The 72089-nt window shown below is 34.1% G+C and overlaps 1 protein-coding gene and 1 long non-coding RNA gene across 2 annotated transcripts; one reads left to right on the forward strand and one right to left on the reverse strand.

Annotated features, from left to right (window-relative positions):
- Positions 1-4233: 4233 nt before the first annotated feature.
- LOC129221451 (uncharacterized) lies at positions 4234-13775 on the reverse strand. The gene is made up of 3 exons (XR_008580517.1): positions 13688-13775; positions 7097-7354; positions 4234-4400 (listed from the first exon to the last, which is right to left on the reverse strand). It is a non-coding gene; the product is annotated as an uncharacterized LOC129221451 (long non-coding RNA).
- A 20228-nt stretch (positions 13776-34003) lies between these two features.
- On the forward strand, positions 34004-36107 carry LOC129221083 (protein krueppel-like; the record flags this gene model as incomplete). Its single annotated transcript, XM_054855522.1, has 3 exons — positions 34004-34018; positions 35649-35771; positions 36024-36107. Coding segments are annotated over exons 1-3 (222 nt in total), but the record flags the coding sequence as incomplete, so codon positions are not given.
- Between the last annotated feature and the right edge of the window lie 35982 nt (positions 36108-72089).

The following is a 72089-nucleotide window of genomic DNA, read 5'->3' on the forward strand; positions in this document are numbered from 1 at the left end:
ACAAGAAAAATACCAGGAAAGAAAAAATGAATAATGCATTTTAAACCAGCAATTCTCCGTAGGCACCGGTCCGCGAGAAAATTTGACCGGTCTTCGAAGAATTATACCCGTTTCCAATAAAATAAAATTTCCTTATTTTAATTTTATTCCTAATTTTATACGATATTTTATGCATTAATATATCCATTACTTTGCATACGTTTTGTGGTTTCTCTATAAGATTTATTCGCTTATGAAAATTTACACAAATTAGCTGCGCTTATTTTTACATTCAAAGTGTGTAAGTTATTTAAAAAAAATCTTACAATTAACTTTTGTAAGTTTATTTTAAGTAGAAGGGTTTTCTTTCTGGCATTTGTTTAAAAAAAAAAGGACAAAACAGATTAGTCTATTTTAGTGAAAAAAAAAAAAAAAAAATTCTACCGGTCCGTGAAATTTTTTGACGAAGTTCTACCTGTCCGAGATTCAAAAAAAGATCAAGAAACGCTGCTTTAAACTAAAGAATATGAGAAAAAGTGGGTACCCCTGGCCTAATCACACCTTTTTTTTTCATTAAATGCAATCGTGTCAAGTGAGCTTTCGAGAACGCACAGTATCAACTACAAACTACAGGGAATTTCGCCAATCGGTTGTTCTTCGTTTCCCGCGTAGTCACTCATACTCTAACAGGATTTAATTAATTGCCATACAATACGATTTGCATCAGCATGCGCCAGTATTCTATGCAAATTTCTATGCAATTGATTAAAAAAGGAAAATATAAGATTTTCGAATGTTCTTTTTAACCTTCGTTCGGGAATAATTTTCAGAAATTTTGCTCGTCCGTTCCGTAAGATAACCCCCCAACTATGAACCTTAAACTTTTTCAAAATAAACTGAAGAAAATAGGAACAAATTGAAAAAACAGGTGAATATTTTAAAAAAATTAAAAAAAAGAAAGATGAAAAAAGCTAGAAGATCTGCAACTGGCAAGGTTTCAATTTGCAACTACTTTTGAGAATTAAAAGTGCATAATTTGGCAAAATAATATGGATAAAGGAAGGATGCGTGCAACTAAGACACAATTGAAAGTTACAATGATTCAAAGGAATATTTAATTCAGAAGTATTTGGTCATTGAAGCAAATCAAACCAACAGAATATAGGCGATTAATTTGCCGTGGCGTGAAATGAGTCAGTCTTCAATTCGCACTCGTGGAACAGCAGAAAATCATCGAATCAATTCTTTATCACGTGCTCATTATTTTTCTTGGATTTTCGCTAGCCACCAATCACAAGCGTCCCTCTCTCGTCCCCCCCCCCCCCCTCTGACGCTCTCAAGCAAAAACACCTCACGCAGCAGGCAAAAAGATAAGATGGGGGAAGGTGGAAGAGGGGTAGGCTTTCGCGTAGATGCGTACACATTTGCGGTTAAAAAATATTGTGAAAAGGCTGCCTTTTTATACATTTTTGTGAAGGGGCTGCTTTTACGACGCGTAATTTTGTGAATGGGGCCGCTTTTGCGATGGGGAATTTTGTGAATGGGGCCGCTTTTGCGACGCAGAATTTTGTGAAAGGGGCCGCTTTTGCCATGCGGAATTTTGTGAAGGGGCCGCAAAGCGGCCCCAATTTCGCGCTGGATCGACCCCTGTTAGTACTAACCAACACAAATTGAAAAGTTCAACAAAATCAAGCCGGTAGTTTGGGAATATTCGTCTGACACTGACTTGGAGTTTATGTTGGAGTATAATACAGTAAAAGCAAATTTTTACATAAATAAAGTTGTCAGTGAAAATTTCGCGAAATTACATGAACGGAATCAAAAATTAGTTCAAATATTTCGCGAAAAGCTTACATTTTCGTGGTAATAACGGGATCGCGAAAATAAGTGATTTCACAGTATACAGCAGCCTAAAGCCTGGTTCTGAAATTTTAAGCTAACCAAAAAAGTTCGTTTGAAAATTAGGTCACATACCTCTTGAATTAAATCAATCAAGATCGTTTCTCCGCTGTAGAATGTGGTACACTTCAAACACATGCGAGTAAACTTCAATCTCAACTCTATCTGCGTGACATCACTGCGAGTCTGCTGGTATAGCAGACGACAAATAAATTGGTTTTGGGCCCCTAAAAAACTTCTATATAATTTCAAAAGAGGTGAACGTCAGGGGCAATAAAATTCGTTAAGCAATAAAATCCCTTTAATCGTATTTTGCTGAGTTTCAGTTTTTTATTTTCTTCACATTTCGGACTTTTTTCAACTCATCACACAATCGGCGGTTTCATTAATTTTTCAATGATTCATTTTCATTGTTTTAAATTCATTTGCAAATGAAAACAAATGGAAAGCAGCGACTTAAAGCTTATTTTTTCGATCATAGGTCGAGCTAGATTTGGAGTAAAAAAGATTGCTTTTTCGAATGGCGTCAAAAAGAAAGCTGTGGGACAGTTCCTTCACTTTTTATTGAGTTATTTAATGAGGAAAGTAGTACCTAAATTTCAGCTAAGCCTAAAAAAATTCGAGTTAAAAACGCAAATAACTCTTGTCGTAATAAAGTCATAGCATTGAAAAGTAGAACGCGGAAAATTCTACCCTTTCTAAAGATATGTAATATTAATATGTGCAAGTAATTTTTCACCCCTATACTTAAGAATTTATGTGTAAATTGGAATAAAAAAAAAAGAACTATTCTTCGAATTTTATTCAAACTGGTCTGCAAACCTTTTCAGGACTTATTAAAGGAACAAACTGAAAATTTCAGCGCAATCGACCGGGTAGTTCTCGAGTTTTGCGAGTTCAAACACACAGACGCTTTTTGGGGACTTCATTTTATACTATGTAGAGATTTGGCTGTTAATACATTGTAGTATTTTTGGAATTTTGAGCTCGTTAGATGTTTTATAGTACGTGTGTAAACTCGTAAAAAAGCGCGGCGGGGTTTTTCCTGAATTTAGGTTGACTTTAAATCTGAACAAAATAATTCAAAAGCTTGTACTTCGTGATTACAATGTAAAAATACTTGTTTTTAATGGGTTACAGTTTCAGAGCTTAAACATCTGCTTTCTAAAAGATATTGTTATCCAAAGTGGCTATCAAAGTCGTTCAAGTGAAAAATAGCTTATTTTCAAAACGTTGTAACTCATTGTCACCTTTCATCTTCTTTTCTTCAATACCATTAGAAAGAACAGATTTTTTTTTCTTTCAAAATAACTTTTTTCTTCGATGGTTCTCTTTCGAATAAGGCTATAAAAATGAGTTTGAAATTTTGTGTGTCGTAACGAACTGCCATGTTTAAAGCTCAGATTACGGGAAAATTTATCTCACTAGAAGCCTGAAATTTTAGGCGCTCAAAGTACTTTTGGTTGTCAATATGTTCTAGTATTTTTTTTTTTAATTTGAGTTCATTAGCTTTTGTGTAGCACACAGGGCCGCAGAGAGCTAAGGCGGGCCCCATGTCAGTATGTCGCCGGGCCCCTACTGCCTCCTAAAATTAGAAAAAAAAAAGAACTAAAAAAAGGAAAATAAGAGGGGGGAGGGAAAAACAAAATTGCTTACTAGAAAATAGTTAACTCTATTTTAAGTGCCATCGCGTTAATTTTTCTCAATCTTCACGTTTTCTCTTATTTGGAGGGTTTTTTCTACCTGCTTTTTCTTTCTTTGTCTCTCTTTTCGCGTCAGTGTTGCCGGGCCTACCGAAGGCCCGGGCCACTAGTTTCTGGATAGACTGACATGGCCTCTCGTCCGGCCTGGTAGCACGCATGCAAATCGCAAGAAAAACGCAGTGGAGAAACTTTTCCCTGCATTTTAGAATGTCATAAATTCTGAACAAAAATGATTCGAAAGCTCTTTGTAATTCTATTGTACCATTAGAAAGAAGATATTTTTTTAACGCAGAAATATTTTAATTTCTGGTAACATTTTGCGGCCTCTTAACATCAAAATATTTTAGCGACCCTGTGCGGCCGCAGTTTGCCACCCCCTAAGCAAGATAGGATACTTTGTGAGGTTCATTCACAAAATGTTTTTTTTTTTTTTTCTAAATATCATGAAATGTTTTAAAACAAAAGGCCGTTTTACAATGGCCAAAAAATAGTAATTTTTAATATCATAAATATGCGAAATGCCATTAAAAATCCATTCTTACAATTTTTTTTTTTACTGTGTGCGATCAAGAAGAGTATACAGCATAAGCTTTAAAAGTGTTTTTTGACAAGTCAGAACAACTAATTTTCTTGCTTCCATTTTTTACTCATTTATTTTTTATTCTTTTTTTAGTGTGTTGTCTGTTTTATCAAATCTGACTCATAAAAAAAAATCATTTTACAGAACACAAAACTAAAAGTAGAGATGGAGTAAGCCTTGGCCACTTCGCCGCAGTCTCGGCCAAGCCAAATAGTGAGGTGTGATTCAGTTGCTTCAACCTATAATAATTTATTCTGTCATTTTACAATAAAAATTAAATAAGATATTATCATTTATTTTCCACAATTACACAATATAATTAGTAACAGTCATATAATACAGTATAGTATATTACATTTAACTTGAAAGTTGTGAATAATATGAATAACATTAATGTCTTCAAAAATTAAGCTATTAATATATTGCATCCTCAAAAGTTCGGAGGAGCAGCATTTTTAATATTTTCTTACTTTTAGATGAACTTTAGGTAACAAAAGAAAAAAGAAAAGAACTGAAAAGAAGAGCAAAAAGAAGGGGGAGAGTTAGCTGATGAGCTAGCTGTTGCCATTGATTATTTTTAACTCAGCCCCCGACAGAATTGGGCCAAACATTTGCTAAGGCTGGGTTCTGTGCAGTCTCCTCTGCACACACTATTTGATTACTTTTGCGTTTGTTGTATTTAATAAGAGCTTCAATCAAAAACATGGAAATATCTTAAAACTTCTAAGAATTTACTTCTGAGAATTTTGCGAGGCCCTATCTGCGCCTGGCGCCACCACTGGTTAAAAGGAGATATGAAAAGGGTGCACAGACTGCATTTTCACTTCCGCAAGACATTTAGGAATGGTTCGGGGAATAATTATTTGCTACGTCTGTTTGAATAGTAAAACGAGTTACTGTGGGTTTAACGAGAGCTTGCCGCAGGATACTTCCATCTTCTCTTCTCCTAGTCTTCCTTCTGGCTCTAAATGCAATTTTTCACTATTGGGTAACATCTCGTCTCCACTGCCTCCAACAATTTCTAAGGAAAAACTACGCAGGATCGGCCGGGGAAGCAACATGGCTCGTCAACTAACCTGCAATTTTCATGTTGATGATCAAACCTCTCTCAAACTCGCTTAACTGTGATAAACGTTTTCTAACTTGTCTACCAGTCACCCTTCACTCATTAAGGTTCTCCAACAACCGGAATGTAATTGTAACATTTATAAATCTTAAATTATACACTGGTTTATGTAGCATTTTTTCCCGGATTGCACCGATACTATAACGTAAACGGTCGTGCACTTGCACATTGACACCACACTCGGATAATTTGCATATCAGATGTCAATTTTCTTTTGTGCAAAATTCCATATTGTATCTTTCTTTGGAAATTATTTTTAAAGCTCCTAAGTGTATAAGAAAATGTAATTTTACAAATATCACAAGAATATAGTTTTTCTTTAGTGTGCGCCCTCAAATGTATATTTCAAATTGATGCTTTGAGAAAACTTTTTACAATGCTCATAAGATTATGGTATTTCATTAGTGCATCAGCAAATGCATTTTCAAAGCTGAACTCCCAGAAAATTTAGTTTTACAATATTCACAACAATATGATTTCTTTGTAGTGTGTATCTTCATGTGGCTTTTTAAAACTAAAATATCCTAAAATGCCTTTTTACAAAGGTCAAGGGAAAACGGTCTTTCCATAGCGTGTATCCTTAAATGTCTGTTCGAATTTGAACTTTGAGAAAATGTCTTTTTACAATACTCGCAAGAATATGGTTTTTCGTTAGTGTGTATTCTCAAATGTGTGTTTAAACTTGAACTTTGAGAGAATGTTTTGTTACACTGATTACAAGAATATGGGTTTTCATAAGTGTGTATCCTCAGATGTGTTTTCAAATTTGAATTAAAAGGAAATGTCTTTTTACAATACTCATAAGAATACGGTTTTCCATTAGTGTGCATCCTCAGATATATTTTCATATGTGACAGCAGAGAAAATGTCTTTCGACATTACTCACAAGAATAGTTTTTCAATAGTGTGTATCCTCAGATGTGTTTTCAAATTTGATTTAAAAGGAAATGTCTTTTTACAATGCTCACAAGAATATGGTTTTCTATTAGTGTGTATTCTCAAATGTCATTTCAAATTTGAATTAAAAGAAAATATATTTTTATAATACTCGCAAGAATATGGTATTTCATTAGTGTGCATCCTCAAATGTGTTTTCAAACCTGAACTATAGGAAAATTTCCTTTTACAATACTCGCAAGGGTATGGTTTTTCATTAGTGTGAATCCGCAAATGTGTTTTCAAATTGTGACTATGACGAAATGTCTTTTTACAATACTCACAAGAATATGGTTTTTCATTAGTGTGTATCCGCAAATGCTTTTTCAAAGTAGAACTATCAGAAAATGTCTTTTTACAAAACTCACAGGAATATGGTTTTTCATTAGTGTGTATCCTCATATGTGTTTTCAAACTTGAACTCTGAGAAAATGTCTTATTACACTGATCACAAGAATATGGTTTTTCATTAGTGTGTATCCTCAAATGCATTTTCAAAGCGAAACTTTGAGAGAATGTCTTTTTACAATAAACACAACAATATGGTTTTTCATCAGTGTGTATCGTTAAATGCCTTTTCAAATGTGAATGAAAAGTAAATTGTCCTTTTACAATACTCACAAGAATATGGTTTTTCATTAGTGTGTGTCCTCAAATGTGCTTTCCAATTTCCACGATGAGAAAATGTCTTTTTACAATATTTACAACAGTGTGGTTTCTCTTTAGTGTGTATCTTCAAATGGACTTTCAAACTCGAACTAACAGAAAATGCCATCTTACAATATTCACAGGAGTATGGTTTTTCCATAGTGTGTACCCTCAAATGGGTTTTCAAACTAGACTTTTGAGAAAATGCTTTTTTACAATACTCACAAGAATGTGGTTTTTCATTAGTGTGTATCCTCAGATGTATTTTCAGCTTTGAAGCACAACTAAAAATTTTTTTGCAATATTCACACAAATAGGATTTTTTTTCAATGTGCATATTCATTTTTTTTTTAACTTCAGAAAAAGAATACTGGTTTCAAATTGTAGTCTATGTTGTTTCCCGCATCCACTCCAATCAAAGGCAGGTGCACCACAACCACAAGAACTTGGCCTTATTGCAGTCTGTACTTAGCATCAAGAATCCTGAAAGAAAAATCTAAGTGATATCATTGCTGAAGGCAAAAGTTTAAAGATTATCGAAAAGTATTAGTAGTGTGATAACCAGGGTCAGCAAAAATGTTTTATCTAATGAGTTGTGGATACGGTTTTTTTTCTTTTTTAATGAAAGGTTCAAAACCTTAATTTCTGTTAAAGAACGTTCAAAATTAATATCGTCAACAAAATTAGCCTAACAAGTGATTCATAGTTCATTGGTATTTTGAATTCAAACATTAAAGGAAACTTTGTGATCTCATTACATTTTTTAAATGATACATAAAAATTTTCTATGAATACAAAATCTCAATTCAATGGGGATAGCAAGAGAAAACATTGCTCTGTGTCACTGATATCAGGGGAGAAAATTAACATAATAAATCGCATATGCAGTATAACTTTGATCTAATGAAACCTGATTTAACCATTTCCTCAATTCAATGATTGAATAATTTTGAAGCTTGAACTTACAGCAAATGTATTTTTACAATATTCATAATATTATGATTTTCCTTTAAGTGTATCCGTAATTGTTTTATCAACCATGAACTAACATTAAATGTCATTTTACAATATTCACAAGAATATAGTTTTTCATTAGTTTGTATCATCAAATGTGTTAAATATTAACTTCAAGAAAATTTCATTTTACAATATTCACAACAGTATGGTTTCTCGTTGTTCGTGTGCATCATTAAATGTGTCTTTAATCTTGAGCTTACAGCAAATATCTTTTTACAATGCTCATAAGAATACAGTTTTTCATTGGTGTGTATCCTCAAATGTGCTTTCAAAGCTGAGCTCCAAGAAAATTTCATTTTGCAATATTCACAGCAGTATGGTTTCGCATTAGTGTGTACCTTCAAGTGGCTTTTTAAAGCTGAACCATCAGAGAATGCTTTTTTACAAACGTCACAAGAAAAGGGGTTTCCCTTGTATGTATCCTCAAATGTCTCTTCAAATTAGAAGTCTGAGAAAAGGCTTTTAGACAGTACTCACAAGAATATGGTTTTTCATTAGTGTGAATCCTCAAATGTTCTTTGAAACTTGAACTCTCAGAAAATGTCTTTTTACAATATTCACAAGAATACGGTTTTTCATTAGTGTGTTTCCCGAAATATCTAGTCAAATTTGCACGATTAGAAAATTTCTTCTCAAAAAGTTCACAGGGATGCAGTTTTTTTGTAGTGCGTCTCCTCAAATGGTGTTTCAAACTTGAAAGCTGAGAAAAGGTTTTCTGACAGGAGTCACAAGAATATGGTTTTTCATTAGTATGTATCCTCAAATGTGTTCTCAAGTTTGGCTTTTGAGAAAATGCTTTTAGGCAGTACTCACAAGAGTATGGTTTTTCATTAGTATGTATCCTCAAATGTGTTCTCAAGTTTGGCTTTTGAGAAAATGCTTTTAGGCAGTACTCACAAGAGTATGGTTTTTCATTAGTATGTATCCTTAAAATGTGTTTTCAAGTGGGAACTACGAGAAAATGTCTTTTTACAATGATCCCAAGAATGTGGTCTTTCCATAGTGTCTATCCTCAAATGCTTTTTCAAATTTTAGCTATCAGAAAATGTCTTTTTGCAATGATCACAAGAATATGGTTCCTTTTCAGTATGAACTTTCAGAAGTATTTTCAATTCTGAAGCTTTATTTAAGTTCTTTTTTGCAATATTCTTCCAAATTTGATTTCTTTTCAATATCTATATTCATTTTCCACCTTGAACAAACAACAAAGGACATGTTACAATAAACAAAAGACTACAACAAAGGGCATGTTACAATAAACTTACGACATCTTCAACAAGAAAATTTTTTACACTTTTATAAATTGCGATCAATGTTTTTCTCTCAACTCCAATCAAACTTTAGGTCCACAGCAATTACAATAATTTGGTCTTCATGCAGTGTGAACATAAAACACGAAGTCCTGCAGGAAACATAATAAGTGGCATCTTAAATGAAGACAAAACGTCTAAAGATAATACAAAAAAAAAAAAAAAAAAGGAAATCAGAAGGTGTTATAACTAATGTAGGTAAATTTTTGAGTTTGGTTTTGCCTGGTTTTTATCACTTTTTTTACTGTCAAGCCGTGGGTGACATGTATCTTGCCCCAGGCATTTTGGTAATTGCTTTTTACATCACTGTCAAAAATTTTAAATTTCTGTCCAAGATCTGACAACAATGAATATTGACAACAAAATTACTTTAATAAGTGATTCTTAATAACAAAAATTTTCACTTCACACACTGGTAGAAAATACTTCATTTATGAATGTAATAAACACTTTTTATTGAATCCTGAGATTTATGCCTTTTCTGAAATTATCCATTCAAATACTCAGCCATTTTATACTGTTAGTTAAGAGTTTAAATATTCAACAGCTGAATTCAGAGATTGGTTTAATCTGCATTTAAACCAGATGACTTTAAAACAAATTAAAAAATAAAACAAATGTTTCCACATTACCAGCACATTTTGAAAATCGGGTTAAAGATTCAATTTATTATTAACTATTATTAATACAATGTAAATGTAATGTTATGCATAAAACCAAAAGCGGTTATTGTTATAATCTTTTTTTGAGGTGTTTTCCAGAATTTAGACAAGTTCCATTGATAAAAAAACTAGATACACCAAACATTAAAACAGGGTTTCCACGTTTGCACCAATTCCTCTACTAAACAGATTAGCTAAGTTCTTTAACCGAGAAAAACTCTAGTTCATTTCTTTTTTTTTCTTTTATTTATTTAATTTAAATTTTAAACATTTTCAAACAGCTCAAAAAGCATATTCCAGCCACAACTTCATATTAATGCAGGAGTGATTGTGAGTTCATCAAAAAATACCTGAAAGTTTCAAAGCGAGAATGGAGGGGGGGGGGAAGTACTCTTTGACCCCTCTTACTTAAGTGCACCTTTGCCATAGTTTTAAATAGTTCTGAGTCAAAATATTGCGTGCACATTTAATTAAATTTTTAATGGATTACAAAGTTACTTTTGAGCTGGTGTTATACAAATTATCTTGACATTTGTCCATCTTAAGGGATAGGTGTCCATCTTAAAGCTCTTTCAGGTATATTTGATGAGTATTATATTATATAATTTAAAATAAATTGCGGAGGTAGGGAGATAAAAGCAAAACGAAAAAAGAACATAATTCCGGTATTTTCAGACATGAAAATACCGTAAATACGTCCGAAAATACCGGAAATTCGGTAAAATACCGGACCACAATCACCCCTGTATTAATGGTTAAATTGCTTGATTACTACACTGGTGGACAATTGCTAAAAACGGACGGCTATAGCAGCTTTAGCAACTACAAAATGGTAGGCAAGGAACTGTGGAAATTAGCATAAGTTCGGGACACAGTAAGACATGTTGTGAGTATGATGCAAATTTTAGACTCACCACATAGCTGGTCATGTGATAGCGCTGATAAGCAATTTAAAGGATTGGGCGCAAGATGACCATCGTAGTGCAAAAGCAAAGTTTGACAGAAAGAGTCAATTGACAAACTTGTATTTTACGGTATGTCTTCCCAACATCCCTTATATGATTTCAGGTGTGGTCGTGTGGATGGCAATATCGAAGAAGGGTAGAAAAATTTAGATGCTGCCAGGGAGTTTGACCTCAGCCACAGGGTTGTTTCTAGAATTTGGAAATTATTTCCAACAAATGGAATGTGTAGTAAATGTCACGAGGGAAGTCGTGCACACAGTGCAACATCAGCAGAAGATTGGTACTTAGTGCTAGCAAGGAAAAGGAACCAGCGCAACACAGCTACTGTGGTTGCAAAGCAGTTTCCTGCTGCTACTAGCAAGCAAATATCCCAAAAAACTGCAGCCAGACGTTTGAATGTAGTAAGACTACACACCTGTCAGCTTATTTTGTATATCCCATTATCTACAAATCAGTGCTTCGCTCGTTTGTAACGTTGGTCAGTCTTTCCTCTAACTGTGGACGACAACTAATCTGGCATGAGAGTGGTACAGCATACAAGCCGGCAAACCTGAAAGAAAAGGACTGGTATCCTACAAGTTGTGTCATAGTATGGGTAGGATAATTAATTAATGACCGTACGTCGCATGTGTGCTTCCAAATAAGACTATGGCTGGGCAGCCATACATTGATGTTGCTCTGGTGCTCTGAACTATAAATTCGTTTTCATGGATGGCAACATAACATGTCACTAACAATCGACGTCTAGGAGTGCCTAGCTCACTCAAAATATTCAACCCATCGGATGGCCAGCATGTTCTATAGATCTGAATCATATTGAGAATGTTAGAGATGCTTTGGAAACATTACCAAAAAATATTATCAAATTATCATGAGTTTCATTGCTGATGATGACAGCGATACTCGATCATTAGCTATTACATATATGAGGATAGCAGTGTATTAAAAAAAATAAAAAAAATAGAAAAATATAAAATAAAATAGACATTTTAAGCTAACATCTACATATTACAGTTGGCTCTATGTTTAACGACTTTCAAGGGACCGCAATAAATCGTCCTTAAATAAAATGCTTTTAAAATTATAGTGGATCATCTGGGACTGTGAAAAGCCGTCGTTAAATAGAGCGTAGTTAAACAGAAAGCCAACTGTTTATCCAGCCCCATTCTAAATCTTTTTTATGCGGCAACAAAATACCAGTTTTGAAGCTTTTTGTATGCCAAGTTCATTTCTAAGTTTGAAAAAGATTAATCCAAAACTAGAGAAAATCCTTTCAATTGATGCTGAGATATATGAGCAATTATTGGTTTTCCCATATATTTGCTGAGACATCCTAAACTGAGACGTAACCTTCAGGATAAGGGGCAGATTCAGTTTTACAAGCTATTAGAAACTTAAATGAATTTCATTGTTTCAAACTAATATATCAGCTCCCCCCCCCCCATTTATGAACTAAGAATATACCAGGGAAGAAATGAAGAAGAAAAAAAGTTAATAACAAAAGAAAAAGAAAGTGTCTTCATATGCATTTAGATTGATTATATATTATTTAATACATTAGATAAAAAAATCATGAGTATTGATGAACTTAGTTTTACTTTTACTCAAAAGAAAAAAAAAAGGTACATAAAACCCGACATAGAAAGATTTTTACATTGATAAAATACTCGTAACTAATTATATTTGTTATTAAAAAAATTTTAACAGAGCTACTTCAAAAACTGGATTCCACAGTTTTAATATGCATAACTATTTTGCAGCATAACAAATTAATTTAAAGGAAGATTTTTAATGAAATTAACTATTTTAATTTTCAATTAACTTGATTGACATGGAGTGTAAATTCTGTACCTTACAGCCAGAGGAACATAAGTCACATTATGATAACTTTATAGTAGAGGGGTTTTTTTTCCGGATAATACAAATGATGGGACAAACACTCTTTTAACCCAGGTAAAAAAATTGGAAAGGATATTTTTTAAGAATTACGCTCACATGGCTCGATGCGGAATAGGCTCATACATGAAATGCACTAATAAACAGCAAATGGCAATTTTTGGACTTGCATCCTTCTGGCTCTGAAGTACAGAATTATAGTTAAATAATTTTTCAGCATCTTACGTGTTTATGAAAAATGTCTTAGACAGCTTTTGAAGTTATCATCAGGTTTTTGAGTTTTCCACAAGTTTTTTACATGTTGTGTTAAATGCAGGTTTTTGACGACAAAAACCGAACCCTGGTCTGGGGTATGATACGAGAAGGGTTAACTTTCGACCTCCCCCCCCCCCCCCCGAAAAACTCCTATGCGCGCCACTGTACTCGCAAATTATACGTTGTGCAGATTGTAAGATAAAAAAAAAAAATTAATTTGAATTTTGACGTTTTGAATTCAAATTATGTTTTTTGCAATCACGAGTGTGTATAGGTAGTCGCGTGTGTTTGTGTGGGTATGTGTGTGCGTAGGCGTGTTTGTTTGTGCCTGTGTACAGGCATGAGTGTGTGGGTGTGTGTATGTAGGCGTGTGTGTGTATGTGTGTGTATATGTAGGCGTGTGTGTGTATGTGTGTGTATATGTAGGCATGTGTGTGTATGTGTGTATATGTAGGCATGTGTGTGTAGGTTTGTTTAGTGTATGTGTGTGTGTGCGTATGTGTAGGATATGGAAGCAACCTTGAGACGATTTTCGCTAGAAGAGCAGCCATCGCGAGGGACCAATCATCGGTGGTGCTGCAGAGGGAGGCGGAGGGAAAACAAAATCAACGTAATGTCAAGGACAGTCAAGTGAGAACAATAAGCAATGTGATTGCTCAAAAAAAAGGTAAGAGGTAGATTTTTTTAAATGAAAAAAGTTTCATTTCTTACTTTTATTTATCCGTAGTTAAATGATGAGAGCTTCGGAATCTGTTCACAAAGGCATCATAGTGAAGAAAGTACTCGACAATCCAGGTCTGAGGAAAGAAATGAGGTGATTAATTATCTCTTATTAACTTTCAATTCATCACAGCATACAGTAATGTGAAACATCATATTTAAATATAGCAGTAAGTTACTGCCCCTAAGCCAGGACTAAGGTAGAACTGTTTAAGAAAAATGATTTTGCTTCAAAGATGCTGGAAAAAAATATAAGAAAACACTTTAAAACAATTAAAAATTGATTTTGAGGATCCAAAAATACATTTAAAACATATAAATCATATATTTAGTTCTCAAATAATAGCATTGTCCAGATCATAACTTTTGGACATTCATCAAACTTCCAACTTCCTAAAATTGTTCACAAAGTAAGTAATATGTCTTTACTTTTGTAATTTGTCGAAAATATTATCAAAAAATTATTCAGTTTGAGATTCATACCCTTAATATATTTTTTAAACATATGGAAATAATTAAAAAAAAATTTTTAATGGTTCATTTGCTCAGTTAACATTTTGAATTTCCAAAAATGTGCCTTTTAGCCGAGAAAATATTTTTTAAAGGGTATTTGAAGAGCATTTTTTCCATAATTTATGTCAATTCTTGTCTCCATACAGTATTATAATTTTACTCGAAAATTTTTGAGTTAATTAAAGTGAAAGTTATTTGGTGTTAAAGCTTCAAAGTTGAGGTCTGTGTTTGCTCCCACCTTGTGAGAACTGCCCATTTGCAATGTACTAGACAACCTGGCTATCACAGCTAGAGACTGCAGTTTCGTTCTTATTAGAACTCAAGCATAATGAATAACTGAACCGGAGGCAGATGAACAATTGTAATTGATTTTAGTGTGACGGCTTCCTTATCCTTTCGATCCTACATCCATATCTGTCCTGGTAGATGTTAAAAACAATAGCATTAGCGTTTTATTAATTTGAAAGACAGAAATGGTTGAAGAAGGCAACATATTTTAATAGTTTCATTTTAAAGCAATTAAAGCTGTTCATTTAATTGTTAACTAAATCAGGGATGATAGTGGGCTCAAGTAAATTTTGGGAGAACTATCAGGAAACTCGACCCCCCTCCCCCCCCTCTAAAAACACTTCAAAAATGCATGAACAAAAATAATTGACCCCATTGTCAACCCAAAATTTTCAGGAATGGCAACCCAACATTTTCGGATAACAAACACCTCTAAAAGAAATATGATGCAATTTTATTTCTTAGCCACTTTCAATTTGAATAGAAACATCATTATTTATTGCAGTTTCTGGCCCTAAAGGTTCAATGCACAAACTTTTAAATTAAATTACTTTGTTTTATTACACAGGGGTAGAAATTTAAAATAAGTCACTTTGAAAAATGACCAAATAAGCTTTGTGCTACAATATAATTAAAAAGGGAAAAACCAATGTAGATGTAGCAGAGTGATTTTGTGCTTTATCTACATTGGTTTTTCACTTTAAAAAAAATCACTTGTTCAATAGTAGGGTCATTCCATGGAAATTTTGTCCCGCACGTGAGGCATCGTATATTTCATAAAAAATAATAATTTAAAAGGATTAAGAACAAAATTTTGTTGCTAAAGAAATCACAAACACATGTGTGGCTTCTTAAGCAAAAACTTTCTTCAAAAATTATTTCTTTTTTATGAAATATAGGAACCGTCACGTGCGGGACAAAATGACCATTTTCAATGGAATGGGCATACATATTTTTTTCTATGGTTTAAATAATTATTTCTAAACTAATGAGACATGTTTCCTTTATGTTGGAACCATAGCTTTCAAAATCTATAATTTGTTTCAGCGTTGCTAAATTAATAGAGCAAAAATATTAGCTAATTCATAAGCAAGTTACCAGAAGTTGACTTTTCATGTCCTGCACGTGACGCATGTAAATAAATTTTATTTTAAAAAACAAAATTGTTTAATAAAAATATAATAGTGTCAGGCAGCGCCGTGTCCAAGGGGAGGGTTTTAGGGGTTAAACCCCTCCCTTGGGGAAAAAATAAGCAAAATGAAGAAAATGTATATTTGACTTAAATTTACTTTAATGAGAAAGTTTGCGTTCAGCGTTTTTATTTTATTTTAATTTTCTCTCTGAAGTTTTTTGCGATTTACAACTGCTAAAGCCTTACAAATGGATGTAATATTTCGGAAAAAGTATGGCGGACGAACCGCTGAATGATCTACCAATGCAAAGAAAGAATATTGCTTATTGTAAGGAGCTTATGGTGAATTCGACATATGTTACATCTATGAAGATGCATTAGTGATTGTGCTTGGCTATGTAATTTGCATCTGCAAAGAGCTCTTTCTTGTTTAGTTTATTAAGCATTATTTCAGAACATAACAACCTGATATACATTCTACATTATAAAAGAATTTGTGAAGAGTTTTTAATACAATTGCAATATACTACATAGTAAACAGATTTAATTAAAAAGAAGCAAGCAAAGTTTGATTAAAGCGAATCTGTGAAACGAAGGAATACTTTGGTAACTTGTACAGCTAGAGGTATCCTTCAAGAATTGAAGAATACAGCAGTCCTTACATGTGTGAATAAACGCCATACTGGGATCGGCAATTTGTCGTTAAAAAAAAAGCTGTAAGGGGGTGGAATTCCCCCCCCCCCCAGTGGTAAGATTAAAACCCCTCCCTTTATGAAAATCTGGACACAGGCCTGGTGTCAGGAGTATCTTTGTATCAAATGTAAAGATTAAAAAAATTGTTTACCCCTGTTTCCTTAAAATATTAAGAGATATGACGAAATGTTAATGAAATTTAAGTGTATTTTTGTCCTGCACGTGACGGTGGAATGACTCAGTAACTACATAATTTCACCTGTCTGTACGCACTTTTAGTTTTCAACTTATCTCATGCTTTAAATCGGAGGTGATGATTGAGGTTGAAAATAGAAGGGGGGGGGGAGCCATAAGACTTTTAGTTACAGAACACAAAAAGAAGAAAAAGTACAACATTTTGTACGGGCTGGTTTCAGAGCCCGATCATCCTGACATTGGACATGGGGCACATTTCTATTTCAGGGTCCCACTAAGATTTTTAAAGACACTGGATATGAAATTCATTTTGTGCCACCCCCATTCCAGCTTTTTTTATGTGTTTAAGCAATAAAATATTTCAATACTTGCGTTTTCACACAACCATACTAAATTTGGTGGTACCTCATATCACAATGTAATATATACATTTAAAAAGTAGAAGAGATATAGTAGTATACAATAAATATATAAACGTGGTTAAACTTTACCCGTTGCAGTAAACCGTAAGTACCAAAATGATTTATGATATAACTTTTAACAGTAAATACAGTGATTTGGAGTGGTTTTCTGATTTGCAAAGAGATCACATTTTTAAGAGAAATTTTTATCAACAAATAGATTTTTTCCTTGTTTTGGCATTTGCAAAACTATCAATGATATCATTGTACTCTGTATTCTGAGTGAAATCATTATTTAATTTTAATTTACATGATAAATTAAGGGGATTTCGGGCCCCCTGAAATCTAAGAGGAGGGGCCTGTGCCCCACATGCCCTTGTGGTAATCAGGCTCTGGCTGGTTTTGAGAGCAGATAAGCGGTAATTGATGTAAATTCAACAATAAAACTGATGTGTTTCTTAAGATTTTGATGAATTATGGGCACAATAACTTTCCCCAAAGAAACAGAGACTAAGGAGGGGAACAACAAGCACTGTTCTGTTCACCAAGACTGGTAACAGAATGATGCCAACAGAATCTTATGTGTGTTTGCGTTTTGAGAGGAAGGTAACAGCCAGAGGCGGATCTAGAGGGGGGCCATGGGGGCCATGGCCCCTCCCAAAGCCTTGTGATCGTAGGAATGTTTTTAAGAAAAAAAAAAGAAAAAAAAATATTATGAGAAGATAACAAAATTTAACACATGTGTTATACTGAAAAAGTAGCATAGGCCTTAATTGATAGATAAATTATGTCACTACCCTGAAAACAAAACTTTTATTTCCAAAATTTTTCTCTATCTTTTACATCATTTCTTGATTCCAACTACAGACACTTGGACGATCTCTAAATGCTGCTGTTCTCAGAGTATACCTATTGTTCACAAGACCAAAGGGAGCCTAAATTTTCGTTTTTATGGCTTTAATTTCGAAACTAGGGGAAGTACCCCCCTTTTCCCATGCCCTTACACAAATGCCTTGATATGTAGCAAAAAATTGCATTTTAAGTCTTTTATTTGGCAAAAATGTCAACGGAAACTAGCTAATCCAGCCCTTATCAGTTAACTTGCTTAAAAGCAACTTAAATGAAATTTTTTGGGATTTCAATTACAAACGATCTTTGATAGGACCCCCTCCCTCCCTAGTTCATATCGTGATGATAGCTTTAAAAGGAGGTTTTTAGAGGAGCTCACGAATTTTCCATCCTTTTCTAAAATATGTATAAAAATAGTTAAAAATCGAATTTTTAGAGCCTCAAATGCAAAATATTTCCAGGAAGGAGGGATTCTAAGCCTCTTCAATCTTCCTTAAATGTAAGCAAACATTACCTAAAGGTGCATTTTTAGGATGGAAAGCTGAAGAGCTAGAAGAGCACCCCTCCTCTTCTTACTTCTCAATGTATAATGACAGCATATTTTGGTTTCTAAGCTATTTTTTTCAAAAAGTATTTTGGGGCCAGCACCTGAAACCTGAACTTTCTCAGTACATCATCAAAAATAAACAAAATGCGTTTTTAGTTTCCTAATTTTCAAAAATTACTCGGCAATAAAAATTTTGAAACATTTTCAAGGCAGATTCCTAAATGCGCCCCCTCACCTAATGTCCCAATACCCCGAAAATTGAGTTTTTAAAACTTCATTTTAATAAAATTTCTGGGGAGTTCGGAGTTTGTTCAAAAATTTCAGATGGCCCCTCCCAAAACAATCGGCTGGATCCGCCACTGGTAACAGCAATATGTTATAATGCTGTTGAAATTCCTTAATCCACCTTTCTTTTAAAAAGAAAACCCCGACATCACAAATAAAGGGGCAAACTTTCTCTCAATTGTTTCAAAAATGATGATGCTTAAGGTTTTTAAAAAGGAAACAGGAATAAAACTTCACCGATCCCACCGACCGCTAAAGGGTCATTCCATACAAATGTCAACCTGAGCTTCAGAAAAGAAAATTGTTACAAATCCTTAACTGTGACAGCTGTCATTTTATTTTGCACACTTTTTTCTACATTAATCTAGTAACAGTTAGGAAAAATTCCCTTTTTCAGCTCTATAAGTGCATGTAGAACAGGCATAGCATACGCAAAAACCATGGGGTAAAGTTTTCTGGTGCTTGTTCTTGTGCTAAAGTTAACAAGGTGCTTGCATGAAAACAAGCACCTTGTTACTTCTACCCACCTGCAATCTTCCCAGACCATTTCAATAGAGAAAAGAAATAAGGGAGTTAGTTTCGACATTCCACATCATCAAACTGATCTGATAAAATATAAATTAATTCGCCGAGCATTAAAAAAAAGCACATACAAATCCTCAAAACATCAGTAATTCCACTACTAAAATGCAAAATTAGGGAAGATTTCGGTAATTGGGAATCTGGCGACCTTTCTTCATTGGCGTCAATTTTTGGCTCCAGCACCTGCATGAGAGGTATTTTTCATTACAAATCTAAACAAAGAGAGAGGAAACATCTATTCACATAGGGTTACTATAAATAAGCAGGGTTACAAAAATAAAAATTTTTCGCCAAAAATAAGACGACCACGCCAGATTCCCAATTATCGAAATATCCCCCAAAATTAAAATAGGAGCCAAATTTGCGTTGTCATTGACGCAATACGATTTTTTTCGAAATGTTCCAGGCTATGATAATTCGCCCGAAATTGTTATTATATGTCGGATTCCTAATTTCTACGAATAATAGGTGTCTGGAGAAACACGATTAGTAGCTATAACCAGTAAAACCAAGTTGTTGCGAAAAGAATTAACTCAAAAATTTTAAAAAGTTCTGAAGTTAGTTGGAGATTGATTGCAAACGGTGTATTTCTCTTCGTAATGCACTGGAGAACAAGTGCTTTAAAAATGATGAGATATTGAAAATTACGTATTTAGTACAGATGATCGTTCCTACGAAAGGCAAACATTTTAATGAATCATAACTTGAAGTACTAAAAACACACAAAAAGCAAGAACATGGACAATTTCGGATAAACAGATAACAGAAATCCAACCTTCAGTCTGGCGTTCTGGAGTAAACAAACAAAAACCAATATTTTTTTCCTTTCACTTCAACTTCAGTTTCTTTCATCAGTTACGGTTACGTTTAGAGATGACGTAACATTACCTATCTTCGTTATTTTCATGCACCTGTTTCCTTGCAGTGTTGAAATTTTCAGTGCTGATTTTTTTTCTTTTTGAACAGAATGAAGTTAGTTCAGCAAAACAATTTCAGTCATAAAGCCCTACGAAATGAAAGTAAAAAAAAAAGGTACTTGATTCCGTTTTAACTGTAACTAGCATAGTTTGTTTGGCGTACAGTAAAGTTTTTTACGCGGGAGCCTCGGGGTTGGTGTGCAATGTTGCGTGACTTTTAATCTTTTTTTTTTGCATCGGTGGCCCATCCCTTTCTGCTTTAGTGCAACACATTTAGCTTTTTAAACAAAATTATGTCATTTTTCGTTTCATCAGTAATAAATCAAATTTCGCTCTCTTGACTACTTTCGAAAAGCAACTGCTCGTTGTCGGTGCTTGTACGAAGATACAGCATTCATCACCATACCAAACAACCAGGAGTACTTACTGAATTACTGAATGGTAACTTACTGAATAAACCATGAGTAGTTCGAAGAAGTGTTCTTGATTATTTTCATTCTATAGGTATGTTACCTAATTTTTATGTAAAATAAATCCTTTTGGTTTTCTTTAAAAAATAAGATCAGGCTTTTGCTGCTGTCGCAAGCATGTATGAATGCAGTGCAGTTCAAGATTGTTGCTGCTGTGTTTTTCGTGAGGTGGCTTTTTTTTTGTTTGCCCCTAAGAAATAAATTTCAATTAAAAATAACTGCCTAACTCCCTAATAAGGTGCACATTGCAGAAGTCTTTGTTTGCTTACATCGCCTCTACTGCCTTCAAGCAACAGAAAAAAAGAGGCTGATTGTCTGAAAGTCATAGTGGCAAATTTTCAATCTAGTTATCTGATACATGTGGAAATCTTGAAAAACAAAATTACCATGCGTATAACCAGGTTTCGCCGATATATATCCAATATTTATTTTGAAAATATTTTGATATTTTCGATACTATTTTTTCAAACACAGTCATATCAATATAGGTAAATATTATTTTAATCCTAGTAATATTGTTCGTTTATTATTCAAAATAACCCAAAAGTTATGTACTATATTTTAATGATGTATTAATTCATCATTATTGCTGCAGAGTAATATAATATTTCTTTTTTATTTTTTATATTCATGAAATTGATAGTAATACAACTTTAATTCACTTCGAAACTACCTAGTTAAATATTAAACGTTGGTCAGAAGAAAAAAATGTCTTATGACTGTGAACCAACTAATGCATATTTTTTCTTTCTGAACCATAAAACTAACTATAAAAGTAGCGAACAGAAAAAAAAAGAGTAAAACAGCTAAATTACTCAACCAAGTTAACTCAATTATTAAAATTGATTACAATGTAAAATGAAACATTAGATATAAATGATGAAGGAAACCTTTCTTTAAGTCTACATATTGTAATAATAATTTTTGAAAATAAGGAGTGATTTGAGGATGCATTTACTATTTTGAAGACGTTAGTGTTTGCTGGTTGAAAATATCGGACATACGAGCGGGGACCCAAAAATAACCGGATTTTTGTTCTAAAATATTTATTTGTTTGTTCACAAAATTTCTTTAGTCTTCTTCAAAGTGTTCCCCCTTAGATGCAATACACTTGTTAATTATTTTTTTCCACTATTATAAGCTCTCCTAGAACTCTTTAACTTTGACCATGTCCAGTGCCTGTTGCGAAGCAGTTTTTATAGCCTGTACATCATGAAAACGCTTCACTTTCAGATTTTTTTTCATCCTTGGGGACAGAAAAAGATGACAGGGGCTAGGTCTGGTGAATACGGGGGTTGTTGAACGTACGGTCACCCCTGAGAGGCCTAGTAGCGGTTAATAGTGAAGGCTGTGTGTACGGGAGCATTATCATGGTGGAAGAACCATTCTTCCGATCGCCCGCGTGAGCTCCAACTCACTCCTGTTTCGTCAATTCTAAAACGACAACTCTCGTTGTTTTTTGGCGGAATTTTTTAACGTTTTCTTCATTTCGAGACGTTGAAGGGCGCTCAGAACGAGCATGATCTTCAACACTCATGCTACCACGTTTAAAGCGTCCAAACCACTCGAAAACTTGTGTACGGCTCGTAGCATCGTCCTTGAAAGCTTGTTAAAGCATTTGGTAAGTTACGTGAAATACACCGTCAGCTCAGTCATTTCCAACCGAGGACTGCAGTTTCGTGCTTATTAGCACTCATCAGCCCGGCATAGGAAAGTGACTGAGCTGGAGATGGAAAACCTCTTAAGGAAGCCAAGAGTGCGAAACAAACTGGTAGCTAATATGGAATTAGCAGACCAGACTAGTGACCGAAGCAATGGTTCGGTTCAACTCGAAGATTGAACGCAAGGCAAGGTATATTCAGTAAATTACCGCCCATTAGCCAGGGCTAAAGCAGAAATACGGCCGGCTGTGTATTGCACGTATTTCTGCTTTAGCCCTGGCTAATGGGCGGTAATTTACTGAATATTTGGTAAGTTATTCTGTTGCCAAATTTCAAGCAGGAGAAGCAAAATTTTAAGTTTACAGTTAGTTCTTTTAAATTTGTCATAATGAGTTCGCAGGCGGAAAGGAACAACACCTGAGAAAACCAACACTATGATCAGACGTTATCAACTACAGTGAAGCCACTTGCACAGATGGTTTGTGAAGGTCTCTACTTGAGCCATCTAGCTTGAGAACACTCTACTACATCTAGGATTGGCATCACACCACTACTCCGGTTTCTTTTGGGTCCCCCCCTCGTATATCAAAATATTGGATGTTTTCGAACACTGATAACAGAAGTGACCTGTAAATATACAGGCAAACCAATTTTCTACCTCAGGCTAGGCCATACAGGTACTGCTAGTTATAGGTAAAAAAATTTCATAGGAAGCAAGGCATTAATTGTTTTAGTCTGGAGAAATCTGTTAATATCCCTATCCCAGGAGTGAGGGTTTGAATGAGTTACATGCCACTGATGAGCAATTGTTCTGATGTGGCCTTTGTATTTCAGTTAATATTTTTATGCACAAGTCAGTGTCAAAAGAGTTTTTTTTATTTTTAGCAGTAGTACTTGACCGTAGGATTCATGGACTAGAGTGCAATAGATAGTGCATTCAGCACACATGAAGAGAGAGTATATTATAAAATGCAACTAGGTAAACTATAAAAATGTAGCAAGTAAAAAATAAAAAAGTAGAATTGAAAAAATTGTAGCAATATGAAATTCAAAAGGATAAAATATACAAACACAAAATGTAACATGAAAATTATATGAAGTTCAAAAAGATAAAATGTAAAACAAGCAAGTTAATATAATAATATTGGGCCATTCCATGAAAAAGTCAACTCTTTTTCCCTGCATGTGACGGAATATATATTTCATTAAAAAGTAATCATTTTAAAGGGTAATGACAGAATTTTTTGCTTAAGAAATCACACATGAGTTTGTAATTTCCTAAGCTGAAAAAATTGGCTCATTAACATTTTAAAGTACTATTTTTAATTAAAGGGATGAGTCATCACATGCGGGTCAAAACTACCATTTTCTGTGGAATAGCCCATATAAGTTAAAATATGTTAAAAAGGTCAATCAGTCTGTAAGTCCCTGTAGCTTTCTCTAGCTTTTACTCATATTATATGGTTCTGAACACTTCCAGGCATTCCCTGAGATGCACCACATCCATAACAATGTCTGTCGTTCTCGCACATTCTACTGTTCGGGGGGAAAAAGATAACCAGGGGTCTGTCCAGGATTTTTCACCAGAGTCCGTTTTTTGTGAAAAATCGATTATTTTTGTAAAAAATCAAATTTTACAAAAAAAAAAATTATTTTTGTAAAAATGAAATTTTTGAATTTTGAGATGGTGCAACTGCATTATTGACACTTAAAGTTGAGTGTTTTCCCTCATTTCTGTTGAGAATATCATTCTTGAGTGTTTTTCGAGTATTGAGGGGGGGGGGGGGGGGGAATCGCTCTCTGGGAGATGGGCGCCCCTCAAGTATCAATATTTATTTACCATTCTACATTATGTTAAATTATACTAGAAATGTTAAATGTATAGTATTTAAAATAATTGTAACAAAGAAATTCAGGCAGGGGTTCAGCATTTAAATTTTTGAACCAAGACATTGTTATAGAGCGCAGAATTTCCTTTTAAAACTTATAAACTCCGTGATTTTTACAAAAATAAAAAAATATTTTATTTGTTTACCGCTTAACAAAGCGTACTAAACATCGACAATTCGAAAAGTCTGATTCCCCATAGCGGATGCAAAGAGATTGTATGGGGAAAACATCAAAAGTATAAAAACAGCCCTTAAAATAAATATTTTTGTTTAAATTATTTTAGAATTGCATTTTAGAGTCCTATGATAAACATATCATTAATGTCTGGACACAGTTGAATAAAAAAAAAATTTAAAAAAAAAATGAACCATCAATTCAGCATTTAAATTTTTGACTCGTAAAAGCAAATGGAATTCTGCTTAAAAAAATTATAATAAGCATTGTTACAAAAATAAAGAGACTTTTCATTTATTTGCATCCTAATAAAGCGAAGTTAGCTTGAAAAAAGAATAAAATATGATTCTCGTATCGAATGATAAAAGAGTTTATTTAAAATTAATTATCCTTTTAAGCATTGAAAAATCTAACCCATATAACTCTCTCCCAAAATAACAATTAATCATTGCCCCCCGCCAGATCGCTAAATGACGATAAGTTTAAAGTTGGTAACATTATCTGAAGTGATCACATTTTCCCCCCATCCCTACTATCCTTTAGTTCTAAGTTCATTTCGCTGTATACTATTGTTTATTAAATCAAGAGCGGGGAGAAAAGTGGAAAAGTGCTTGTTACTGTGATTGAAGGTTTGCAACAACACTGCTGCATAAAACAAATAAGCAAAATTATAAACCAAACTGACTTTCAGCTGTTAATTTCTTTCAAAGAAACAAACAACATGCATTTTTTTGATTCGGTCTTAGTTATTATTTATCGCTTGCAGGAGCATCACAAGAATGTATGCATTATTTTGATTTGAGATTTGCCCTTCCAATAAATTATTTGTAAAAGATCCGTTTTTGTTTATCAGAATTTTGTCAAGGGTCCATTTTGGTTGGTCGGGATTTTGTGAAAGGTCCGTTTTGGTTGATCGGATTTTTATGAAAAGTGCGTTAACGGACCCAAATTTCCTCTGGCCAGACCCCTGATACCTCTTGAACTATTAAGATGTCCCGCTAGGTGGCAAGTTTAGGTATGTAGACCAGTGGCGTAGCTAGACCCGACTTTCGGGGGGGGTTACTTCTTTTACATATATATATATATATATATATATATATATATATATATATATATATATATATATATATATATATATATACATATATATATATACATATATACATATATATATATATATATATATATATATATATATATATATATATATATATATATAAAATAATAATAAAAGTGAAATATATTGAAAAGACCACACCAAGAGCCCATAGATGCGCATCGCAGCAAAACTAAAAAGCCAAGTACATATAAAATTAAGCAAACAGAATTACAAATATTAAACAAATTATAAATACCAAATGATGATAAAAAGGAAAAATGCAAACAGCTATTAAGTAGGAATAGAAAAAGAGTGAATCCAGAGCTCATCAGCCGTGGAGGATTCATTAATTATGGTCAAAAGACCAAAATTTTAACTATAAACTAGAAGAGAATGCTTAAGCTCCAGTACATGCAATATAGAGTAACAATGGGCAAACGCACCATTTGTTAAGCTAAAAACAATAAACTAGAGCTCAAACCTAAAACTAAAAGCAGGGGGTTTCGCCTCGACTAATTAGGAAAACAAGTTCCGATAATTAGCCTTCCACGGGACAGTACCTGCCAATAACAAAATTGTCTTACCTTGAAATCCAAGTAAAAATATCCAGTCCGTTGTTCAGCATGATAAAAAGGCTATCCATTCGTCAACAAAACATTAAAAATATAAAAACCATGTCCAAAAAAACAATCCAAAGACGTACCAGGTCACCTGTTTCGCACGTGTAAAAGTTTTATCCACTACAGTGATTCATAAAAAAATGGTTTGTCACGGTTGTATCATACATTTACACAGTTAAACAGTTTCAAAAGAAGCGAAATGTTCATCGAAGGCTATACTTAAGCAGATGTTTTCAACAAGATTTTTAGGGAAGTTATTATGAAAAAGTAAGTTTTTGAGTACTGAAATTTCTTGCTTAAATGCAGAAATGGTGTTGCAAATTCTTTTAATTCTGATAGCTTGCGAAACAATAATGCCAATAAAAACCTTTTTACTAAGGCAGGAGGAGAAATTTTGTAAACTGTTAACTGCGAAATTGAATTCACGTCTTTTATCATAGATTGTAGTGGAACAATTTGAGTCAATTTGTATGTTGATATCCAAGAAATTAAAGCTATTATGATTAGAATTGGTCTTTTTGAGCGTTAATGAACTATGATAAATAGTTTTGCTGAGTTCAGAAAAATTAGGAAAATTTATACACAAAAGGTCATCAATGTATCTACAACAAAGAGGTGTAGAGGAAGGATTGTCAATTAAGTATTTTCGTTCATAATATAAAAGAAAAAGGTTGGCTAATGTAGAGCTAAAATTAGCTCCCATTGCTATGCCATTAATTTGAAGAAAACAAGAATTACCATTTTTGAAAAAATTATTGAAAATACAAAATTTAAAAAGACCAATAAAAAACAATTCATTAAAATCAAGGGAATCCTTGACTGAATTAAAAAGTTCTGAAACAGAGGAAAAAAGTTCAACGAGTGGGATATTGGTGAAGAGGTTTTCAAAATCAAAAGTTTCTAGGTGGTTTATATCAAGCATATTAAGTAAATTGATGACTTCAACACTATTATTAACAATCCAGAACCAATTCATTTGTTGAAGTTTAAGTTGTTCAAGAATTTTTTTGAGAAATTGTTCAAGCTTTACACTCAGATTTTTTCCAATGGTGTTGGTGGCAGAGCAAATAAATCGAAATCCAACAGGTGTTTTATGAAATTTTGGAATTGCATATAAGTAAGGTAAGTTAACAGAATCAGGACGTGGCAATTTAAAAAGTTTGTAAGCAGCAGCAAATTTTTTGATGATGGAGGATTCATTAAGTTTGGAGGAAACATAAGTGGTGGTTTTTTCGAGTTCATTTTTCAAAATATTAGCATATAATTTTTTGCAGCAGATAGAGTAATTAGAACTTGCTTTATCAACAACTGTAAAGACAAAAGCTTTTTTAAAATTATTGATGGCATTATTTTCATCAGCAGAAAGATGGAAGTATGAAGAATCAGTGTTAGCAATATCACGTAAACGTGATTTCAGTTCAATTAAAAAGTGGTGTCTATATTCAAGAAATGCATTGAGTGGAACATTAAAACAATAGGAGATTTTTCTTAAAAAATATTCAAGTTCAAATGTAAGCTTATTAAAAGCTTTTAGGAAATTAATACAAAAATTAGGCCGATATTTAGTACCCAAACTAAAAAGTTTAATGAGTTTTTTGTTTTCTCTAATTCCATCTTCTTCAACTCTGATTTTGGTCATATTCTGACCGGTGATTTGAATTTTTTACAAAACAAAAAACTCATTAAACTTTTTAGTTTGGGTACTAAATATCGGCCTAATTTTCGTATTAATTTCCTAAAAGCTTTTAATAAGCTTACATTTGAACTTGAATATTTTTTAAGAAAAATCTCCTATTGTTTTAATGTTCCACTCAATGCATTTCTTGAATATAGACACCACTTTTTAATTGAACTGAAATCACGTTTACGTGATATTGCTAACACTGATTCTTCATACTTCCATCTTTCTGCTGATGAAAATAATGCCATCAATAATTTTAAAAAAGCTTTTGTCTTTACAGTTGTTGATAAAGCAAGTTCTAATTACTCTATCTGCTGCAAAAAATTATATGCTAATATTTTGAAAAATGAACTCGAAAAAAACCACCACTTATGTTTCCTCCAAACTTAATGAATCCTCCATCATCAAAAAAATTTGCTGCTGCTTACAAACTTTTTAAAATTGCCACGTCCTGATTCTGTTAACTTACCTTACTTATATGCAATTCCAAAATTTCATAAAACACCTGTTGGATTTCGATTTATTTGCTCTGCCACCAACACCATTGGAAAAAATCTGAGTGTAAAGCTTGAACAATTTCTCAAAAAAAATTCTTGAACAACTTAAACTTCAACAAATGAATTGGTTCTGGATTGTTAATAATAGTGTTGAAGTCATCAATTTACTTAATATGCTTGATATAAACCACCTAGAAACTTTTGATTTTGAAAACCTCTTCACCAATATCCCACTCGTTGAACTTTTTTCCTCTGTTTCAGAACTTTTTAATTCAGTCAAGGATTCCCTTGATTTTAATGAATTGTTTTTTATTGGTCTTTTTAAATTTTGTATTTTCAATAATTTTTTCAAAAATGGTAATTCTTGTTTTCTTCAAATTAATGGCATAGCAATGGGAGCTAATTTTAGCTCTACATTAGCCAACCTTTTTCTTTTATATTATGAACGAAAATACTTAATTGACAATCCTTCCTCTACACCTCTTTGTTGTAGATACATTGATGACCTTTTGTGTATAAATTTTCCTAATTTTTCTGAACTCAGCAAAACTATTTATCATAGTTCATTAACGCTCAAAAAGACCAATTCTAATCATAATAGCTTTAATTTCTTGGATATCAACATACAAATTGACTCAAATTGTTCCACTACAATCTATGATAAAAGACGTGAATTCAATTTCGCAGTTAACAGTTTACAAAATTTCTCCTCCTGCCTTAGTAAAAAGGTTTTTATTGGCATTATTGTTTCGCAAGCTATCAGAATTAAAAGAATTTGCAACACCATTTCTGCATTTAAGCAAGAAATTTCAGTACTCAAAAACTTACTTTTTCATAATAACTTCCCTAAAAATCTTGTTGAAAACATCTGCTTAAGTATAGCCTTCGATGAACATTTCGCTTCTTTTGAAACTGTTTAACTGTGTAAATGTATGATACAACCGTGACAAACCATTTTTTTATGAATCACTGTAGTGGATAAAACTTTTACACGTGCGAAAACAGGTGACCTGGTACGTCTTTGGATTGTTTTTTTTGGACATGGTTTTTATATTTTTAATGTTTTGTTGACGAATGGATAGCCTTTTTATCATGCTGAACAACGGACTGGATATTTTTACTTGGATTTCAAGGTAAGACAATTTTGTTATTGGCAGGTACTGTCCCGTGGAAGGCTAATTATCGGAACTTGTTTTCCTAATTAGTCGAGGCGAAACCCCCTGCTTTTAGTTTTAGGTTTGAGCTCTAGTTTATTGTTTTTAGCTTAACAAATGGTGCGTTTGCCCATTGTTACTCTATATTGCATGTACTGGAGCTTAAGCATTCTCTTCTAGTTTATAGTTAAAATTTTGGTCTTTTGACCATAATTAATGAATCCTCCACGGCTGATGAGCTCTGGATTCACTCTTTTTCTATTCCTACTTAATAGCTGTTTGCATTTTTTCCTTTTTATCATCATTTGGTATTTATAATTTGTTTAATATTTGTAATTCTGTTTGCTTAATTTTATATATATATATATATATATATATATATATATATATATATATAATCGCTTGGAATTTTTTCCTTTTCTTTTTTTTTTCTTTCTCTTCTCTCTTCTTTTTCTCTTTTTTTTTTTTTTTGAGACTAACGTTTCGGGGGGGGGGGGGTTTGTCCCCAAAACCCCCCCCTTAGCTACGCCCCTGATGTAGACATTAACTATGTTTACTTTAATTTGGCATTGAATTGAAACATTTAACATAATTAGTTTTCATGTAATTAATGATTTAAAAACATGGGGTAATTTGGGTATGCATTACATTTTACCAATCAGAAGGACAAATAATAATTTTATTGGAATTCAAACATAGGCATGTATGTGCATCCTCACTACACAAGGTAATACATGCTAAAAATGAATCGGAAGATTGTTTAAATTTGCTTAATTGTTCTGTAACAAAAAACTACTTTCCATCCATTAACGGTTTGTCATGTTGCGATATTTTCAGTCTAAAATCGATCTTAACACTTAGAAAAAATAAGTATTTATACTATCCCATTTCTTTCATTGTACCTACATTCAACCTACGTTTGAAAACATTGAGTAAGATTGTTATTAAAACCATGCTTTGCTCTTTAACAATCACTATACTCAAATTCCCCCATCCACGGGGTAATTTGGGTATAGTGAAACTTATGTTTGCCATTTATATGCAAATGGGTCAATTAACATGTAATTTGCAGAAAACTATTCTGGAAAGTCATAATGTTAAGCTGAAACAAGAAAAAGAATACAATATGTACATATAAATTTATTACAAGTCTGGAAAGTTCAAAGTAGGCCATTTTTATACCCAAATTACCCTGACAGACCCAATAAAGAGATTATCTAATCTGTTTGTTCTAGGGTGCCTAATGAAAGTAGAATAAAGCAGCAACACTTTTATTACTTTGTTGATTGAAATATTTTTTGGAATTTTTAATAGCTATCATGATACGTGAAATACACCGCCAGCTCAGTCATTTTCATTTATTTCTGCTTTAGCCCTGACTAATGCGCATTAATTTACTCAATAAGCTATCATTATGTTCTTTCAACTGTTCACAGATTTTTACTGTTGAAAATATTTATTTTCAGCATGAAGCCCTCATTCTCCTTAGAATTATTCAATTTTTTTTTCCATTCTTCATAACAAATCGGAATCTTAAAAATTAGCAAATTCTGTTGTATATTGAGTAATTTATTGCATTTACCAAGTTTACTGGTGATTATGTATGCCCGCCGGTAATTATATAGTTAATCATCAGCTAATCACATTTAACGTAACAAAAAAATAACCTGAACCTATCAGGTAATAAATACTGTTCAGTGAGAATTTCAGACTGCATACTCAAATATTTCATCTTTTAAATTTTCTTAACTTTTATGTTTATTCAGAGTTTTAATATGAAATTAATTGTGCCTCTCATTTCGTTTCTAGATGTTAGTTTAAACAAGAATCAATCATAAAGCTGCAAATGACTGCTTCCATTGCCAAAGCTACTTCACCTTAATTTCTCGGTAAATATGCAAGTTCATTCCATTTATCTATACATAAAGGTAAGGAAGACCAGTTCTTTTGATTCATGTACTGTATTTTTCTGCAAATGAAGTACATGAAGCTAGTAAAAAAGTAAAATTAATGAGGTGCGGATGCTGTAGCAGATTGGTTTTTTTTTTCTTAACACCAATGCATTGAACCTAAATATTTACAGCAGGATTCGCTGAAACCATTACACTTTCTGTATGTTGTTTATTTTTCATAGCTTGAATGTTTGTTCTTACCTTATACAGTAGGTATATTTAATGTAAAAAAGTTTTCAACCCTTCTTACAACTTCTTAATTTTGTAGACGTAAAATAATAAATAGGGAAACACAGCATCATATATTTTTCATCCGTACTTGATTTAAATATCTACCTTTTTTTAGTAATGATATGCAGTTGGCTCTCTGTTTGACAATTTTCAAGGGACCATAAAAAACCGTCCTTAAGTAGAAAGCGTCCTTAAATAGAATGCTTTGAACACTATAGTGGACCATGTGGGATTGTTAAAAACCATCGTCAAATAGAGAAAGTTGTTAAATAGAGCATTGTTAAACAGAAAGCCAACTGTAATTGCTGACTTAAAAATAAGAAAAAGTTGTTAACTCAAAAAGAACGAACTTGAAGTTTGGCATAAAATCAAGTCACTATACTAGCTTGCAAGTTAACTTGTCAGTGACGTCATTAAGCGCGGAGGAAAAACACTGAGTGAAAAGACCGCCTGTAGGTTTGTAAGGAGGATCTCCGATAAGACACCGCACTCGCAGTTGCCCTGCTTGGCGAATTAATCCGCTTTGGCATACTTCAACGAGAGTGGAGCACTTGAGCAAAATCGCGCCAAACGCAGAATATCCGGAGATCGCCAACTGTTTGTGAGCTCTGATTGGCTGGTTCGTTCAGTTGCAAATGAATGTATGGATCCGCGCTGCACCGCTCTTAAAATTGAAAATATTTAACGATTCACAGAAATTATGACAAAAAAATGTCCCTTTTGCGTCGGTTTAACTAACTAATCCGATTTCTAAAGCAAAGTGCGTAATTTCCCCCCGATTATCTGGCAAAGCGCAAGGAACTATTTCCTTCACTTGGCCGCAGCTCATTTCTCCATAGCCAAGAAAGCTTGCAATCGAGTATAATAAAACAAGTGTTGCCATACTTTGGCTAAGTCTTTATTTGACGCTAGTGTTCATTCTAGAAAAAAAAAGGGCAGGATGCTGGCTTTGAAAGGGGCACTATTTGTTATAAAAAGGGCACTTTTTCAATGCAGTGTCCACCCAGCCCAGACCAATGATGCACCCCTCAAAAAGTACTGAGTTCCCCCTTCTCCATAAAAAAAAAGAGGAAAAATAACATCTTGAAACACCTTGCAAAAATTCAAACAGTGTAGTCTGCACCATGAGCCCCCCCCCCCCCAATCGCCGCCATCACTGACTTCCGTATTAAATATCATTATTTCATACGAAAAATGTACTTATCTTTAGAAAAGGGTTAGCCTCCCCCCCCCCCAAATAAATGTTTTCTACACTCCATAGGAACATTTAGATAATGCTGAAACTTGGCTTTGTGTGTTTTTCAACATTTTTCAGGCCTTAGTTTTGACTACCTATCCTAAAAATTCTAGGCATTTCAAAACCCTTTGAATTTCAATTAAAGAAGAACAGTATTTAATTACTGATCCAAGGGCGCCCATATGGGGGGGAGGGAGAGCTCAAGCCCCCTCCCCCCTTTGAAATTAGAACTTCCTTGCTTTTAGTACTTTTTTCTTTTCAAAAATGTCAAAACATTTCTTCTTCAGCAGTTAATGAATAAAGTTATTAAAAATGTCAAATTTTAATAACTCTAATCTGTATTAAAAATGGTTTCTATGGGAAAAATATCCTGCTAAACCATGGGGAAAATATCTGAGCCCCCCCCCCCTTAAAATTTTGCATATGGGCGTCCTTGTACTGATCTCCCCTTCCAACCTAAAAAAAACTGCCTAGTAATGCGCATTGTGACAGTACGTATTTTAGTAGATGTCAAAATCATGATGAATGTAAATTCTCCTTTTTAAATAAATTATCCAAGATACCAAAAAATACCCTTGTATTTTAGCTCTGTAAGCTTTGTACTATATACTACTTAGGAAACAATCAGAAAGTTAACTTTCCAGAAACAGATGTGAAAAGATCGCTAAAATTAGCTAAGCCTAATTTCCACATGCAAACGAAAAACGGACACAAAGGGCTGAAACGCTAGGAAAATGTCCTATTCTGTCTCTCATTGTTGATTCTCAGAAGATCAAGGATGGGGAGGAATGAAACAATGATCTCTCCCTTCCCAGAGAACCATACCCTTTTCCACACCCTTTCAAAAACCCGCCTTCAGCAGAAGGAAGAACATACCTTTGTTTCCTCCTGATAAGCCTGTTAGAATTCCTAGAATCTTATCCCCTTCCCCTCTTTGCCTAGGTATTTGCTTCCCCTTTTATTTATGGGGCCGTTTTCAGGGTGAAATTCTGGGAATGATGATAAGAAATGGGCGTTTTTGCGGACGATCGCTGGACAAGCAAAATTGCCCCGTATCACAAGAGTCCAAACGATGCTTGAGGCATCTTTTTAAAAACACAGGGTGCAATTTCCTTCTTTTTTAAAAGGCGGGGCGCATTTTGCGATCTAAAAGAAGGGCAGGGCACATTTTGCTGATGTGGAAAACGCCAGGGCGCTGCGCCCTTCAAAAACGGCCTAGCGGGAACACTATTTGACGCCATGAATGGAAATTGTGTAAGCAAGGAGCTGTAAAAATGCATTTATTGTACTGCAATTAATTTTAAGCATATTTATTTTGTTAATAGAAATTTTTGTTTGAAAATGTGGCATTTTTTGTAATTGTTGTGAAAATCTAAATTTAGTAACTTTGAACTAGGGGGAAAATATTATTTAACTTTCATTTCAAACAAATGCAATGTTTTAAAAATACACATTTTATGCTTTTTGATGATATAATGCAACAAAATAACTGCATTATGAAATGTTGACCTGCTGGCTCACTTTTCTTGGAATTGCTCTTACGCAATTGAAACTCACAGTTAAAGTATTGTTCGTGATACCAATTTTGGACTGGTCTTGGGCAGGAATTCTGGTTTTTGACTGTTGTGTAAAAAAAAAAAAAATCAACTCTCAAAAACTTACCAACACTGGTTATGACGCCTTCAGATTTCTTTCTTTCCTTTTTGTTTTCTTTAATAATCAATAGGTAGACATTTTGTTTTCAACAATGATGAGTCTTAGTGTGTTTCTTTCAGGAATCCTGATTTTAAGTGAAAACTGCGGGAAGGACGAATTGTTGTGGTTGATCTGAACCAGCTAGGAGTGAAAGCGTAAAACAGCATCATCGACCGCAGTTTAAAAACAGCTTTGCTTTTTGTTTCTTGTCTTTTGCTGATTAAGAATGAATATGCACATCGGAAAGAGATCATACTTGTGTAGATATTGCGAAAAAACATTCAGTTATCCTTCACGATTGAAAACCCATTTGAGGATACACACTAATGAAAAACCATACTCTTGTGATCATTGTAAAAAGTCGTTCTCTCAAAGTACACATTTGAAAACCCATTTGAGGATACACACTAATGAAAAACCATATTCTTGTGATCATTGTAAGAAATCATTTTCTCAAAGGTCATATTTGAGGATACACACTGAAGAAAAACCATATTCTTGTGATCATTGTAAAAAAACATTTTCTCAGAGCTCACAGTTGAAAATACATTTGGCCACACACCTTCATAAAAAACTATATTTCTGTGAGCATTGTAAAAAATCATTTTCTCAAAGTTCACATTTGAAAAGACATTTAAGAACACACACTAATGAAAAACCATATTCTTGTGAGTATTGTAAAAAGACATTTTCTGCTAGTTCACAGTTAAAAATACATTTGAGGATACACACTAATGAAAAACCATTTTCGTGTGAATATTGTAAAAAGTCTTTTTCATATAAATCATCTTATCAAACACATTTGAGGATACACACTAATGAAAAACCATATACTTGTGAGTATTGTAATAACACATTTTCTCGGAATTCAGGTTTGAAAATACATTTGAGGATACACACTAAAGAGAAACCATATTCTTGTGAATGTTGTAAAAAGACATTTTCTACTGGTTCAAGTTTGAAAACACATTTGAGGATACACACTAATGAAAAACCATATTCCTGTGAGTATTGTGAAAAGACATTTTCTCAGAGTTCAGCTTACAAAACGCATTTGAGGATACACACTAATGAAAAACCATTTTCGTGTGAATATTGTAAAAAGTCTTTTTCATATAAATCATCTTACCAAACACATTTGAGGATACACACTAATGAAAAACCATATTCTTGTGAGCATTGTAAAAAGACATTTTCTGGTAGTTCATGTTTAAGGACACATGTAAGGGTACACACTAATGAAAAACCATATTCTTGTAATCATTGTAAAAAGAAATTTTCTCAGAGTTCACATTTTAGAAGGCATTTGAGGGTACACACTAAAGAAAAACCATTTTGTTGCGAGTTTTGTAAAAGGACATTTGCTGATTTTTCAAATTTTAGAACTCATTTGAGGATACACACTAAAGAAAAACCATATTCTTGTATTCATTGTAAAAGGAAGTTTTCTCAGAGTCCACATTTGAAAAAGCATTTGAGGATACACACAAATGAGAAACCATATTCTTGTGAGTATTGTGAAAAGACATTTTCTGATAGGTTTTGTTTGAAATTACATTTGAGGACTCACACAAATGAAAAACCATATTCTTGTGAGTTTTGTAAAAAGTCATTTTCTCAGCGTTCTTCTTTGAAATCACATTTGAGGACACACACTAAAGAAAAACCATATTCTTGCGAGTATTGTAAAAAGACATTTCGTGTTAGTTCAACTTTGAGAACCCATTTGAGGACTCACACTAAAGAAAAACCATATTCTTGTGAGCATTGTCAAAAGGCATTTTCTCATAGTTCTTGTTTGAAATCTCATTTGAGGACACACACTAATGACAAACCATATTCTTGTTTATTTTAGAAAGCATTTAAGGATACATACTAAATCAAAACCATATTCTTGTGAGTATTGTAAGAAGCCATTTTCTGCTGGTTCGAATTTGAGGATACATTGGGGAAAGTGGGTAAAACTTGGACCGTAAGGTTTGCAGGCTTCTAGAAGTCACAATTTTTAGCACACAGGAACAAAATGTTGTAAAAAAAAAAACTAATCTATTAATGCAACCACAGTTTCAAAAACATAGGTGTTTTTTTTAAATAATTTTTATTTATCCTTCGTTAAAGTAATTTTACGCAGTTTTGCCCCACCAATGTGGGGTAAAACCTAGTAGGCATGTTATTGCTATGGAAAAATAAAAAATTTAAAAGTTTCCAAAAAATTCAAGTTTTATTTAGTGACATATGTTAACTTCTGTCATAACATAATAGAAAAATTATAAAAGAACTCATATTGATGAGTTGTTAGTAAATTTATTTGTCTTTACCTTTAATTTTTTGCTGTAATAGTAGGCCTATTGACACAAGTCGCAAGTAAAACAGTTATCTTCCTCTTCGTCCCCAGAGCAGCTTTTATGGACCAACGACAACATTGTATGGCGTAGGATCCATCCCTCACCACCCTTGGAGTCGGAGTAAAGCTCACTGCAGTAAATGCAGGCAGTATTGTCACCCTCTTCACTGGACTCATCCCTCATTTGCTCCTTCGGTTTTCTTTTCTTTTTTTTTTTTTCCGACGCTTTATTTTCTGTCGGTTCCTTTTTGGCATCTTTATAAATTTGCCGTTTATTTCATTTGTTTATCTTTCCTTCATGTTTTTTTTTCTTCCATCCATCTTGGGTCTTTTTTCCAACATTTTTCTTTTTCTTTTCTTCTAGAGTTGCCTGAAGATGAAGCTTGTATGGAGAGCCCATCAAAATGACAGTTTTCCTTTTCTTTTGTCCTCCTTAGGCTGAGTCTTTCTCTCAGTGTAGGGGGGTAGGTCCAGGTTTTGCTCCTTGGTTAGTATCCGGTTTTGCCCTGCGTACAGCTTTCATAAAAAATGCTGTCATACGAATATACAGAACGCTACAGACAATTACTTAGAATGATAATGAAGGTAATTAAATGTTGTACAAAGAGAGCTACATACCTTTACTGTTGCAGAAACAGGAATGTGGTATAATCGGTCTAGTTTTGTTCAAAAATTTTAAGCAAAAACTACTGAAACAGAATTTTCTTCACAGGAATGAAAGGAGCAAAACTATTGCTTTCTAATTTAATGACCGCTGCTTCTTCATCAAGGTGGAAGGTAGTTCCTCTGTTGTCTAGGCGATTGTAGTGCTTACAGAAGCTGGAAGGGCCCGGTTTGCTCCCCACTTCCCTGTTTTACCCCACTTTCCCCTACTAATGAAAAACCAAATTCTTGCAATCATTGTAAGAAGACGTTTTCTCTAAGTTCACATTTGAAAAAAACATTTAAGGACAATACACATAATGAAAAACCAAATTCTTTTAAGTTCTGTCTAAAAGAACATCAAATTTGAAAACACATTTGAGGATACACAATAATGAAAAGCTATATTCCTGTGAGTATTGTAAAAAGCTGTTTACAGAAACTGCAAATTTGAGAAGACATTTATGGATACATTCTTAAAAAAAAGAAAAACCCCAAAATCTTGTGAATATTGTACTGTAGAAAGGCATTCTCTTGCAGTTCAGATTTGGAAAGACATTTGATCATATACTTTCAAGAAAAACCATTACCTTATAAGTTTTGTAAGAAGATATTTTAGTGTGATTCAATTTTTTGTTAACACTTGGATGAATTTTCTTGCTAGCACTCACCATATGCTTCTTTGTTGCCAAAAAGAGCTCAAATTTGACATCATTAATTTTAATTTTTCTTTTAGAATGGTTTATATATATATACAATAATCAAATTCAGAAAACTAAACAATTTTTAAAGACTTTTAACTTTAAAACGTGCAAAGCCGCAATTAAAAAAAGCGATTTTTTTTTTTTTTGTGTAAGAATTATAAACTGTTGTTTAAGATGTATACCAGAATGATAAAGTATAATTATCACTCAGAACTATGACTTTTTGAAATTCAACTCAACAGAAATAAATGCATATAATCTAATTAGTTGAATAACCTAAACATCGCACAAACTCTACCTGCTCTGGTTTGTCCTATCTTTGAATTCAGTGTTATCAACTGCATTCTTTTTTTCAAGTTGCATGTCTTTCTATTTTGAAGTATTCTATTTAGTTTGAATTATTTTGAACCATTAAATTATTACTTCAACTGTAAATAAAGACTGGTTTACCATATAAACATCTTGAAAGAAAAAAACACACAGCATTATAAGTCAAGATTTTTCTTCAGCATTCTGAATAAGTATTTAACTTCCAAATGTAGCATAGGATGGTGTTTCTGATAGATCAGCATCAATTGTCATATATGCTGCTTTAAAAAATGGGAAATAACAGGGTTCGTACACTCCTTCAAAACTCCTCCAACACTCCTTCATTTAAGAAATTTTTTTGAAGGGCCCTTCATATTCCTTCATTTTTTTGGTTTTAACTCCTTCTTTTTTCGTTCAAGGCTACATAAACTTCCTCTATTACGGTAACTTAAATACTTCAATTGACAACTTAACTTACTCACAAGGGCAGTTGTATAAGAGTGATTTTAATGTAGTAATTTTGTGTATTTATTTCGTTTTCATAAAGATGTGATATATATTCATTGATCAGAGAAATCATAAAAGTTGGAGATGAGAATATTATTGGATGACCTTTTGTAAGTGATGTAAAACATGCTTAAAGGGCGCTTTGTTATTTTTTCAAGTTTTACGATTATTGTTTTTCCTTCCATCACCCTCTCAACAGCAAAAGTCAAGTTTCTAATTATTATTTAAATATTTAAAAATACATAGGTAGATGTACTATATTGAGTGATTGTGTCAAATGATGTTATGCCTTGAGGGAGAGATGGGTTCATGAAATTGACAAGGGAAAGAGAAAGGGTGATAAAGTAACAGTTATTGCAATAATATTTTTATGAAAAATATGACATGTGACAGGAAGAGTTAGGTGAAGTGTGACACTTTGTGACAAAGGGGTAAGGTGGTCAAATATGTTGAAAAAAAGTGCAACATCATTTAATGACAGCCCATTAGTACTCCTTCAAAATCTCAATTAACTCCTTCAAAACTCCTTCATTTTATTTCTGAAATTAAGTATGAACCTTGAATAATAACCAAAGAAGATTCCTCTGAAGTATTTGATTAACAGCAAAATCAGAAATAATAAAAATAAAATAATAATAATAATTTAAAAAAACTGATTTGAAAGGAAAAATGAGGGATAATACTCTTGATCAGAATATGCTGTGCTCTGACTGTGGAAGAGGCAATACTTTGATTAAAATTAAAGAATAGAAAAATAAAGCTTTACAGACAACAGAAGTTTAATTTGTTTTACGCCCATAACCTGAATCAATGTATGATGTCCTTATCACTCCCATATATGGTAGATCATATAACATTAAAATAAGAATATTACCTCTTTAAAAAACAGTACAGGCATCCCTGGTATAACACGGTGATTCTACTACACGGTTTTGATATTAACGGTACCAAATTTGCGATAATTATAACACGGGTTCGGTATTACACAGTACGAAACTTGATTTTAAATACTACTCAGTTTTGATATAACATGAAAGTTATGTTTTAAAAAGATGGAATTTCATTTTTGTTTTATACTTTCTGTTAATGGTTGATAACTCTAATCAGTTTTTACTTGGTTTTTATGAAACTTGGTTTCGATATAACAAAGTACATATCCCTTGATTTACATTATTTCTAAGTCTCGTATAACACGGTTTCGATATAACACAATACATCTTAACTTGATTTTTCTCATGCACATACATAATTAATATTAAAAATAAGTTAAAATATTATTTTAAAAAAAGTCATATAGCACGGTTTCGAAACTGCGCGGAACGAATTAACCGTGTTGTACGAAGGACCCCCTGTATTGATATTTCTAAGTTATGCCCTGTAGGTTAAGTGCAAACAGTGATTCCTGTAAATGTACACATTAGTAAACTTATAAAAAAATAGATGTATCTTTGTCAGGGGTTGCCTTTAGTGAACTTACAGATCAATGGTATGTGTGCGTACCAACTGAGTAATGGAATATTAAACGGGAATTTTTCATTCATTTTTTAAGAAAGAATTCAGTCACTGCAGAAGTTTAACGACAATAAATAGAACTTTTTGGATCTACACTTCGAGAAAATACCGATCAGAGAATGTGAAGGTTTCAACAGAATAAGTTATTAGAGGAAACTCTATTGTATTAAATCTAAATCACGTCGGATTGGAAGTGAATTCTTTTAAAGTATAGTAAAATTACTTGGTCATCCCAAGAAAACATTCTACTATCAATGCTGGCCAACAATAGATACGCATGTGGGAGCTGGGCCATCAAGAGCTTTAAAAATGGATAAACTCGATAAATATGTTCAAGAATTCAAGATTCTCTTTAAATTTCAATGTATGCAACTATTTGACTTTAATTAACTGGAATTTAATTGCAGGTATAAAAAATGACAATGATGTCATTTACGATGCTGAAGGAAAATCTTGAATTATTTTTATTTTTGCTATAATGTTGTTCATATGTAAAAGCAGCATTTTCGTTTACATTTGAAGTTATAACTCAATAGTTAGAAATATTTCAAACTAAATATAGCAAAAAGAAAGATAACCAACTAGAACAAAGAACGCAGTTGATAGCAGTGACCGCAAAGAAAGGACAAGACAGAGGTGGCAGAGAAAGTGCGATTTGCGCACTTGCTGTGCATTTGAAGGCCATTTCAAAATTGCCTAGGTTATTCAACTAACTATATATGAGGTATTTATTTCTCTAGAGCTCAATTTCAACCATTCCTAGTTTCAAATAATTATATTTTATCATTCGATTTTTGCCAATAAGGTGAAAAATCAGGCTAAATACTTAGAACTGAAAGTAAAATGGGCAGCTGAAAGGTCTTGTTTGATTTTGTATCGTAAAAAAAAGGCTTGGTAAAAGGCTATTAGGCCAAGGCTAAAAGGCTTGGTAAAGGCTATCGTAGGCTTGGTAAAAGGCTTATCCACATATAAGCGTTACATATTTCTCTTTTTTTTTTCCACTCCAGCCTAATATACATGCATTATCAAGTCTTCCTCTATAACGAACACCCACATAATCTGAACATTTTTGTTTAGTCCCATGAGGTGTTTAGTATAGTCCACTGTATATATTAGATACATTTTGCTTCAAATTTAGGCATTAATGTTTTCAAAAATTTCGCTATTGACAGGAGCCTTTTTACTAACTCAGGAAATATTTCAAAATTATATTTTTGTAATCCCATTTCCTGTTCCCTTTATATAAAATTCGCAGAAGTATCAGCGAGCGAGATCACTAATATCTTTATTTTTGTGAAATTAAGGGCTTTTACAGTGTATGGAATTATGCTCAAAGGTACTCAACTCCCCCCCCCCCTACAAACAGACACGCATTAGGGGATTCTTTGTCGTAGATTCTACCCAGTGGAATGTGGGAATGACAATTTTAAGCGGAATGTTTTTTGAAAATAAGCCATTTTTGAAACATTGTTCTCGGAAACTAAATTATGGACATTGCCGATATGTTAAAATCACTGGCGTACCTAAAGGGTTTAGGGACACCCCCCAACCGAAATGATTGTCCTAATATATATATATATATATATATATATATATATATATATATATATATATATATATATATATATATATATATATATATATATATATATTATATATATATATATATATATATATATAGATAGATAGATAGATAGATAGATTATTTCTGCCCCTTTTTGTGAGGGAAAAATCCCTATCGGACAGATATTCTTTCCCTAAAACAAGGCCCTCACATAAAGCTTTTTAATTTTTTTTATTTATTTTTTTTTGTAGAAAGGCCTTTGTTCAGAATTATTTCTGACAAGAATACTGAAGATTTAGTTTTTTAAAGAGCTCTTTGTCCATTTTCTAAACTGAGTGTTGGGAAAGTATTCAAGCGTAAGAACTTGAAACACTCAGAAAAGTTTACTTATAATTTAACATATTTTACTGTTTTCGAGTGTTTTGTTTCAAAGAACATTGATTAAACCCTATAGAACTCATTGGAGAGCTTGTAATACAGTGAAATCCTGTTACAGCGAGGTGTCTGTTTTAGAAAAATAATTGTTCAAGCCTTATTTAATTGCCATTAAATTGCTCAAATTCCATTACTACAAAATTTTGGTACAACAGATAAAATTCTCTGTCCTTTGGATTTCATTGTGACAGGATTTTACTGCAATATCAGCCAAGATTTGTTTTGTCTATTTTGAAGAAATAAAACTATCTGTCACAAGTGCCTGCAATGTTCAGTATTTTGTTATGAATAATTTTGTTACAATCAATGAATGTATCTGAATCAAAAATTTGTTCAATATCTATATTTGTGTTGAGTAATTAATAAATTGATACTTCTTGAAATGCTCAATGTATGTTTATGTGTTTGTAATGCATGCAAATCGATATATTGATATATCTATCTATCTATATATACACACACATATATATATATACACACAGTTGGCTCTCGACTGTTTATCGACTTTCAAGGGACCACAAAAAATTGTCTTAAGTAGAAAGCGTCATTAAATAGAATGCTTTTAACACTATAGTGGACTATCTGGGACCGGGCAAAGCCGTTAAATAGGGAAATCCGTTAAATAGAGCATCATTAAACAGAGAGCCAACTGTACATATATATATATTGGGAATGAAGAATAAATAAAATGCTCTACACTTTACCAGCCCAAAATGCAGCTAAAGTATTAAATGTATTTTAAACATGTATTTGTAAATGTCTTCAATAACAGCTGTGCACAAAAGTAAGTATACATTTAAACAACAATAAAAAGAATTTAACTAACATTTAACAATATAAAAAGTCAAATATTGAGCAGCAAAAAGTGGGTAGTAAACTGCTTTGTCAACAAAGACCAGGAGCAGTTGGCATGCTTCTACAATACTATAATTTGCTGGTTTCTGAAGAGGTTAGTATCACACATCACGTAATTTTATACCAATTTTTACCATTAAGTCTCAAATAGAACATTAGGATGAATTGGAATCATTAGAAACAGATTGTTACTGAGCCGGATGAGAGGCTTAGGTGAGAGATGAAACCTCAATCTTATTTCCAATTCATTGTAATGTTTTATTTTAGATTTAATGTACTTAACTGACATAAAATTATTTGGTGGCATATGTGATACTGACCCCTTAGGAGACCGGCAAATTATAGTAATGTTGTAGCATACCAACTGCTCCTACTCTCTGTCTACAAAGCAATTTGCTGTTCACTTTTTTACTGTTGTATTGTTAACTTGTTGTCTTTTGTATTGTTAAATGTTAGTTAAATTCTTTTTATTGTTGTTTAAACGTACTTACTTTTGTGAAAACCTGTTAGTGAGACATTTACACACACACACACATATATATATATATATATATATATATTATAATAATAATACAGGTGAAGAATATTGAAAAGACCAAACCAAAAGCCCATAAATGTGCAACACAGCAAAACTAAAAATCCAAATAAATGCATAAGATAAAACAAGCAAAATAACAAGTTTTAAATAATTTTTAAGAATAATAATGATGAGAAAAGGAAAATACAAGGAGCAATTAATAGAAAAATTGAAATATATAATCCAGAGCTCATCAGCCATGGAGGATTCAATAAATATGGTCAGAAGACAAACTAAAAAGTGTGTTTAAGTTCCAGTGTATGCATTACAGATAGAGATGTAAAATTTCCGGAAATTTTGAAATGGTGGGAAAAAACCGTTTTTTTTTTCGGGAAAAATTGAATTTTTTATGAATAAAATTAGGGTTTCTTAATAGCTCTGTGTTTCTTGGAACATATAAACTGTTAAGCATTAAGAAATATATATTATCCACATATCTGCTTGACAGAAATACACATAAAGGTAAGATTAATTAGAACAAAAAAAAAAAAATTTTTTTTTTGTTTTATAACTGAGAGCTTTTATGATTAAACACCAGAAGTAAGTCAAGTCGTCATTCAACCAATAATATTAGGTAATGTGTGTCTAATCGTAACAATTACATTTTCTATTTTAGATTTCCTTTGAAACTTGAAGTATTAATTGAAATTTTCGACTTTCAAACATGATTGATTTTTTTTTTTTTTTGAAAGAAAAATAATACAATGTAACTTTACTGTTTGAAAATGAAAGCTGTTGAGTTTTTATGTTTTCCAATCCAATCTCAGAACCGAATCAAAACTAAATTGGTGTTTCTTAAGCTGAACCAAAACTTAAACTACAGCTTCAGTTTATTATACCAGCACTTTTGAACAAATTTGAGTTATTATAACCAAGTTGTTCTCTGTTTCGTATTTTACTTAATAAATAAAATGTTTTAGGGTCATTTGATCAAGAACTATTGTTTTGAAAAATTCTAAAAAAAAAAAAAAAAGAAAAAGACATCTGAATCAAATATATGGAAGAGTCACACTTTAAAATACAATATCTCAGCTTGAGCCCAACTGCAAATTCCCCTTTTTTGCTTAGCACGGCAGTATATTGGGTGCGGCAGAAAAAAAAGGTATCGGACAAAAATTGTATCATCGAATGGAAGGAAAGTAATTTCATCTTAATGAGTGCCTAATTTATTTTTGTTTCTGACTTTATTGGAAAATAATTTACAATATGTTACCTAGTCTATGTATTGTTTTTCGGTTTTCTTACAATTTTAAGCGAAATACCTGCTATTTTAAGTTGTTTAACCAAGTAGAACGACAGTTTGTTTGCTTGTTGTCCCTCGACAAACAGTATTTGAAATGGCATGCCGTTTCAAGTGGCTTGGAAATGATAGTCGGGAATGTGTACAAAAACGAATAGTGAACATTTCAGTTAATCGTCAGGTCATCCAAAAGTGAGTTCAATGAGAACCTTGGGTTTCCACAGAGCAGTCGTTTGTGCGAATTTGAGACCGAAAAGTGGGACTAAGGGAAAAAACAGCTCGAACAGAAGTTTTACGAGTTCCAGAAAATTCAGGCATTCGTATAACTCCAAAGATGCCAGAAACTTTTGAGATGGACCGCAAGTCCACGCTGGAAGAGATACCTTTCACTGATTTACCGTTCAACCGGCTCACATCCCCCATAACCATAGGATTTGGTCTGTAGACACTCCAAGCACCTTAAAAAGTGTTAGATATCGCCAAAACCAGTTAATCGTCAGGGCAACCAAAAGTGAGTTCAATGAAAACCTTGGGTTTCCACGAGAGCAGTCGTTTGTGGGAATTTGAGATCGAAAAGTGGGACTAAGGGAAAAAACAGCTCGAACAGAAGTTTTACGAGTTCCAGAAAGTTCAGGCATTCGTATAACTCCAAAGATGCCAGAAACTTTTGAGATGGACCGCAAGTCCACGCTGGAAGAGATACCTTTCACTGATTTACCGTTCAACCGGCTCACATCCCCCATAACCATAGGATTTGGTCTGTAGACACTCCAAGCACCTTAAAAAGTGTTAGATATCGCCAAAACCAGTTAATCGTCAGGGCAACCAAAAGTGAGTTCAATGAAAACCTTGGGTTTCCACGAGAGCAGTCGTTTGTGGGAATTTGAGATCAAAAAGTGGGACTAAGGGAAAAAACAGCTCGAACAGAAGTTTTACGAGTTCCAGAAAGTTCAGGCATTCGTATAACTCCAAAGATGCCAGAAACTTTTGAGATGGACCGCAAGTCCACGCTGGAAGAGATACCTTTCACTGATTTACCGTTCAACCGGCTCACATCCCCCATAACCATAGGATTTGGTCTGTAGACACTCCAAGCACCTTAAAAAGTGTTAGATATCGCCAAAACCCGAAGTCACGCTTGATCTTAGATGGAATCAGCCCAAGCGACAAAAAAATCTCTAGTTTTTTGTGGATGAGTGCCGTAAAATGAATCAAAAGGAGAACCAGAAGGACATTTTAGAAGTTATTGTAGTTCTGTGGGCCTAAGAGCACTTCAGCATTGTAGACTGGACTCCTTTAACTCCACACCGATTCATATGACCAAAAGACGAGTGGTGCAAGGCGCATTGTTTTTGACATGATGTCATCTTTAGAATGAACGCTCTACTCGCTCGACCTCAATCCCATTTATTACACTGTATGGCCTGTTTCAGAGTCAAAGGTCTACCCTAAACTACACAAGCAATTGCTTTATAGGGAATAGGATTGATTAAAGGAAGTGCTGCCCTTGAATGAAAATTTCAATAAGCAGTTGCTTCTCTGTATTACTGCAAAAGGATGCTAGTTTGAAACCAATTAAATTTATTGATTGCTAAAGGTCTTCTCTTATTATTTTTTGCGTTTTGTTAATTTATTTGTTTTTAATAGAGTTTCTTGGGAAATTGCTTGCCTCCCCCCCCCCTTTTTTTGCCGCACCCTGTACATTTGGTTCGCACAGTCAGCAGAAACATAGTTTTGTGATTAAAGTTATGCTTGTTTGTTTTATGAAAAAGGAAAATAAATTCTTCACTAAGGTTATTGGTTTAAGCTTTTTTGCAAAAAAGTATTGTAACGGATTCGGTGCGACTTCCACTTTCTTGAAATGAAGACACAGTTCTTGATAAAAACACAGGAAATTTATTTACACTATGTACAGGAAAGATCTTCAACAACTGCCAAATTATTCATCAGCAATTAAGCAATTATCACACAACACCGTAAACTCAACGTTTACACACGTATTTACTTCCAAATACGAAAACAACACAGCGAAATGCCTCGCTATAAACAGAGCCAATACACTAACGAATTCTCAATCGAAACTGACTGTTTATCCATCGCTAACGGCTTTTATAAACATCCAAGAATTTTCTACAACATTCTTTCTGCTTCGAGAAATGCGTAGACCGTTATCAAACTTTATCAATGAAAATAAAAAGAATAGGGGGTTGTGTACTTTAGCCATATGTTAAGGGGTTGTATATTCATTACGGGAAATTATTTACAGGTTACGTTACTACAATAATTACTATTTACAGGATTTGTAACATTGCCCCCTTCCTAAGGACTGCACGTCCCGGGCAGTACAATCCCCAGAAAGGGTGCCAAACTCCTATCACATGTTCACAAATACACACACTAAATAATAACTAACAGATACAGAAAACACAATAATAACAAGAAATATTACTAAACATTAAAAGCAAAAATTATCTACAACTTTTATGTTATCAACCATGGTTGTTTACGTAATACTCATGAACTATGGCCATAGTATGGGGCTAACCGATCATAATGTACAACCCTAGGTTTTGCATTAGGTGATTTTTGGATCCTCACTACGACGTCATTTAGTCGGTTAACGACTTTGTAGGGTCCATCCCAATGCGACTGCAATTTGGGTGAAAGACCTTTCCGTCGGATGGGATTCCATAACCAAACCTTGTCGCCTTCGTTGAATTCATGTCCAGTAGACCTTGTGTCGTATCGGGTCTTCATCTTCTCCGCCGCGATGTTGATTCGCTCTCGTGCGAAGTTATGAACGTCTTCCAACCGGGCCTGGAGATCCTGGATGTACTCCTCAGGCGATGCAGGCGCATCCGGAGGACGACCGAAGACGAGATCACAAGGTAGCCGAAGCTCTCGTCCGAAGAGCATCTGAGATGGGGCATATCCGGTAGTCTCGTGGACAGCACTGCGGTAGGCCAGCAGGAACAAAGGTAGCTTCTTGTCCCAATCCTGTTGATTTCTGGATACCATAAGTGAGAGATTATTCAAGATTGTGCGGTTAAATCTCTCCACCATGCCGTCCGATTGTGGGTGTAGTGGTGTTGTCCTAGTTTTCTCAATTCCGAAAATTTGACATAGGCCCTTAAACACAGCAGAGATGAAATTCCTCCCTTGATCGGAATGAATCTGCAAAGGTGTTCCGTATCTCGAGATCCAATGTTGGACTAGAGTCTCTGCTACGGTAGTAGCCTCTTGATCTGGAATGGGATATGCTTCCGGCCATTTGGTGAAGTAGTCGATGGAAACAAGAATGTATTTGTTCCCATCAGCAGTTCTTGGTAGAGGACCCAGGATGTCGATCCCAATTCGTTCGAAAGGAGCTCCAACGTTGTACAGATGTAGCTTCCCTCTGCTTCTCTTCTTCGGTCCTTTACGAGCAGCACAGGCGTCACAAGAATGGCACCACTTCTCCACCCCAGCTAGCACACGAACATTCGGCCAACGTTAGCTTATTACGTTAGACTTATGTCGGCCTCTTACGTTAGAACATACGTTAAAGTGCACCGTCGGAAAACGGTTATCCAACGATTGGTTTCCAACGTTATCTCAACATTTTTCCAGCGCTGTTCCTACGTAAAATGCAACGGTGAACCAACCAATTCCAAACGTTATTCCAATGTAAATTACAACAGTTAAACAACACTTCTTAACATTATCCCAATATAAATTTTGACGCTTATCCAACAATTTTCCAACATTAGACTGATTATTTTCCGACGCTATTCTGATGAAAAATCAACATTTAAGTAACAATTTCCCAATGTTATTGAAATTTAATATGCGCAACCTTAATAGTGTGCTACCTCAGATTGCTTTCCAGCCTATTTCATTTGAATTTTTTATTATTTTCCCTCATCAAATCAATATACTTTACCAAATATATATCAAATCATTATTATTTTACAAGCGTAGAAATAGAAATACTAAAAATTAAAAAAATATGCTGAAGCATGGAAATTCTTATATGCTAAAATAAATTAAAATATAGTAGAGAAATAGTTGCATCATGTATAGTACCTATAATTTATGTGACTTTTTGCCCTTTGTGACATCATAACCTTTATTGCTACCTCTGATTGCTCTCAAACCTGTTTCATTTAAAGTTTTTACTATTTTCACTCATTACATCAATATATTGTTTCAAAGAGTAAAAATGCTTAAAAAAAAAAAAAAAAAAAAAAAAAAAAATGCAATTTATCATTTTCCTATCATTTACAAACGTTTCAATAAAATATGAACAAAAATTAAGATATTTATAATTCTTACCTTTTATTTTCCTGAATAATTACTCGAAAATTATCTTCATAAGCATACATTAGTTTCTTTTTTCTTTTTCAGGAAATATTACTTACCAGCAAGGTTATTCTTAAGACAGAATAAAATCTTTGACTTTAAAATTCTGCCATGAAAAATAACCTAGCTTGTTTGAAGGTTCAATTTTGCTTTGACCTGAAATAAGAATAAAAATTTAAAAAAAAAAAAAAAAAAAAAAAATCATACGCATACACATTCAGTTAGTAAATCTTCATAACAATTAAAATGACGTAGGATAAACTTGAATATCATGAAAAGTACTTATTTTATTGTTTTGCCGAACTATATTATACTCTCCCATTTCATTCAAAAGTTCATGTTCATTGATTTTTTTTTTTTTTTTCATTTTATTATTATGGAAGGAATTTTAATGTATTTTATCCATCAATGAGAAAAGTTCATTCAAAGACACAATTTTATTTCTACTAGGGGGCTATCGCCCCCTGCTCGCTATCGCTCGCCAACCCCCGGAACTGCTTACGCAGTTCCCTGTGGATCGCTTCGCGATCCATGCTCGCTTCGCTCGCTCGCTGTATGCCAATACATTAGCCTAGCTAAAATTTTCCGTAAAAATTAAAGTTGGTAATTGCATTTAGGTCACCATCCATTTAACCAATATGAAAATTACGTTCATAATGTTAATTTGTCTGCTTTAGCCAGATTTTCGACAGTTTAACTTTGCTGTATGTAAGATGACTGCCTTGGCAATGTGCACAACTTTACCATTATAGATACAAAAGTGTCTGTCATTGCTTTGGAGAGATTGCACTTCTACCTGTTGGTCCGCGGAAGGTATTTTATTTCCCTTCTACCACCCATTGGAAAACCAATGAAGGCATTCCCCTATCCGCCACCTGGGGACGCGCCCTCTAGGGGTTACAGGCTCCCCCGAGGGATGTATTTACATTATTTACACTCTTATATATTTACATATTTACACTCTTATATATTCTAATCTGAGAAAACTTCCTCATATACACAATTAAAAATGTCCCGTTTGGGAGCCACAACTGACACTGCTTCAAAAGATCTTGTTCTTGATAATGCCACATAGAGCTGGCCATGACTAAAAACAGGCTCAGAGAGCACCAAACATATTTTCTCAAACGTTTGTCCTTGCGACTTATTGATGGTCATTGAAAATGCAACACGAATAGGGAATTGCATTCGTTTAAATTTGAAGGGCATTCTCTGCTTCAGTACGATTGGCTCGTCTTAAATTGGATTCAAGAACGGTTTCCTGCCTTCTTTGAGCTTTTCTTTGCTGATTAAGGTTGAAATGGGCCACAGCCCGACTCAAACTCATCTCAAAAAAAAAAAAAAAGTTCGTTGAGTATTCTGTGATTCAAGATTTCAAAACAACGTAGAAGTTTGTTTACATGATTTATCGGCGAAGTGTTGCCAACAGAGGTTTAGAAATTCACCCCTTCATTTGCCGGCACGTAAGAGAATTATATATATAGATGGTAAATTGCACGTGTAATTTGTATGACTAGCAAACTGTTTTTAAATATTGTGCGTTTAAAATTACCATCAAGGCTAAGCAAAGGAACAACACGAAATTCTGAAACAAATTCACAGCATTCACAAAATTCTCTAGAAAACTAGTTAAAGCATCTATCAAAAAAAAAAAAAAATCAGTTCGAATGCGCAAAATTTTTAAGAATTTCGATTCATCGGAGACCCCCCAAATCGGGAGTCCCCCCCCCCCCCGTTAAAAAAAGAGAAAATTTATTGAAAGAAAGAAAAACAGTTGGAAAAATGAATTGATTTACTTTGGAAGACTTGAACTTGCAAGGATTGAATATTCGCAGTGAGCAAGTACGACACGTGTGAATGTGTATGTGACCCTGGAATGAAAAGAAAATGGCTATGCGCACTCCTCCCTCACCCCTTTCAAATCCTGGGTCTCAACAAGACTGCAGAGGCGGGGGGGAGGGGGGCTTATGGGACGCATTTACGCACGCTTCGCAGAACGCGCAAATCAGCAACGAGCATGCAATGAAAGGGCATAAATGTGAAACAGGTTTGAAGGTTAGAAATAAGTTGGGAATGCGTTTAGTCGGATATAGGTTGGTTTTAAACCATCCTCCGATGCTTTGAACGATCGAATGAGCGTATGAAAAAAACCAATATCTAACCAAAACATATTTCCAACCATTGCGATGCATTTTCAACCTTTCTCCAACGTAAATCCGATGGTTTGTGCTACCTGGGACGTCATCCTTCGCCTTGCTCCAGAAGAAGCGCTCCCGAACTTTATTGAGAGTTTTCAAGACACCAAAATGTCCTCCAGTCGCACTACTATGTATTTCTTTCAAAACATCTGAAATCTTTGATCGGGGAAGTAGTAACTGCCACCTAGATGTTTTACCGTCGTCAGATTCCCATTTCCGGTGTAGCACGCCGTTCCGTAAATGGAGTGAGTTCCATAAAGCCCAGTATCTTTTTGTTGCAGGACTGAAGATGGAAACGTCCTGCCAGCTAGGGCGTCGACTGTCACTTTCCATGAACTCTAAAATTGGTTTTATGTCGGGGTCTTCAAGTTGATCTTTTCGAACTTGGTCGTCACTCCATGGATCAGGTTCTGATGATATTGGAGTCACTGTCACCTGATAGGCGGTAGGGCTAGTCGTTCCATACTGTTTCTCGATTCGGGAACAATAGTGGCAGTTCTCAGGACAGGGTCTCCTGGATAAAGCGTCAGCATTACCGTGAGATAACCCTTTTCGATGCTTGATCTCCATGTCATATTCCTGGAGCCGCTGTATCCATCTGGCTATCTGACCTTCCGGATTTTTGAAGTTCAAAAGCCAAGTTAATGAGGCATGATCTGTCCGAAGCAGAAATTTTCGGCCGTAGAGGTAATGATGGAAGTGTTCTACAGCTTTCACTATGGCCAGTAACTCCTTTCTGGTGACGCAGTAATTTCGCTCCGACTTTGATAAGCATTTGCTCCAATAAGCGATGACATGTTCATTTCCGTCAATTTCTTGGGATAAAACAGCTCCGATGCCCTCGTTGCTCGCATCAGTGTCCAGGATGAAGGATTTTTCAGGCTGAGGATAGGCGAGGATAGGCCTTGATGTTAAAGCCTCCTTCAGTCGTAGAAATGCATCTTCGCATTCTTTGGACCATTCAAACTTTTGCTTGCTCTCCGTCAGCTTATGCAAAGGTCGTGCAATGTTGGAAAAACCCTTTACAAACTTCCTGTAGTACGTGCAGAGCCCCAGGAAACTTCGCAGCTGATGAATGTTTTCGGGACGACTCCAACTCCTGACCGCAGATACCTTTTCTGGATCGGTTTGTACACCTTCAGAAGAGATGATGTGACCAAGGTAGTTCACTTCCCGGCGGAACAAATTACATTTGGACGGGCTTAACTTCAGATTAGCTTCCTTAAGCCTTTGCAGCACCTTCCTAAGATTTGCCAGATGTTCTTCGAAACTGCGTCCCACGATGATGATATCGTCTAAGTAGACCAGACAGGATTCGTAGGAAAGTCCTCTTAACACTGTCTCCATAAGACGCTCGAACGTAGCTGGTGCATTGCAGAGGCCGAAGGGCATCACTTTAAACTGCCATAAGCCTTGTCCAGTTGTAAACGCTGTCTTCTCTCGGTCATCAGGGTGTATCTCAACCTGCCAGTAGCCGCTCTTCAAGTCCAGGGTCGAAAACCATTTGTGTCCGGAAAGAGTGTCCAAGGTGTCGTCTATCCGTGGAAGAGGGTAACTGTCTTTCTTGGTGACTTCATTCAGCCGTCGGTAATCTACACAAAATCTGGTGGAGCCATCTTTCTTTCGGACCAAGACGATGGGAGAGGCCCAAGGACTGGATGAGGGTTCGATTACATCATTCTCCTTCATCTCTTTCAGGAGGGTCTCAACCTCTTCCTTCTTGGCGAACGGTAGTCGTCTCGGATGCTGTTTAATAGGGGCGTGTTCTCCAGTGTAAATCCTGTGCTGCGTTAAATTCGTACGGCCAACATCCTCCGATGTAGATGAAAACAGATGCTTGAAGTCGTCGACCAATTCTTCCGCAGCAGTTCTTTGATCTTTCGATAATGGCGCACTCCCAATTATTTTCGATGTCAAGGACTCAGAAGACACAGTCTCGGGGGAATTGATTCTTCTAATGATGCAGTTTACTGGAGTACAAGTTTCTAACACTTCACCTTTCCGGATATTCCTTGGCCTTTCACTCACGTTGGCGACTCTCACAGGAATTACATCCTTAGAAAGGTCCACAAGCGTAGATGCTACCAGCACTCCTTTTAGGCTATTGCTTAGGTTAGGGTATTCAATGAGTCCAAATCTAAAACTATTGCTTTCTTCAATGGAGCCGGGTATTAATGATTCTGACCTTGAGGGAATTGATAAATCTGTTTGGGCAATTATTTGATGAGCGGATTTTACATCACTTTCTGCGGGAAAGACTGCTATGTCTTCTCTCGTCGAGTGCAGCTCGTTAGTTTTGAAATCGAGGTTGAAGTCATACTTCTTTAAAAAGTCCAATCCTAGAATGAAGGGGTCTATGATAGCAGCAACGAATGCGGTATGATGGTAAATGGCATTTCCAAACACAATTTCTAAGTTCACTTTACCTTCAATCTCGATCTTGTCACCTGTCACAGTTTGGAGGGTAACGCAGGGCGGCGTTCACAGAATGTTGAGTCCAAATTGACGAGCCACATCTGTTCTAATGATCGTAACATTGGCTCCAGTGTCAATAATCAGTTCGCATGGAAACCCGTTTACATATGCGTAAACAAACAGTCCATTACTGCCGCCACTCGTCGATGAAATCTGGAAAACTTTAAGATGGGGCTCATTCCAATTTGGCGACCTCCGCCCCGCGAGATTGCCATGGCTTAGTTTTCCTGGACCTGCGAGGGAGAGGTGCTCTTCCCTCTGGTTTCTTGACGAGCTTCACAGTTTCTTCGTAAGTGACCCTCGCCACCACATTTCCAGCACTTAAGTGATTGTCCATTATGGTCCTTGGGAGCCGAAGTCCTTTTGAGGATTCCTGCAATTTCTTTTATTTGCTTTTCCAGTTCAGCAAAACGTGACGAAACCGGATCAGGCTCATCAGTTTTCACGCCGCGGATTGAATGGCGATCCTTGCGGGTTGCTTGCTGGGCGGCCTCCAACTTCATCGCATACACAACAGCAGAACTCAGGTCTTTGACATCCGCCATCCGTAAAGCTTTCTGGATTTCCGGATCTCGAACCCCGTCGATGTAGTAGTTGAGTGCCAGGTTGTCTCGAACGTCCGCAGGACAGTCACAAAAAGCAAGATGAGACAATCTCTCGACGTCCGCCGCTAGCTCTTGCAGGGTTTCCCCGGTTTTCTGGAAACGGGACTTCAACTGGAGTCGGCTGAAATCTTTCTGGCACTTCTCACCGAAGCGAAGCTCCAACGCAGATGTGAGGGCGGCGAAATCCAGGCGCTGGCTGTCCGGAAGGGTCTGGAGAATGTCCGCTGCGTCACCTCTCAGGGATGCTGCAAGATGACAGGCCTTGGTAGCAGAGTCCCATCCGTTCGCTTCCGCCACTATCATGAATTGAGTTTTGTAAACCTGCCACAAAGTTTTCCCATCAAATGTGGCAAGTTTAATGGACGGTCGAGCAACCGATGTGGGAGCGCCAAACTGTACAGAGCTGCTTTCCGCGGTCGCCAATCTCCTTTCCACGTCCTTAAAGATCTCTTCTTTTAATTGATGAAATCTTCTATCTTCATCTTCAAATTTATTTTCTACAGCATTGAATCGGCTTTCAACGGTATTAAATTTTTCTTCAATAGCATCAACTCGATGCTCTATGTCATTAAATTTATTTTCCATCACAGTCTTTACCGAAATAAGGTCGTTTTTAATTTCTTCTTGGTTAGACGTTAAGTCCTTTTTCAGCACCGTTAAATCGCTTTTTAACTGGTCTTGATTTGCCAACATACTTGCAGTCAGATCATTTTTTAATTGTTCTTGATTAGCCGCCATATCATTTTTTAATTGTTCTTGATTAGCCGCCATATCATTTTTCACAGAGGTGATTGCGTCAAGAAGTTGTTTTAATTGTTCATCCATTGCGCGAGTAATCACCATAAAAAATAAAGTCCTAATTCAAAAAAAGTCTTTATGAAAAAATGTCCAAAGTCACTTACTCCAAGAAAGTCCAGAAGAAGCCCCACGTTGGGCGCCAATTGTAACGGATTCGGTGCGACTTCCACTTTCTTGAAATGAAGACACAGTTCTTGATAAAAACACAGGAAATTTATTTACACTATGTACAGGAAAGATCTTCAACAACTGCCAAATTATTCATCAGCAATTAAGCAATTATCACACAACACCGTAAACTCAACGTTTACACACGTATTTACTTCCAAATACGAAAACAACACAGCGAAATGCCTCGCTATAAACAGAGCCAATACACTAACGAATTCTCAATCGAAACTGACTGTTTATCCATCGCTAACGGCTTTTATAAACATCCAAGAATTTTCTACAACATTCTTTCTGCTTCGAGAAATGCGTAGACCGTTATCAAACTTTATCAATGAAAATAAAAAGAATAGGGGGTTGTGTACTTTAGCCATATGTTAAGGGGTTGTATATTCATTACGGGAAATTATTTACAGGTTACGTTACTACAATAATTACTATTTACAGGATTTGTAACAGTATCATTAAACATTTTTTGATCTATATGCAATATATTTGCTATTGTCATACAACAACTTGCATTAATGTTAGACAGTATTTTAACATAAAACTGGGGAAGGGGGAGGAAATTGCATCAAAAATCAGAATTTAAGAGCCATTGTCTGTAAGGATCAGGCAGGGTGTGATTGTTGACATTTTTAATTTTCTTTATTTTCGCAAATGTTGTTCCTTATCATGAATGTAATGTTTGTGCAAAATATGAGCTTTGTCTGCCTTACCGTTTTTGGGAAATTAAATTTATAAATTTGGGGGGCGTGGCACATTTTTGTGTGTTTTTCAAATTTGCAGATTTTAAAGTTCTTGTTGCTTAAAGCGCCCCTATAATGACATGGATTTTTAAATTCTGTGCTATTATATGGTGTTCTTAGATACTATTACAGCTGTCAAATCGGTGTCACTATGAGGGCGACGGCCACAAACTCCGTTTAAAAATGACCGAAAATGAATTTTTTTTACTACATTCAATGCCAATTTTCTCAAAGCGCCTTCATGATGACACCAACGTTTTTACATAAATTCCTAGCTACACTTGCATACATCAAAAATATGTAATAAAATTGGTGTCACAATAGGGGCGCCAGAAGATATTGGATTTTTTATGTGATAAATTTCACAAATATGCAAATGTTTAAAATCTAACTACTACTTTCGCCCATTCGAAGTTAGTATGTTGTGGTGCATTTTTTTCATTTATTACTATTTTTTTTTAAATTTATTTTATTTGTTTATTTATGTATTTTGTTAATTTAATCTTATCACACCCAGATAGTGTTTTGACCATATTTATTTTTAATTTCTTACAAAGAAATAACGTTTAACATAAACAGCTTTATGGACAGCGGCATAGCGTAGGTTTCTGCCGCCCGGGGCAGGCACTAAATTTGCCGCCCCTCTTACATTGCCGTGCTGTATGCCCCCCTCCTACACACACACAACAAAAAACGACATGCTTAATATTTTACAGAACGCAAGCAAGATTTTATTATATGAAACTTGTTTTAAATTTTGATATAATCTTACTTCAACAGGAAATACTGCTGATCGAAAAATTCTATTAAATACTTTTCAAAAAATTTTGCATTATGAGAGATAAGATATGAGTTTTCCCTAGATAAAAGCATTTAAAACATGATCTAAAACTGTGTATACTGGTAGTATTTCTTAAACCTTTTATTGAAAAGAAGAAAAAATATAATTATAAATAACCTGATAGATATTTTTTTTATACTTGAAAAGTTTTTTTTTTCTTCTTAACCTAAAATTTTTATTTTCTGCTTTTCATCCATGGAAATTCTTTAACCAACACTATCAATATCGATTGTATCAGTCGTTTCTGTAAAACGTTGTATAAAATGACTCACTGAATTCAAATATGCAGGCCTTATTTTCGGGCCTTTAGGGACCCGACGGCCCAAGAAACTGGAAAAAAAGAGAAACACTAGCACTAAGACTTATTAGCGTTGCAAATATACACTGCTGACCTCTGGGGAGAGGCCCTGCAGATGTAGTTGCAGGGGGTCCAAATTTTATAGATCCGGACCTGCAAATATGACCGCTATTTCCCCCTATTACCCACCCCGTTTTGGAGTTCTGAAGATCAACCTCCTCCCCCTCCCAATTGTTTCTAAGTCAATATTTTTATTTGGAGTGGGAGGGAGCATTATATTAATTGTTAACATTCTTCTGGGAGACTAGAGAAAAGAAATGTTTAAAAAGATGAGCATTTGTAGCAAGGAGGGACCCTCAGAGTGGAACTCCACCCCCCCCCCCCTAGAATATTTAAAAAATCATCAAAACGAACTATTTTTTCTTTTTTCCTGCAGTTTGTTTTCGATTGTACTTTTTGATGCACAATCATTTACTTTTCGATGTAAAATCCAAGTATCGGCTTCACTTCTATGAGCCCCATGTCCGGTACGTTCAGGTTGAGAAAAAAATTACACTAAAAATAAATATAAATAAATAACTAAGATGAAATAAATATAGATTTAAAAAAATTATAAATCTTGAAGCACCGTATGTTGCATATAAGTCGCATCACAGATCTTCGGTCACAAACCTTCCCGGATTATGTATATTTATTGAAGTTACGATCACACTGAAGATTACGAATGAAATTAAGTGTGCCTATAATTTAGCATTTATATCTTCTTTATACAAAGAAAACACAAAATCCAAATGTATATGTACGGTGTAAACTCAGAAACTACCGGACCGATTTTGTTAAAATTTTCAGTTTATCTAGGTTAGTGCAGGGAAGGTTTATAGACATTTTCGAAAATATTTCGATGAATAGTTTCTTTTTCCTTCGAAATTTACGTTTTGAACCCATAAATGAATCTTTATACCTGGGCCGAACTAGAGGTCCCCTAAAAGGGTGCCAACCTTGACTCTCAAAAGGCGCAAAAAAAAAAAAAAAAAAAAAAAAGGCACAAAGGCGCACAAGTTTAAAGAGCCAAATAAAAATATAAAAAAGTCGCACAGGTTTGAGGAAGCAAAAAGTAACATGCGCACAGGTTCGAGGGGGAGAGCACAAAGAAAAGAAAACGAAGGCCCACACGTTTGAGGGCACAAATAAAATATTTAAAATAAATAAGGTTCCAGGGCGCAAAAAAAAAAAAAAAAGAGAAAAACCCGAAGGCGTACAGGTTTGAGGGCGCAAAAAGAAACAGGCGCACAGGTTCGAGGAGAGGGCGCCCCCCCCCCCAAAAAAAAGGAAAAAAAAACGAAGGCGCACACGTTTGCTGGCACAAAAAAAAAAAAAAAAAATTTAAAAAAAAAAAAGGTTCGAGGGCGCAAAATTAAAAAACAAAACGCTCAGGTTTGAGAGCAAAAAAAAAAAAAAAAAAAAAAAGTTGGCATAAGGTTTTTTAGTCCCGTCAAGGGAAACACGTGGAGGCGCAATCACGCTAGGTAAGGCAGTGACTGCTTGCAACGGCAAATTGGCCCGCGGGCCGATACGCCCTCGAACGTCCTCGGTATGCTTTTTTTTTTTTTTTTTTTTTTGATCCCTCAAACCTGTGCGACTTTGTTAACTTTGTTTTTGGCGCCCTTGAACCTGTGCGTCTTCGTTTTTTCACGCCCTCAAACCTGTGCGCTTTCGTTTATTTTTTTCACCTTTAAAACCTTTTCGCTCAACCTCAGTTCTTTCGTGCCCTTTGGTAGTTAAGGTTGGCGCCCCCTTGGAGAACCCAGTCCGCACCTGCCTGCTTGTCAATCTTTTCAACTTATAATCCTCTCCAACGAGATTGCCCTCTCTCTTCTCGTCTTTCTATGTCAGCGCCAGTGACAATGGTCCGCATGCATGTCAGTATCCAGTATTTCGTGCTCGTGCCTCAACGAGAAAAATTCCCTGAGACAAGTTAGAACTGAAGAGTTAAAAAAAATACAATTTAATGTGTGTGTGTTGATTTAGTGATACATCCCTAGAAAAACGCAGTCTTAATTGAAAAAAAAAGCCTTTTCGATGTAAATGTAGTGTTACAGAATTTGCCACCTCTAGCAAAGTGCCGCCCGGGGCGGGTGCCCCCTTTGCCCCCCCCCTACGCTACGCCACTGACCACGCCTACATACACATACTCGTGATTGCGAAAACCAAAATTTGAATTCAAGATGTGAAAATTCAAATTAATTTTTTTTTAAAACCAAACAATCAATAAAATGAGATTAAATTCTCTCCATTACAATCAAAAAATATCCACCAAACAATTAAATTAAGCATTTAAAATCTACTAAATAAAAACTAATTCATTAAATAAAATAAAAAGTTGATTAAAATAATCCTGAAAACAAACCCAACCAACATTAAAAAATCCATCAATAATCATCCGCCAAAAAGACTTTTTTTTAAATTATAGGTGCGTCACTTGACTTGGCAACTTGTATATATTTTCTACCTTGGCGGAACAAGAAAATATCGTTTATGTTTGCTCTTTTTTTTTCGAGTTTTACATTTCTATAGAACTTTTAATATTAATTAATGATGCAACTTATATGGTAGAATGTTTTTGTTATGGTGTGTCATTTGACACAGTATTGCTTTTCACGTCTTCATTTTCAACATAGAATAAAATATTTGGCCCTGAAAATGACCTTTCTTTTGATAAGGAAGGTATTATGAACACTTAACTTTTCAAGAAAGGGAAAAATGTTTAATTCTTTAAAATAAAAAGTTTGAATGTACAAACAATTAAATCAAAAGCAAACATTTCTTATTTTTATTAAGAGAAAAACGGAAAATATTTAAATTTGAAAATTATAAGTATACTACATACATATTTCTACAGAAAATATGTATGGTAAAGGTATTGCAGGTATTAGTGTAGCAGAAGTACAGTTTCAAAAGGCATATTTTTCATATTGGTGATTATTTTTCATTTTATTTACTGTTGCCAAGTTTGATTAATTTTACAATGAAACTACTTTTTTTTTTGGCGATACTATTTGTTATTTTGTTTATTAATGGACTTATGATAAAACGAACCATTAAATAACAAATAAGACTAAATGTTGTGTTAAAATAAAAAGTAGTTCGTCTAATGCTTGAGTTAAGCTGTTAAAAAGAAAATTGTCCGCCAAACAAAAAAAACTAGCTAAATGAAAACCGTGAATGGTTCTTCTGAAATAAATCGCCAATTAAATTAAACAACTCTTAAGGCTGTTTCTTCGGTGTCGGAAACTTTCGTTTCTAATACTTATTAGACGAAGCAACAGCAAGAACTTTTCAAAATACAACACCAAGTACGTGAAATAAACCGCCAGCTCAGTCATTTCAAGCCGAGGACTGCAGTTTCGTGCTTATTAGCACTCATCAGCCCGGTATAGGAAAGTGACTGAGCTGGAGATGGAAAGGTATATTCAGTAAATTACCGCCCATTAGCCAGGGCTAAAGCAGAAATACGTGAAATACACCGCCAGCTCAGTCATTTCCAGCCGAGGACTGCAGTTTCAATCACTTTCCTATGCCGGGCTGATGAGTGCTAATAAGCACGAAACTGCAGTCCTCGGCTGGAAATGACTGAGCTGGCGGTGTATTTCACGTATTTCTGCTTTAGCCCTGGCTAATGGGCGGTAATTTATTGAATATACAACACCAAGGTTTCGTTAGCTAAAACTTCCTTATATTTACCATAGAATTAAATTAGTTTAAAGACTATTGGTTAGGGGAAAAAATTAAAATTATACTCATTGAGTGATAACATTGTCGATTGGCAAGTTTTTACTCCTATATGAATATTTCAAAAATACTTAATCAAGTGGATAAGGTAGCAACTTTTAATAACTAATGCTGTAAGTATACAAAACTACTACATTTTTTACATACGGGGTAAAGGTAAATTGGCCCGCTCTGACAGGAATTTTTAATGGATTTTTTATCTAATGATGCGAGGAATTCAAAGATAATTTTTTATCGACGGTCAGTTTTTCCTGAGCCGACATCACACTTGGAAGTTTAATGTCGAAAATGCAATGTCCAGTTAACTATAAATAACAGGAAACTTGTACTTGAGGTAAAACATCAATAAGATGAGAGATGAGACAGATTACTTATGTGCATCTCACTCGGCAATTCATCATAAATATAATCATTCACAACGCTACAAAACTCATAAGGAGCCATAAGACTCATTTACAGTCTACTGCAACCACATTTATGAATTGGATTCAAAGTTGTCTTATGTTATTATGATCCAGCTAATTAGCAGTATTTTCCAAATCTAGCATCCAATGGTTCACTTTGTATAGATCCAGGGCAAAAATGACGTTTTTTTGCCCTCCTTTGGAAACGAAAAAGTAATTTCCTTTGCGAAGTTATAGACAACACATATTTATGGACCAAAAAGATTTTTAAAGAGAAATTTTAAAGGTAAACTGGCCGACCTGCGCTTACGTCATCAAATGTATCGTTGTCAATTAAAAGGCATTGACTCTAGTACGGTAGAGTCCCTATAAACTACGTTTTCATATAGGGACTCTATAGTACTGTGATGGCACAAGTCATTTATCGAAATATCCCCCTTAAACTTTTACTCCACATTTTCGTTTGCTCTGTTCTCTCGTTCTAAACTAACCTGAAAAAAAAAAAAAAAAAAAACTTAACTGTAACTTTCTGATTGGGGCCGTGGTAGCCTGATCGGTAGGGCATTGGACTCGGGGCCGGAGGGGCTCGGGTTCGATCCCCGCTGGTCGAAGACCCACCGTCGTCATTAAAGGGGACTGGGCGACGTTAAATATGCTCGTGGTCTCAATGTCCTCCAAGTGAAACGATACCTCTGGGGTACCCAGCTCAATGGGGGTACCAGGTAGCTATTAGCTCTTGGACTAGTTCTAAATTCTCATTAACTGTTCGATCCGGTGATGGTGCTGCCATCTATCGGTATATAAAATAATGGAGGCAAGGCACTAGTATGCAGACCTCGACATAAAATACAGTTGAAGTCAGTTGTGACTCTTGAATAGAAATAGAAAAATAGAAACTTTCTGATTTGTTTACAACGCGCGTTTTCGTTGTTGTTAAACATGCACGTGTTAGCTGCGGATTATGTTTCCTTTGTGGTTGTAACTATTATCTTTTGAAAACCAAAAGGAAAACTTCTCAAAAACTTCTTTTTCTGAAGCAACTGCTTTTAAGTTGCCGCATTCAGTGTTCGAAGTACAGCGTCCAACGCCGAGCTGCACATGTTGAGCTTAGCAAGGAAAGGATAGTGATTATTTAATGGTATGAAGTCTCATTTGCTTTATCAGTTTGGGTTTGGTTTGTTTGTCCAAAAATGGTTTGTCTATTCTGTGTCTTTATAATTCAAGTGTCTGACCCCCCCCCTGTTTCTGGAGGGGTCTTCCTTTATGGAGTCTCATTTGCTTAATCAGTTTGGGTTTGGTTTGCCTGTCCAAAAATGGTTTGTCTATTCTGTGTCTTTATCATTCGAGTGTCCGACCCCCCCCCCCTTTCAAAAAAATGCCTAAATGTGCATTTTCATTTTAAATGCTCATTATTTAACTCTTTGCCCACCCTCCACCCCTTGGAAAATTTTGAAATGACGGATTGTGAGGTTAATAAATGTTCCTATTTAACTCCTTAGGGCCATTACAGTCAGGGTTGGCAAGGTTTTGGACACTACGGTAAACACCATGCTTTTTACAGTAGTCCTGTCTAAAAATATTTTTTGTTTTTTGTGAAATTGTCTGAGAAAATATCAAAAATGGAACAAAATCTATTCTAGTAATATTTTATATTAAAAATTAATTGAATGTGAACAATTTCAAAAATTTAAAACATCATAAAATTTACCTTTTATACTTTTTTATAAGTTAAGAAACTTAGTTTTTAGAACTGTTTTAACTTAGTTTAGAACTGTTTCTAAACTGTTTAGAACTTAGTTTAGAAAACTGAGGTTAAAAGCTAGGGTGTTGACTTATACACGGGGTAGAACTTCCAAAAAAATTTCCCAATCAATTTTTGGGAAAAAAACGTGAACTGTTTCCTGATTTTAGTCCAACCCTTTTAAGCAGATGTTATAGAAGTAAATTCTTACACATTCTGCTGTAATTTTATATAGTCTGATTGGGAAGTAAAGACTAAATATTTACAGTAAACGGCGGACTATGTGAAAAGTGTGGGAATCACTGTATTTGTGAATTTTCTCGAAAATTGAGAATTAATGCTCATTTAAAAATAAAATGTACAATATGGCTACAGTGTAGAATTTTATTGATGGGCAGTTCTCAAAAGGTGGGAGCAAACACAGACTTCAACTTTGAAGCTTCAACACCAAATAACTTTCATTTTAATTAACTCTAAAATTTTTGAGGTAAATTATAATGCTGTATAGAGACAAGAATTGACATAAATTATGGAAAAAAAGCTCTTCAAATGCCCTTAAAAAATATTTTCTTTGCTAAATGGCACAATTTTGGACATACCAAAACGTTAACTGAGCAAATGTACCATTAAAAAAAATTTTTTTTAATTATTTCCAAACGTTTCAAAAAAAAATTAAAGGCATGAATCTTACACTGAATAATTTTTTGTTAATATTTTACACAAATAACAAAAGTAAAGACAGATTATTTACTTTGTAAAAGATTTTAGAAAAAAGTAAGTTTGAAATTTGATGCATGTCCAAAAGTTGCGATCTTTACAATGCTATTATTTGAGAACTAAGTATATGATGTTTTCGTTTTAAAGGTATTTATCGATCCTCAGAATCAGTTTTCAATTGTTTAAAAGTGTTTTCATAAGCTTTTATGCAGTATCTTAGAAGAAAAATAATTTGTCTTAAACATACATGTGAGATGTCCAAATCGCGTTACGATCTTGACGCCGATAATTCTGTCCGTTTATTTATAATTTTTTTATAATCCACTGTCTTCTAACATCAACAAAAAAGATTATTATGGTGTTATCTTCTGTAATCCATTGGTATTTTGCATAATTAATACGTTACACATTGAACAATACATAAATTACAGTAGAAACATGGCTGGTTATGATCGAACGAAAGCCATTTTGCGCGAAAATCGCCAAGCAAACCTCCGTTAGCGACAACACAGTATACGAAACGCTAAAGGTTACCAGAGGGGGATTCCAGTTTGACAAATTTAGTTAATCGTCAGCTGCACCAGTTTTGGCGCCTTTATCACCTGCGCTAGCAATTTTTTTCCCGCCGCTTTTATTATTTTAGAATTTTTTTTTCTCTTCTTTCTTTTAAACATAATTTAACGATCTCCAAATAGAAATACGAATTTCTTTTTTCAATAATTTTTTTTAGACATCGTTTTAATTCTTATGACATTAGAAAAAATATTCATTATTAAAACTGATGTCACTTTTTACATTCTTTCTTAAAGCGTATTTTGTTTATTTTTCCTTTAAAAATATATATGTCGTATATATTTGTCTCTATTTTTATTCCTTATTTGTCCCAATAAATCAAACTACAAGTTTGTATAATTATTTCCATGAAGCTTTTTTCTACCTTTCATCAACTTCTTCAAAATCATTCCAAAACTGTATTATATGTAAAGAGCAGTATGTATAGCCATTCAAGTACTTCATTAATATCCTCTTTATCATTAAATTGCAAAATTCAAAAAGTAGTAAATAAAATTTTCATTGGAAAAGTTAAAAATCAGATTAACAGTTGTCAAAAATGGTGAAACTTACATTATGATGATGTCCAAAATCCGTTACCTACAGGACAACAATGTCCAAAATCTGTTACCTACAGACAGCTGATTTAATTTGCTAATTAACAATTTTTACAAATACCTGCTGTCTTTTCATGTTCATATATTGTGTTCTAGGTATGCATACTATAGAATAAAAGCAAAATTGATATCAAATTCGAAAATTTTTCAAATTGCTCAAAGTTAACTTTTTTGTTCCCACCTTTTGAGAACTGCCCTGATATCTATTAAAATTTTAAGCAATAAGTTACAAAAATCGTAAAAGCAAAATCAAATCCTTTAGAAAAATCGTGATCGCAGAAATAAACTCTTTTTGTGCAAAAGAATAATAATTTAAAATTTTTCAACAGAAAAATTTTCATTTTTTATTTCATTAACCTCCTCCTAAAGTTAACGCCAAAATGTTTCCGTTTTTTTCTGAAAATGGGTGATTTTTCTACTTATACCCGGGTTTTTGATTTTTTTTCCATGACGTTTTACCTAAAAGTGGTCAACTTATATGCGCGATCAACTAATACATGAGTATGTACAGTATGCTTGAATAAAATTTTTCTTGACATTAGCCAAATAACCTAATGCATAGACATACACATGTGTACAAATGAGTACATTCAAAATACAGTGCTATAATGGATGTAGATAGAGGGTAGACCGGGGCACGTTTACGGGGATTTTTTTTTGAATGAATTTTCTAATTTTTATGTTTTAACCAAGGAATTTTTGAACATTGTGGTTGTATGAAGCAGTTAATGGAGTAAAAATTCATATATTCAGTTGATGCACAGCTTGTGTTTTTAAATGTAAATTTTTTTTTTTCCAGTTCAAGTCGTTTGCGTAAGCTTGCCCCGAACGCGGGGCAAGTTTACACATAGTAAAAATTCTAGCAAGGAGTAAGTACATGAAATATTTAACTGAATTTAAATGTTTTTTTTTTTAAATCTTAAAACACTTTAATAATAAGAAAATTACACACACTTAATTAAAGAATGTTTTATAGGCATGAAGACAACAACGCTATATTATTGTAAGCTATGAGATGCGAATCTGTTTCTTAATTCGAAACGAATGGTGATTTTCGAAACTAAATAACATAAAAATGTTAAAGGTTTGAAACAGTACAGAGCAAAAAAAGCGTCCGGGGCCCCGTTTTGAAGTAAGACAGAGTTGTAAGACACTAAGAACGTGTGTAAATGTGCCCCACTGAACATGCGTAAACGTGCCCCGTCAGCTAGTTTGGATTTATTTTTAACGTGCAACAAAATTTAAAAATTTTCTGTCCATACAAATACACTTCTCAAAAAAGGATAAAATTCTGCTAATTTTTGTATATTTATTTGTTCTTTACTGTATTATTTAGCCACAATAAGTTTCAAAACGTTCAACGCAAAATTGACTCTACTTAGTAGAAAAAGTTTTTCCATCTGCATGCTAAACGGAAGCTCGATTGATGCTCAAAAACTTGTGAGAATATTTGCTAGGGAGTAGCATCACTTTGGTATGACTGTTGGATCTCCAGTTATAACTCGTTTCGGAAAAAGGGCACTGCGTATAGGTGTGCCCGACGCGTAAACGTCCCCCAGTCTACCCTACAATAAATGATAATTTTTCATCAGAAGAAAAAAATGTATATTTAAAACTAGCTGTACCCGACGCGTGTTGCTACGCCAACAAAAAAAATACATCATTATACTGATTTTCATGACAATCAGTTGAACGGGGCAGAAGTTGCTACTCTGCAGTGCCACCTGGTGGCGAGTGGCTTCAATGAGCATATTATGCACCTTCTCCGTGGAAAAATACATGTATATAGCAATTTTCATAATAATCGGTCCAGGTATCAAGTGAAGCCGTGACTATACTCAAATTTTGTACTCACGCAGTTTGCAAGATCAATCCATCGCTAAAAATATCAAATAGAAAAAGTTTTAAATCCCCTCGTTGCATGAAAAGCCATAAAACAGTAAAGAAAGAATTTATTTGTTCAAACTCAAGAAAAATGGCAACAGCTAACTTCTCATCAATGAGATCTTTCATGTGAATTAATTTCTGCAGCCGATAATTTTATTCGCATTTGTCCAATGGATTGTGACTTAAATTGAAATAAAAAAGGAACTATCGATCAGATTTGTTTCGAACTGGTCTATAAACATTCCCAGCACCAAAAATAACAAACGGTGAAAGTTTCAGCCAAATCTGCCGGGTAGTTTTTGAGTTCATGGATGACATACAGACAAACATTCATTTATTTATATATAGATTATATTAGAAAGATAAATTGAAAACAAAAATTGCACTAGTTTTTAAACAAAAGCACTTAAGTTTTATTCATCAAACTATTATTCTTCAATTTATGATTTTTAAAAGAATGTATTAAAAATATTATGCTAAAATTATTTTTCTTATATCAGCTTCTAAATATTACATTTAATAGTCCTTTGAGTTATAAGTGGAACTGAAATTACTTTGGTAGTGTTGCAAGTTTCTTTTCATAACTTTACCAACTGTTACAGAAGGGAGTTTTTATATAATGGAGTTATTAGCGATTTATTCACATAAAATATTTTTTTAAATGAACATTTCAGAGAAAAATATATCAAATATTCATTAATTATCTCTAATTAATTCTTATATTTATGCATTAATCATAGTATAGTAACTACAAATTGGTTAGATTAGACCCCTTTAGCTTTAGCAAACTTTTGGATAGTTTAAGACTCTTTTGGATGATAAACTTCCTGCTCTGTCCAAAACCCTGGTCCTGATTACATTATTTTGTTAAAATGTAGAGTATATGCAACTAGACACTTTCTTTGTTAGAACTATTTAATTTTCTGTTTGATAAGAATATTATTTTGTTTCGAGTTGGTGTGTTGGTTGGACTAACCAAAAATAAAACAATGCTAATCAAACAGTAAAAAGTAAATTAAATAAGTTATGGCAAAAAAAAAAAAAAAAAATCTTGTTGCGCACGCCCGGATCTATAAATACTACCCCCTCCCCCTGCAACAAAATCTGTAGAACCCCTCCACAGAGGCCAGCAGTGCATATTTGCAACGTTTATAAGTCTTAGTATTCTTCTTTTTTTTCTTCAATTTCTTGGGCGGTCAGACCCCTTAAGGACATGAGCCGCATAAAGATATGGAGGGCTGCTTAAGGACATGAGCTGCGTACCTGCACTGCTGGTACACAGATCCGGGCGTGATGTTGCAAACTCTACATTTGGACAAAATGCTGTGAAATGGCCTTTTAGCAAGTAAACATACAATGCATGAACTGAACTGGTTTATTTACAACATCACTCTTGATTCAAATCCTAATTTTATATAATATTTGGGTCATTCTTCTGCAATGCGGAATTTTGCAAACCTAAATTTTTAATTTTTGAATTTTTCAGGAATGATGCAGTTTGGCATTTTTTCGAAAGACAAAATATGTATCTTGGTAAAACTACAATAGTTCATAAAACATGTACATTTATTTTGCAGATAATGATGCTTTAGTTTGTAAAAAGGACACAAAGTGTCATTACCATCCCATGTTAAAAAATCATGTAGAAATTACAAAAAAAAAAAAAAAAAAAAAATTAGTGGTTTTAATTTTATAATTAAGTACTAGCAATAGCCTGTGACAGAAAATAAAAAAACAAATAGGGTAAATGCTCCAGTAGTCAGCCTTTTAAGAAATCAGTTCTTAAGTTTTGTTAACCTATAAATTTTAGCTATCAATACAACAACAAAAACAATGTAAAACTTTAGGCTGTACCTTTCTGATAATGATTCACTAATTTGTTTCTGGAATAATATTTTTATTTTAAAAACCAAGCTATTGTTAATATGAGAAAATGCTCCAGTAGTCGACAGTAGAAACCCAATAGTTGGCCGTTTCATTTTCGTTACTCTTATGAAGTGTAAGTGAATAAATTTGAACAAAATTGAATGCTTATATTTTGTTGCCATTTTAATTTTTCCTAAATATGACAAATTACATTTACCTTACTATTTTTTACTCATTTCAATAGCGAAACACTAGAACTGCCAGAAATAACTTCTGGAGGGGGGGGGGGGGTTTGATCAAAACTACCTTCTGGAGGGATTTTTTGATCAAAAATACCTTCTGGGGGATTTTTTTTGATCAAGTATACCTTCTGGGGGGGGGGGGGGCATGATCAAAAATACCTTCGCGAGGGTTTTGTTTTTGATCAAGAATACCTTCTGAATGGGTTTTTTGATAAAAAATACCTTCAGGAGGGTTTTTTGATCAAGAATTCCTTCTAAAGGTTTTTTTTATCAAAAATATCTTCTGGATGGTTTTTTTTGATCAAAAATACCTTCTGGATGTTTTTTTAGAATAAAAAATAACTTCTGAAGGGAATATTTTGATCGAAAGAGTCCTTTAATTTGCATAAACTAGTGTATTAGAATTTGCATTTATGTTAAAACGAATGCCTTTGAGGGGTGCTTTAATTTCCCCTCCCCCATAATGCTGCGCCACTGCCAGGGGAAACAAGTGTAAATTTGTTAAGTCAACCATTTGCTAATTTTTCAATGTGCAACCCAGAATTCCTTCCAATTTTTTTAAAAATTGAACTTAGTGTAGATTAATTGAAATGTTACATGGTTGTGCATTTCCTGAAAAGAGGGAAAACATGGAATTGTCAATAACCTGGACCTAGCCATGATATAACTCCGTAATTTTATTGATTTAAAATAGAAAAATGATACAAAAAGCATTCTAAATCAAAAGCAAATTAATGTAGCAATTTGCTACTTTTGTTTCTGTCTGTCTGTCTGTCTTTGCATTAATTATTATTAGTTCATAATTATTTAATCCTCTTTAATGCCATTGTTTCACTTGCAGATATTTCAAATGGGAGATTACGGGATGAATGAAAAGAATTATCTGCCTTCCTGATGTATTCACACTGTTTTGCTGCCAAGTTTCGGCATCTTCAGTTTTGTGGTTTGATGTAGCATTACTGCAGGCCAGAGAATGGTAACTCTTTCTCTCTCCTTAACTGTTTTTATATGGGTCATTCCGTGTCAAATCAACACACTTTTAATTAAAATTTTACCTCACCCCCTCAGATTTTGATACAATTTGGCACACATATAGTGGGCACTAAGAATAACAAAAATACATAATTTCAAATTTTTATCTTGAATAGTTTTTTGTGTACAACCTTGTAAAGTTTTCGAAAAATCGTGAAAAAATTACAAACAAGCAATTTTTAAATTGCTCTAAAAGCTGTCAAAATTGAGTTACAGAGGTGGGACCGGTGTTATTTTGTAGCTTTTTTAATGCTCTTTTAAGAGATATGCAACATGTCCTATGTAGTAGTAAAAAAAGTTTTTTTGGTGCAAATCAAATTTTTGATTTTGATTTTTTTCAAAAAGTACCACTTTTAAAATTTTCAAAAAAATTCCATAAATAGACAGTACTTTCATAAACTGCCATGCAAAGTTTTATGATGGGATGGTAATGGGAACTATGTCAAAAAAAATTACTACTGACTCCTATTTTTCATAAATATCAGATTTTGACATAATAATTATTTTATTGTAGCAAAATATTTTGTAGTGAATGCTTTCATGACAAATATGAATGCATTGTACTTTAAATTCTTCTTATAAAAATATTTGTAAAAATTAAGGCAAATAAAGCACCAAAATTTAAATAAAATTATATCAATTTATGCTGTATGAAAAGTTGATAAATTTACAATAAATATTGTTGTGGCTAAATAGTTTGATAAGCAAGTATTATTTAAAAAAAACTTTCCTTCCATTCACTTGATCCAGTATCTGCAGATCTAGCAAGTTGTACCTTTCTGTGCAAGTTAAAACAAACACCAGTCTGCCACATGGCCCCCCATGTGGCAATCTGGTTTTTCTTCTAACTTGCTCAAGCCAGACTCTCCACATGCATTCATTCAGTGACTAGAGACCTTGCTAACAAGTAGTGTTTTAAATTTTATTACTGTTTTAAGTTATCCATTCCATAATGCAAAATAGTTGTGATACCTCACATAAAAGAATTATTACTTTGAACTTCAGTATTTCTCATGTGTTAGCGAATTTAATCTATGATTGAAACTTGTAGTTAAAAGGCAAGTTTTAAGAATTTTTTAGAAAATATGGAAACTAGTGAAAAATGCAGTACTGTGGTAAGAGTTCAGTGTTGTAATCCATTGAAGAAAACAAATCATCGTGTTCGAGATAGAAAAAAACTGAGAAATGTCACATCTTGGATGACAGGTTCATTTCCACAAATACTTGATGGCTCCATGATTTGTGATCAGTGTAGAAAAGACTTAACTAAGTTAAAAAATACAGTGCCCATTAGTGAAAAAAATTCTGAAAATGAAGATTCTCCTGAGTTGGAGGTGAATGTTCCAGACGAAGATCCAGACTTTGCAACAAGTTCAGTGATTGTTCAGACACTAAATACTTCACTTCAAGAATTAGGTGTGTCCCTAAGGATTGATAAGAAGAAAATAACTTCCAAGCAGTATGCTTCGACTAAAGTTAAAAAAATCTCCTCATCTATGAAACGTAAACTCTTTGTTGCTGCTGAAAATTCTTCATCAGATAATGATACTGAAATTGACCAATCGGTTCTTCAAAATCTGAAAACCAACTTTTTAAATTGTACAAATAGATAAAAAAAAAT

The sequence above is a fragment of the Uloborus diversus genome, chromosome 4 (genome assembly GCF_026930045.1).
Source record: "Uloborus diversus isolate 005 chromosome 4, Udiv.v.3.1, whole genome shotgun sequence".
Classification (NCBI taxonomy): domain Eukaryota; kingdom Metazoa; phylum Arthropoda; class Arachnida; order Araneae; family Uloboridae; genus Uloborus; species Uloborus diversus.